The following is a 72089-nucleotide window of genomic DNA, read 5'->3' as shown; positions in this document are numbered from 1 at the left end:
TTGGGGAGAAAAATACAATCCTAAGGGCATCAAAATTGAGCCCAGCGCCCAGGTTGACAATCAACCTGGTATGCTGGTTTCGATCACTCAATTGACAACTCTACTCAAAGCATTCTCTCTAAAATGGTCAAAAACAACGTAGGAGACCTCATCCTCAAGTTCAAGAACCTTGTAAGTGGCAAAATGACATCCCGAAAGCTCCAAAATAAGCACCCAACACATTGATAAAATGGCATGGTGTGCTGGGTTCTGCTTATCTAATTCTGATTTCTGCCTCGACCGTTCATCTAGATTTTCATAATAATTGAAAGCTGTGAAGTCAAAATAGTCAAATTCACAACTTCGTATTTTTACTTTTCCGACAAGGTGATTTACTCAAAAATCAAATAGTTTCAGTCTCCCAATTCTGCAGAACAACAACATCTCTGAGAACTAGTGACTAGCTTCGTCAGAACACTTGATGTCAAAATATCACGTAGGCATAAAAAAATACATCCCCGACACGTTTTTCCACTCACCAACATCCAGGTTTACATCACATGTCAACTTGTGCACTTGGCCCAGAAAAGCCTTTAGTAAAATGGTCATAACTCACTCAATATTGATCTGATTAGCCTGATTCAACTTGCATTTTGAATCTATTTCAATGATCTATCAAGTCATGTCTCACACTTCAATTATAATTCTGAAGTTATCGACTTCAAATTTTACCCCAAGGGAGTTAGAATTTAAGTTGCAACTTACATGGAGCGGGTCCCGCCAAGACAACTCAAACTCCAAAAATTGACAATCAACCTCAAAAATTAATTTTTCATCAAAGAAAAAACCTCAGAAGTCAATTTTTATCATTAGATCATCATGTACGGTAAAACATATCATAAATATATTTTTTTTCATATTTTGATTATTTCATTCCCATTTAATACGACCTACTCCACCTGTAAAAGGAGAGCTCCACTAGCTCATTTTTTATGTTCAGAAAAGTAGCTATAAGGTTAGAGTATCTCTCTTTCGTTTTTCTCTCTAGAAATTAAAGCATCCAATCTTAGTCATTTTTCTGTAATTCATCTCGTGAGAAATAAAACCCAAAGTAGACGTAGTTTCATTACTGTCGTGATACAAGGAGTGAACTACTATAAACTGCTATTTCTCTCTACTTATACTTAACTCATAATTCATTCTAGCCAATCTAACAAGCAGGTGTGACCCAAAGATTTGTGTCTAAATTTTTGAGTCAACAATAACCACATTTATTATAAGAGAAGATATATATATATATATATAAACTAAGTATTAGTAACATACAAGACATGTTTGCTTAAAGTGTATTAGAGTTTCTATTACCTAAGTATTAATTTAAATAATAATAATAAAAAAAGTCACACCTAATACAATTCAATTATATTTTTTAAATATATAAAATTTAATCTAATTTTCAATTTATTTATATAAAAAATATATCTAACTAGTTTTATTAAATTATAAAATCAGTAAATAAATTTATATATTTTAAACAATATAACTAATAAATTTATTAAAAAATATATGATTAATTAATTCAATTAACGTTTAATTAAAATTTATATTTTTATTATAAAAAATAATTATCTACGTTTGTTCATATTTTTAAATAATTATTTAAATCATATTTTAATAAATAATTTTTTTTCTTGAAACTAAATTCTACATTGATAGAAGCATTACAAAGGATTAGGCAAGTCTCGCTGAATAGCAAGCCTTGCACAAGGGACAATAATCCTAATCCACATAACTCTCACTTCGTTAATCAAAGCGTAATTGGCTAATACATGTGCTACCTCATTTGCCTCTCGGTATACAAAAGAAATGACAGCAACTAAATCATGTAACATCAATTCCTTAATACAATTTAGTATCCCATCAACATCCCTACAACCTTCCTCCTTGTTATGGATTAAATGGACGACCTCTTGGCAATTAGATTCGATACTAAACCAACGTAAACGCCTTTTTAAACTAGTTTGCAAGCCAGCTTGAATGACCAGAAGCTCCACATGGAGTGGTGAGTACTCCTTTAGCAGCACAGTAGCATATGCAAAAGTACAATGCCCTCCTCCATCTCGTATTACACAGCTAATACTCTATCTACCCCCTCCCCGCTTCACTCTCGCATCAATATTCAACTTCATTTCAGGTTGTTGAGGTTGCACCCATCGAGCCTTCTGCCGCATATCCCAGCTTTTCCCATCATTAAGTGGCCTCCTAAACTCCGTCAAATACTGGGCACTCCAGTCAATGACTTTGGCAGCCTGTGGCACCCTTGCCCCATGCTTAGTATTATTCCTAATATACCATAATTGTCAACATAGCACCAGAAAAAAATTCATACATATCTTGAGTCATACCTTTTGCAATTCTCATGAGAAAAGTGATAACTTCTTCTTTCCCCAATCTTTGTGTTTCAACTTTAAAACCACTAAGCTTCCAAACTCTCTTATTAGCCTTACACTCCCATAAAGCATGAAAAATAGTTTCACTTACCCCTTTAGAGCAGCGATGACAAGTTCAATCAACAGCCACCTTCCTGTGAGAAAGAGCAAAATTAGTAGGCAGCCACAAATTTTCCATTTTCCACACAAAATGCTTGACCTTTGACGGGAGCTTCAACTTCCAAAGTTTTTTCCACCACTTCTTCATCACCTTCTCATCAGATGTAGCAACATATTTCCTCATATCTGCTGCCATGCTGTAGCCACTTTGCACAGAATACTCTCCATTCTTACTGTAATGCCACATAAGTTTATCCTCCAAGTCATATTTAACAGGCGGTAAATTCAATATCAATTCCACATCCTCATCGTAGAAGTTAGCTCACATAAAAACCTCATCCTATTTCCCATTTTGAAGTGTCAAGTCTACAAAATATAGATGTTTTTGTAGTTCGGGTTTATCATACACCTTAAAACTCTTTGGCCTAGGTAACCAAGGGTCTTCCAATATTCTAACATTCTAACCATTACCAATTCTCCATTGAGATTCACTCATAATAATTTCCTTTCCCCACATTAAGTTCCACCACACAAAGGATGCATGTGCCCCACATTTTGCCTCCAAGATTCCTTTATGAGGAAAATAACTTGCTTTGAGAACCTTACTTCATAAAGACATTGGTTGTCGAAGACATCGCCAAATCTGTTTGGCAAGTAAGGCTTGATTGAACAATTCAAGATCTATAAAGCCCATGCCACCTTCCTCTTTCGGCTTACATAAGTGTTTCCATTTACACCAATGCATTTTCCTCTTCTTTTCCAATGAACCCCGCCAAAATCTCGCTGCCATCTTGGGTATACTATTGAGAGTTCTCTTTGGAAGGCGATAATAGCTCATAGTATAAGTGGGAATGGCCTGAACGATTGCCTTTATAAGCACCTCCTTTCCACCCATTAAAAACATATTGTTCTTCACCCTCTTAACTTGTTCCAAACCCTATTCTTGATGACATCAAACAGTTGCTTTCATTTCTTCTAACAAAAGAGGGCAACCCAAGGTACTTCCCATGATTATCCACCACTTTTACTTCCAAAAACTCTGCCAACTCAAGCTTTGTCTCCGCTGCCACAATTTTCCCAAAACACACTTCAGATTTATTAAAATTAACAACTTAACCCGACACCATAGAATACTCTTCGAGCAATGTTCTGAACCTTTGGCAATCTTCCAACGTTGCATCAAAGAACACCATGCTATCATCCGCAAAAAAAGGTGGGACACCGAGAGTCCTCTTCTACCAAACTGAATACCTTTAAGGTTATCCTCAGCCTCCACTAGTTGTATCATACTAGAGAAAGCTTTTGCACAAAATAGAAACAAAAAGGGTGAGAGCGGATCCCCCTGTCGTATCCCCCTTTATGGTACCACCTTCCCTTGTATCTCACCATTAACTAGGAAGGAAAATGTCATTGAAGTCGCACAACTCATAACTTTGTCAACCCACTCCTCTGGATAGCCAAGCTTTAACTGTTGGGTTTTATGCCCTAAATAAAACTCTTTACAATCTAATTAGTTATCAATATAAGAAATTTGAAGTGATTGATGTTTGCATGAATTTTACATGCTAATGGTTTAATATGTTTATTACAATTACACACACAAAATCAGTTAAATCCAGATCATATGTTTATTCACAATTACAGTATCGTCAACACAGTGGAATGTGATTGTGATCATATGAATCAAAAGACTTGGTCCCTGTTTCATCAGTGTTATTGGGTTCACACTAATGTGATAATCAGCGATGATGTGTACTTACACTTGGAGTAAGTGTTATGTTCTTTCCAGGACATTAGTAAAGTATACTAGTTTCAAATGTATGGAGTATACATTGGACTGGACCGATATTGCAACTAAGTTAAGATATTACAAACTTACCGTTATATATATCTTTCCAAGTAATTATCAGTAGTTGATCTTAAGATTAAAAGAATCTAAATCCTGATATGCTTAGGCTCAACTCAGGAGTGCTATTCATGTTCTTTGATTTATTAGTTAAGCCTACTTTTAGGTCAGGGTGATACGTATATTTTGGGAACATGATAGTATGATTGAGTGGGAGTGTTGAACATAAATATGGAATCTATAGCTTCTACTGGTGTATAGAAGTCAAGTGATGATTCCCTTCGAGCTTAGCAAATAGAAGTAAAAGGATGAGCTCTTGTTTAACTGACTAATTATTAGATCACTAAACACCATTTACAGGTAGCTAAGTGTTTTAAGGGGCAAAATACATTGAGAGGTGAGAACGGTAAAGAAATCCCATCTCGATGTAGATCATCTATATAGAGGATCTTTAAATCATAATAAGATTATAATAATGGTTAAATGAGATAGTATATTGATATCGTGAAACATATAATATGCTCTATATAAGTTTGAGAGTGCAATTCTAAGTTCTAAGAGTGGATTCAACGAAGAATTAATAAGTAGGAATTTACTTGGTAAATTTGGTTCACTTATTAGAAGCTCAGCATATAGATCCACGGTCCCCATTCTAGTTGAGAACATTCTGCTTGTAAGACTCATTAATTGATTCGTGATTGATCAATTTATAATTCTAAAGTTAGACTATGTCTAATTTTATGAATTTTCACTAAGCAAGGGTGAAATTGTAAAGAAAAGAGATTCTAGGTTTATTTATTTATTAATGGACTTTATATGTCTAATTAATATTAAATTAAATGAAAATATTATTTAATAATCTATTTTAGTTATTAAATAATTAGTTTTGGCATTTAAAAGGTTAGAATTGGAAAATTGGCGTTTTTGAGAAAGTAGAAATAAAATTTGATAAAACTGCAAAATCAAGTGGGCCCACTACAACACCATGGCCGGCCACTTAATGAGGAGTTTCAAATTGATTTTTTCATTATTTTAATGCCAAACAATTCCTAACCTAAACCTAGTAGTTGCCTATAAATAGAAAGTGATGGCTCAGTCAAATCATAAGTTTTCAACATATGCTTTCATTAGCTTTCTGACAGAAATTTCTCTCTTCAGAAAAACTGAGCCTTCCCCACTTTCTATACCTGGCCGAAATCCCTATTCTCTTTTCCCCTTCATCAATTTCGAACCCTAGTGAGAGAGTAAGTGCCCACACACAGCAAGCAGTAACTCAATCATAGATTGGAAGACTGTGAAGGATCAAACTTGAAGAAGAAGGACATTCGGGCTCAGATCTTGATTATACTCTGCTACAGAAAGGATACAAGGGTTAGAGATCTGAGTGGAAGGAGACATTAATTCCGCTGCATCAATGTAAGGTTTTCTTAAATTTATATGTGTTTAATTAATCGTTTTAGAAAGTTCATATTTAGGGTGTTTAAACAACATACTTGTGAGTAGATCTAAGATCCTGGTAAAATAAATATCCAACATTAACATCATTTTTCAAATAAAGCTCAATTCAATCCTATCACAAGCTTTTGCCATGTCCAACTTCAAGGCCAATTTCTTCTCATTTTGAAACTGATTCTTCCTCATACAATGTAGGCTCTCATAACCAACTATCACATTATCATGAATTAACCTTCCTTTGACAAAAGCACTTTGTGACTCTAAGATAACTCCTTCTAATGTCCCTCTCAACCTATTAGCTAAACATTTGGACACTATTTTATTAATGACATTACATAAGCTTATAGGTCGGTACTCGGCCACACTTTTTGCTCTCTCAACTTTAGGAATCAAAGCAATTATTGTCTCATTCAAACAACTCAAGTCAGCCCCATTGTCAAGAATATTAAGACAAACTTGCACCGCCTCCCTATTAACAGAGCTCCAAAATTTTTGGTATAAAAGAGCAGGCAAGCCATCTTCACTAGGAGCTTTGTAGGATTCATATTCCAAAATTGCCCGAACCACTTCCTCCTCCCTAAAAGGCACTAGAAGCTTCTCATTCATCTTAGGAGAGACCTTCAGACTTACTGCTTGTAGGACTTCCTCAACAATCACATTATTCACCTCTGTGGCCAAGAAAAGGTTTTGAAAGTAATCCTCAACAATGTATCGAACAATAATCTTATCATTTTGCAACACCCCCATAGTGTCCAATAATCCCTTGATTTCATTCTTCTTCCATCTCGTAGAAGCTTTATGGTGGAAATACTTTGTGTTTTTGTCGACCCATTTCAACCAAAGAGCTCGGCTCCATTGTCGCGAGTACTTCTCATCTTTTTCCATCAATACATTTAGCTGCTTCTCAACTTTTTTTCCAGTCCATACCCTAGGCTGTTGTGCCGAAGTAAGCTCATTGAGAGTTTTTTTAACCTTGACGATCCTACCATTGAACTCCTTTTTTTTATTCTTATTCAATCTTGCAATAGCTTCCCCACCCGAGCTATTTTACCATAAAAAGAACATGCTGACACACTTGCAACCGCTCCCTTCCAATGGTTCTCCACAATGGCCCTACATTTATCCTCCTCACACCACGCCTCCTCGAAATGGAATGTACTATTCCGCTTAGTTTTTCCACATTGCAACCCCTCTTCCTGAATCGGTAAATCAATCACCAGAGCTCGATGGTCGGATTCTCACCACTCCAATAATTGTATGTTCGCCCTTTCAAACTAGCTTAGCCATTCAAAATTACAGAGCCCCTTATCCAACCTCTCCATCACTGGGCTCGATTCATGCTCATTACACCATGTAAATTTTGTCTTAATTGAACTAAAGTCCAACAAACACCATTGGTGTAACACTTTTTTAAATGCTTCCATAACAGATGACCCCCTCATACGACCCCCACTTTTCTCTGCCAAGCTTACAATTTCATTAAAGTCTCCAACACACAACCAAGGTCCGTGAGTCTCCCTGCAAATTTTGCTAAGAAATTCCCACGAGAATTCGCATTGAGCCGCTTCCAGGTGACCATAAAAACATGTTATCGTCCATGGTAGGAAGCCTTTCCCTGCCACTTCTGCCACTATATGCCCCAAAGAATTAGAATCCACTCTTATTTTTACATCCTCCCTCCACATAAGCAGTAGTCTCCCACTCAAACCAATCCTATCAACTGCCCAAAAGTTCTCCCCAAATTGAAAAACATCACACAGACGCACTGCCTGAGCTCTCGTAAGTTTACTCTCAGCCAAAAACACTATACTCGGGTTAAACTCTAGTAAATGGGATTGGAGCGCTCTTAATGTCCAAGGGTATCCAATTCCTTGGACATTCTAACTGAAGAGTTTCATTGTACTCAGCGGCCTTGCTCCGCAAGGCTCGCCGCTAAATCAAAAGAGTTTGGAGATAGTAAATCCACACTACTAGAAATACTTACCCCTTTTGCTGAATTCATAGTAGACGTTCCATTTGATGGTTGTGATCCATTCTCGGCACCAAACATAAAATTCACCCCCACCACAGCCATTGTACCATCACCCACAACCTCCTGTAATAGAGACTGTTTTGCACCATTCGTCGGATTTGATTTGGTCATATTTCTAGCTTTATTCTTGATAGAAACTTTCTTTTGTTGTCCCACATGTGACTTTCTTGCCACCACCCCATTCTCCGTCGGTCCATTAGCAAAAGCTGCAATCTCCCCAAGAACCCCAATATCACCAGCACCCTGTTTCCCTTTGTTAAAGATGCGCCTATCCCGTTCTAGCTCCTCTAAAATTCCCCCTAGTATTTTTCCTTTTTTTCAATTCATTTTCCCCATCTACCTTATCATCACCCATGTCAAGATACAAGGTTATCTTCCAACCTAATACCACTTGACCCCATCAGCCCAACAATATGGCTCAAATTTGAGGAGCCCAACTCATTAGAGTTAATTGGGCCCAATTGTTCTAGTCCATCCCTATGACCCGTAACCCATTTAACCCCACTATCCTTCCCATAACTGCCAATTCCACCATGTCCTTCCTCCAAACTGCTTCCCACGTTCACGAAATTTCCAACACTACGCTTCGTAACCCCAGCTTCTGCCCGTTCTCCGACCACCTCAGCGCCACCACTTCCCCCACCTGCCACCAGCTCAACCGCCCCATAGGGTAAATCATCTCTTCCATAATCATCATTGGCTGGAGCTACTGTCCTTGGTTCAACTTCCCTTATCTCATCATCATTTGTCATCAATTGCGATTGCTTGAATGCCACAAAACAATTTGGTGTAGAATCATCATCCCTCAACCAAGATCCATACTTTGGAACTAGTTGCCCATGCTCGTCTTTTTCCATCACCATTGCTCTGTCACAATCTCTTTGTTCATGCCCCCACACTCCACATCCGCAACAGAGCATAAAAAGCCTCTCAAATTTAAGCTAAACCCAATGTTGTTTTCCATCACTGGGAATAAATCGTCCAACGAAAGTGCTCTTATGTAATGGGAATCCTATTCGGAGTCGAACATAACTGTTTAAGAACATCAGTCTGTCATTGCTCCATTTCAGGCCTTTGACTTTCCTGCCATCTCGCCTAAATGCGTAACATTCCATTGCGTAAACACTTTCAACGGCATTCCCTATTGGAATCTTACCAAGCCTATAATCTTTCCATTGTTCTGTGTTCGGCCATTCTTCTAGCAACAATAGATCCCCATTAAAAAACCATGGTTGCTTGGATAACACCACTTTAGCATCATTCCTGGATTTAAAAGAGAACCCTACAATATAACTATCCCCACTCTTATCATATAACTTAACTTCCCACTGAGTAATTTCATTCCACATCCTTCCAAACATATTCAATAGCAATCATTCATTGATATCTCTTTTTGTATGACTTTCTGTAAAGGAATAGTTAAACCAATTGACATGTCATCTGCTGAGTCATACCCTATTCCTGAATATTCAGAGCTCACCTAATCATTGGCACAATTCATCACGTTTTCATTGCAGTACAAGATTCACCAGCTGTCTCTATCTTCAAGAAATCTTTCCGTTATTCCTTATGCAATTGTTGTTAGAAATATTTTACCAGGATCTAGATTTACTACCATGTATGTTTCATTAACATCCTAATATCAATTCTAAAACAATGAAATAGACACATATAAAGCTTAGGAAACATTACATTGGGCGCAGCGGAATATAATGACTCCTTCCGTTCAGATCTCTAGCCCTTGATTTCTTTCTGTAGCAGAGCATAATCAAGATCTGAACCTGGATGTCTTTCTCTCCTTCCTTGATGTTGATTCTCCTTCTTGTTGGTTGGATTCTACACAATCTTCCACACTATGATTGAGATACCACTTGATGTGGGTGGGTACTACTCTATCACTAGGGTATTTCGAAATTGAAGAGAAGAAAAGAGAAGAGAGAGTGGTGGCTAGAAAGTTTTCTTTGAAAGGAATGAGATGCTTGTGCATAGTTTCCTGAAACCATCACTTTCTATTTATAGAATACCACATAGGGTTAGGTTTGAATTGTATGGCATTAAAATAATAAAAAAATATAAATGGTAAAACACTTTGCATAGTGGCCGACCATGATATGGATAATGGGCCTCACTTTACAATTTTACCATTTTGTCATTTTTCAATCCCATTTTCTTAAAAATACCAATTTTCTAATTTAACCATTTAAATGTCAATTCTAATTATTTAATAACTAAAAAATATTTATTAAATAATATTTTCATTTAATATATTTATTAATTTAGACATATAAAGTCTCTTAATTAATAAATAAACCTAGAATCTCTTTTCTTTAAAATTTCGCCCTTGCTTAGTGAAAATTCAAAAACTAGACATAGTCTAACTTTAGAATTATAATTGATTAATTAAAATCAATTAACTGAGTCTTACAAGGAGTATGGTCTCAACTAGTATGGGGACCATGGGCCTATATGACCGAGCTTCCAATAAGTCGAACCGAATTTACCAAGTAAATTCCCTAACTTATTAATTCCTTAATGAATCCACACTTAGAACTTGGAATTGCACTCTCAGTCATATTATATGTTCCACGATATAGATACGCTATTAATTATCCATTGTTATAATCCTAATTTGATCGATGACCCTCTAATAGATGATCTACATTGAATAGGAACTAAATTACCGTTACACCTTCAATGTATTTTATCCTTAAAACACTTAGCTCCGTATAAATGATATTTCAGCGAAGTGAAATGAGATCTCAACCATTTATCTCTGTTTAGCCAAGCTCGAAGGATATTATCGTTTCACTTCTAAATTCCTATAGAAGTTATAGACTCCATATTTATGTTAGCGCTCCCACTCAATTATACTATCATGTTCCCAAAATGTACGTATCACCCTGACCAGAAGTAGGCTTAACTAACAAATCAAAGAACATGTATATACTCTTGAGATCAAACCTAACCATATCAGGATTAAGATCATTTGATCTAGGATCAACAGGTGATATTGAATTGAATAGATATTACGGTAAATTTTAATATATTTAATCAAAGTTCAATATCGGTCCCTTCCGATGTATACTCCATACATCCGATACTGGTAAACTTTGCCAATGCCCTGGAAAGTACATAACACATATCCAAGGTGTAAGAATACCTATCGCTGATTATCATGCCAGTCTAAATCCAGTGAACTGATAAATCAGGGAATAAACTTTCGAACATATAATCAAGATTATATTCCACTGTGCTCACAACACTATAATCATTAACAAAGTCATATGTTCTGGACTTAAATAGAATTTATACATTATATATATATAATCATAAAATAAATCATGTGAACCATGCAACATAAATTGTTATTTCTGATCTTTATTAATAAGTAAATCTGATTATATTGAAATGAGTTTTATTTCGGGCACAAAACCCAATAAACTCCCACTTGCACTAATATAAAACAAAATGTGCATTTCAAATAATCTCAACACCTTGATATACAAATCAAGTGTAGTAGTAGTAGTATACTCCTCGTAATAGGATCTGACAGGTTGAATTAACCACAACCTTTTCTCTACCATTACTTTTCCTTAATCACAAAAAACTTGATATTGTGATATCCCTCTCTATATGTCTACTCTCTTGGGATACTGGATTCTATACTTTTGACAACTACTTTTTGGTTAATCAGGAAATAACACTAGTAGTTAAGACAAGTTGGAACGGTGCCACAAATGTATAGAACTTTCCTTAGACTGAATAAGTACCTTTCCTGCAACTTTAACATTCAGTCTCTCTCTGGTAGACTAAGAGACTTCAGATAGGTTTTTACACTTCTCTAAAATCACTACTCCACCCCCAGAGTAATCACCATCTTATCAGCAGACTTTCTAACACAAAGGCAAGTCTCGAAATCTGATGTGGTGTAGTTTAAGAGTTTTAAACACACCCTTATCGACTAACATATAGTTCCCCTTCTTAATCTTAAGATTTACTTGATTTTTTTCCAATGTTCCTTTCCTGGATTAATCTGATACCTACTCATTATTCCCACTCAACAGCAGGTGTCTGGTCTAAGGCATACTAAAGCATATTTGAGACCTCTCACTGTTGATTTAAGAAATTCTTTCATGGCTTTATCTCTTCTGGAATAGTTGAGACTTTTCCTTAGATAAATAAAATCTATGCCTAGAAGTTGTGAAGCTTCTATAGATTGCCATTAAAAAGAAAATGCTTCATCATCTTACCGAAGTAAGCTGCTTGCACTAGAGTAAGTAATTAACCAGGTATACCATGAGCCATAGGTTTAGATATACTAGGAACAGGAAGTTCTGTTAAGTCCATTGAATAGACTTATAAACGAAAATTTCCTTTCATGTCCTTGTAATAGAAAACTTTAGGTTATTCCACATGAATGGTTTTAACCATAGTTCTCTTGGCTTTCTTCTTAGTTTCTTATTTTGACAATCCATTACTTGTTTAAACTCACAATGGATTTTAATCACTAGTGTCTTCCAAGTCATAATAAGGTGAGTTCCTAGAAACCTTCCCACTACGACAAGGTACTGTGAATTATGTCTAAGAAAATTAAATGGTATTAACCTCTTCGGTTGTGTCAAGACAACAGAGGCAGTGGGATCATCTTTTATCAAATAAGATGATAGAACACTTATGGAATCAAGAAAAAAATATCTCCTTTATTTGCTACTTTGTTTTTCAGACTTAGTCATTTTCTTAGAAAAGTAGTATTTGTTTAAACAAACACTTTCTTATATATTGACTATGGGATGTTCCACCCCTAATCACTTAGAATAGCTAACAAACACGCAAACCATGGTTAACAGTTCTAGCTTTTCTTAAGATTTCGATTAGGTCATCCATGAATCTAGTAATGATTTACATTAAGTATACAACCATTGCATCATATGGAAATTGTATTACCATAGAAGGATTTAGGCAACGATTAGTAACTAATCATCAATATGAAACTCGAATTTCTGGGGAGGTAAGTTTGGATATAATTCAAAAATCAATTTAATGATCTTTGAACTGCATATCTACTAACTATTTCTCCACCCCTATCAGTTCGCAAGATCTTTAACCACTTACCTTAATGGTTTTTCACCATTGCTAGAAATTTATGAAATTTTTCAAACATTTCAAATTTCTTTTGCATAAGGTAAAATCTAGAGTGATCGTTTTAAGAATACAACGAAAACTCATATCAACCCCTGAATGTACATCCATCTGCGAATGAGATGAAATTACTTTCAGTGGATATAGGCATATTAACTCTTTACAGAGAATGATCTTGTCAAAACCACTATGAACAAGATACAAATACCATAGATTTATAAAATATGTGGTTGTATCTTTTGATGACTTAGGTTTAGTTACATCAAAGAGATCTTAGAATAGTGCAAGTGGATCCTGGTCACAGAATGCTAAACTCATATTCCATTCTGTATAATGAGTAATTCTTTCTTGGACCACCACTACTAATTTAACTCTAAGTCTGATTTGCCCATACAAGTAGGAGATTTCTAAGATTGAGGATTTATATCATTTTGGGATAGAATTTCGGGAATATAATCATATGCGTCATTTAATTTCTTAAGAGAAAATATAGAATGACATGAAATGATTTATAGACCATTCATCCAATGATATGTTATTGAGCTAATTCGAAATGAATAAGCTAAGAGGAAATAGGATAATTTCGTTTTTAAATAAGAATCCAACGATGCTTCGATTAGAGAGAGTCAAAGTAATCTTATTTATACAATCTTCTTGTTTCATATTTTAAATACTAGTCTAAGGTCTCATCAATTGATGAACAGCTAGATGTTGCATTTGCAATATTTATCTTTCGAGATCTAACACTATTATGTTTGTCTATTGTTGAAAATCCATTAGGGATTTATCTCATTAGAACAACAAACCAAGTTAGACCAACAATAAAGATTCGAAATTAAACTACAATTTAATAACAGAAAGTAACATAGTTCAATATAAATTCATACACAATTCAGAAATTATTAAACATATAGCAAGTAGGAATGACAAGTGAAAATACTAAGACATACAATCCTAATTAATTTCCAAGGTCTTCAACAAATTGATATCAGTGTCTCGTTTAGGCGAGAGTCAGTGATACCATACATTGAATAGAGTTGTCAGCTCATCTAAAATGATAAACATTCTAGCAACTTTTTATTCGATCAAGATTGAAATCCAGCGTTGTCCCGTTTAGGCGAGAGTCAAGGCTATTCTATCTTATGAGTGTTAGGTTATTTTTAGTATTAATTTTAGAGTAAGTTTAGTATATTTTTAATTGAGTTTTAATCGTGTTTGGAGCATTTTTACGCTTGTTATATTTTATTTTTGCAGATTTAAAATAAAAGAAGATTAGAAAAATATCAAAGAAAAAGATGGGAAAAAAGATAAAAATATTATGATATTTAAAATAGAGAAAATTGTGCAAGGAAATAAAACTGAAACTTCAAGCCTGAATTCGACTGTCTTCCGATTGGATTTTGGAAAAAGTCAAAACATAAAAGTTCTAGATCTCTCTTTTATCTTTTTGGAACATCTTAAATCGTCCAATTCTGAGCAATATTGAGAGAGTTATGACCAAAATACTATCAGTCGACGCAGCAGAAAAATCACTTCCAACACGGGCCGCGGCATGGCATGCCGCGGCCCGCCTCCCTAAACAGCACAAAAATCGTATTTTTATCTCACGTGGGTGTTGGGGGTTTCCTAGTTCGAATAGGCATTTGCCATGTGCGTTTTTCCATCTTTTTAGGCCCTGAATGCCTATATAAAGAGCAGAAGAGAGTTGATTTCAGCAAGGAATTTCAGAGAGAAAAAAAGTGAGAGTTCAGATACAGAGTAGAGAGATCAACTGCAATACTGGAGACATACTGCTCAGGGTTTTCAGCATTCTTCTTTTCTTCTCTTCTCTATTTTTCATCTCTTTTCTATCAGTTAATATGTGTATTTGTGCTTCATTGAACATGAGTAACTAAACACTTTAATTAGAGTTAGATGTATATTGTTTGATATTGTTTATGGTTTTAATATGATTAATTTTCCCCCTAATTTCTATGTATTCTATTTTATTTGTGCTTAATTACTTTTAATTGTCTGGCCACCAATTAACTGTCTATGATTTTGATGCGAGATCTGAGAAGTAAGTGTCAATTATTCTATAGTAGAATATAACTGAATTTCGATATAGGACGAGAGTACCTATATGGTTTAGATAGCTTATAGGGTTTCTGTGTTTAATGCCTGTTGCATGTTAAATTTATCACGAGAGTAGAAAGTTTGCATGTAGTTGAGGTTTATATATCTGAGAAGACTATAAATTACCTTAGTAAACCTGCTATTGCATAGGAATTAATATTAGGAAAATAATCATATTAGGCCATATTCAATAAAAACAGTTGAAATCGACACCCTAGTTTATTAACTATAAATTTTCTTGAATCGTTGCTTCCAACTATTTTTCTTATACTTCATTGTTTTTTTCCTATATTTTATTTAATCAAATAGAAGTAAAACTTTAATTTAAACGTACTTAACTACACTTCTTGTGGGATCGACCTCACTCCTAGTGAGTCTACTGCTTGAAACGATACGTACACTTGCGTGTGCTAAATATCGCAACAATGAGCTTCCACCATTGTTTCATACTTTTGTAAGTCAAATACAGTCGCCATCATTAGGGTGATCAATACTATATAAAGCACTTACAAATAATATTATCTTTCGAGATTCTACGGCGTTAAATTGCTAATGAACGTTCCTCCCTTAGGGAGGATTACTGACTAAAACAAGAACTATGTAGAACTAACAATGGAGATCGAATGTCCTAATAATAAAGCTCATTATTTAAAGTGTATTTTCTTCTAATATTTATTTTAATCAATTTATTTTAAATATATATTTATTTAATTAAAATTTCCAATTTAGAATAAAAATTCTAAATATAAATTTTAAGTTAATGTTTATAAATTATACTTAGATGGATATGAAAATAACATGAATTATTTCTATCTTAGTAATAATTTCCAATAAATATTTAGAAAAATATTGAATTTAAGTTGTTTCAAAATTAAGTTAAATTAATTTACAACTCAAATTCAATTTTTCTATAAATATATATTGCATTTCGAAAAATTGAAGTATATATAAGAATACAATTTTCGAAAATGCTTGTTAATATAAAATAAAAATAAATTCTGGAAAAATTATCTTAATTTTATGTTGGCCAAAAATTAATTAATAAAATTAATTTTTAACCAAAATATAATTTTCCTATTTAATTAAATATTTTAAAAAAAAATCAAATATTTAAGTATCATGATGAAAATCAACTTAAATATTAATTTTCTATTTAATTAAATATTACTAGAAAAATACTTCAAGCAAAACAGATAATATCTATTTAGACTTTCATTGACTAATTAATTCAATTTCTAATTATAATATATTTTAGTTCATTTATTTTAAATAATCATTAAATGAAAAAAATCATTGATTTAAGTTGGTCAAAAATTAAAATAAATAATTTTCAACTTTAATCTATTTTTCAAATAAAATTCGAAATTTCTGCATTAAAGAAATGCAATTTCAAAATTGTGGGAAAAAGTTTAATAAAATGAAATAAAACATATTTTGAAAATTATTCAAATTTAAGTTGTTATGAAATTTTAGAGAAAATTTCCAACTTAAAATAATTTTCTATTTAATTAAATATCATGAAAATAACAATATTTAAGTATCATGATCAAAATCAACTTAGATATTAAATTTTCAATTTAATTAAATGCATTAAATTCAAGAAATAAATAATTGAGTATAGAGGAAACTTAATTATTAATTCTAGTTTAATACTAGGAAAAATATACTTAACTTAGATTGTACTAAAATTAATTATTAAACAATTAATTTCACAATCTATGATATTTTCCTAATTAAATATTAGAAAATATAATTAGTACTAGAAATAACTATCTAGAATATATCTCAATTTAACTAAGTATCTTTTCAAAATTTAGAAAATATCTAATTTAAGTTGTTATAGAAAGAATCTAAAATAACCAACTTATAAAATTTCCAAATAAAATTTAATTAAATATCAAAATTAAGTTGTAACTACCTAATTTAAGAATATTTCATTTTAAGTTTAAATCAACTTAAAAAATATCTTAAGAATCTTCAATAACCAATTCCTAAAATTCATCAACTTAATATTAAATTCAAAAGATATTTAAATTTAAGTTAATAAGGAAAATTAGTTAGAAATAACTAATTTATAACTTAAATAGAATATTTAATGAAATAATTAAAGTAAGTTTCAGAAAGAATCTAGCTAGTTAAAATTCTTTATTTAATTAAATACAAGAAAAATACAAATAGTTTATCTAGAAATTAATTCATTAAACTAAGTGTGTTTTTCTTAAATTAATTTCAAAAAAAATTTGAAATTATTTATGTTGCTAATCAATTTTATTAGGTTAAACTAATTTAATTAACCTAGCACAGCTATCCAAATCAAGCAAATGGGCCTTCACAGTTGGGGTAATTCATGTGAGGGGGAGCTGGGTTCAGTATGTCGTACCCACTTCTATTGGCCCCCAACTCTCACACAAGGCCCAAAAGAGAGGAATTTAACCTTAAAATGAACAACTGTTATTAATTGAATAGGCCCAAAAACTAAATGGGCCTAAATAAAATCTATCATGGTGTGATATTTTATTTAGCAACAACCTATATGCATCTAAACATAAAGTAAACATATAGGCTCACACAGGCACACAGATTTGGATGGATCCTATCATGTTACTAGGTCATACACAGATGAAAGTAGAATGTAAAATTTACTTGTTACAAATTATTTACTTGACCTATTGACAATTGAACCATGGGTTAAAATCAGATCATTAGATTTGTCAACAAGTTAACCATGGCAATTTAGATCAAGCAATAATAGGTTTTAGAAAACTTACAAACAAGCTAAAAACACATACTCCTGCAACAAGTTGAATTTAGATAGTTGGATGTAGGATTTATTTAATTTTAAATTAATTAATAAAAAAAATTTCGAAACTAATATTTAAAAAAAAAAATATTTTCGGTTAAAAAAAATTTTTAAAAATAAACCTACAATTTTGAAAAATTAGGTTTCAACTAACCTAAATATCATTTCAAAAAAAATTTGCTAACCCCCTTTTAAATTTCATGTTATTTTATAAATTAAATATTCAATAAAATAAAAAGATAAATAAATACCCTTTCTGATTTTATAATTTAATTTAAGTAAAAATAACAAAATTTAAAAGTTAGCAAAAATATCTTATCTCTATTTAAAATACCACGATTATAGTAATCTTATTTTAAATCTAAATAAGGTCAAATTACTTAAAATAGAATATTTTATAAAAGGAATTTAATATCTAACCTTAAATTTAAAAATAAGATAAAATAATCAAAATTTAAAACATAAGAAAAGAAGTAAGAAAAAATAGATTTTTACGTATTTTCAAATTCAAATTACACCAATACCTAATTTTTTTAAAAAATAATTTATTTCTCATAATTAGATTTGAAATATGAAAAGTAAAAATCAAAATACAAAACTACACAAAAAATCGGAAGTTAGTTCCATGAAATAGCATGAAAAATCGAAGAAAAACGAAAAAAATTTTGAGCTGTACGGACGGTATGCAAAGCATACCATCCATGTGCACATCCTTGGGCGCAAGGGTCTGCATGGGCGCACAAAGGGTGCTGGCAGCAGCCAGCCGCGCGCACAAGTATGTGTCACCACCCCCGATTTTTTCAAATCTTCAAAAAATCATAACTAATTCAAATAAAATCGAAATTAAGTTCTGTAAAAAAGAAAATTGCTTAATTTTTTCCAAACTATCCAATAAAAATAATTCCAGAAATGAAAATTCAATTATTTTTCATAAAATTTCACAAGCATCAATCAATCATCATATAACACACATATCAACATGAAACCATCCAAATCAACATATATCATCGTTTTAATTCATATTTGATGAAAGTAAATCATTACCATGGCTCTGATACCAGTTGTTGGAAATATTTTACCAGGATCTAGATTTACTACCATGTACGTTTCATTAACATCCTAATATGAATTCTAAAACAATGAAATAAACACATATAAAGTTTAGGAAACCTTACATTGGGTGCAGCGGAATATAATGACTCCTTCCATTCAGATCTCTAGCCCTTGATTCCTTTCTGTAGCAGAGCATAATCAAGCTCTGAACCTGGATCTCTTTCTCTCCTTCCTTGATGCTGATTCTCCTTCTTGTTAGTTAGATTCTACACAATCTTCCACACTATGATTGAGATACCACTTGATGTGTGTGGGCACTACTCTATCACTAGGGTATTTCGAAATTGAAGAGAAGAAAAGAGAAGAGAGAGTGGTGGCTAGAAAGTTTTCTCTGAAAGGAATGAGATGCTTGTGCATAGTTTCCTAAAACCATCACTTTCTATTTATAGAATACCATATAGGGTTAGGTTTGAATTGTATGACATTAAAATAATGAAAAAATATAAATGGTAAAACACTTTGCATAGTGGCCGGCCATGATATGGATAATGGGCCTCACTTTGCAATTTTGCCATTTTGTCATTTTTCAATCCCATTTTCTCAAAAATGCCAATTTTCCAATTTACCCATTTAAATGTCAATTCTAATTATTTAATAACTAAAAAATAATTATTAAATAATATTGTCATTTAATATATTTATTAATTTAGACATATAAAGTCTCTTAATTAATAAATAAACTTAGAATCTCTTTTCTTTACAATTTCGCTCTTGCTTAGTGAAAATTCATAAACTAGACATAGTCTAACTTTAGAATTATAATTGATTAATTAAAATCAGTTAACTTAGTCTTACAAGCAGTATGGTCTCAACTAGTATGGGGACCATGGGCCTATATGACCGAGCTTCCAATAAGTCGAACCGAATTTACCAAGTAAATTCCCTAACTTATTAATTCCTTATTGAATCCACACTTAGAACTTGGAATTGCACTCTCAGTCATATAGAACGCTCTATATGTTCCACGATATAGATACTCTATTAATTATCCATTGTTATAATCCTAATTTGATCAATGACCCTCTAATAGATGATCTACATTGAATAGGAACTAAATTACCGTTACACCTTCAATGTATTTTATCCTTAAAACACTTAGCTCCGTATAAATGATATTTCAGCGAAGTGAAATGAGATCTCAACCATTTATCTATGTTTAGCCAAGCTCGAAGGATATCATCGTTTCACTTCTAAATTCCTATAGAAGTTATAGACTCCATATTTATGTTAGCGCTCCCACTCAATCATACTATCATGTTCCCAAAATGTACGTATCACCCTGACCAGAAGTAGGCTTAACTAAAAAAATCAAAGAACATGTATAATACTCTTGAGATCGAACCTAACCATATCAGGATTAAGATCATTTGATCTAGGATCAACAGGTGATATTGAATTGAATAGATATTACGGTAAATTTTAATTTATCCAATCAAAGTTCAATATCGGTCCCTTCCGATGTATACTCCATACATCCGATACTGGTAAACTTTGCCAATGCCCTGGAAAGGACATAACACTTATCCAAGGTATAAGAATACCTATCGCTGATTATCATGCAGTCTAAATCTAGTGAACTGAAAAATTAGGGAATAAACTTTCGAACATATAATCAAGATTATATTCCACTCTGCTCACAACACTATAATCATTAACAAATTCATATGTTCTGGACTTAAATAGAATTTATACATTATATATATAATCATGAAATAAATCATGTGAACCATGGAACATAAAATGTTATTTCTGATCTTTATTAATAAGTAAATTTGATTATATTGAAATGGGTTTTATTTAGGGCACAAAACCCAACAATTGTATACTGCCATCTATTGTATTTGTATTGGCTTTTGCCTTTTACCCTGTAATTGACTTTGTCTATAAATGAAATGCTCTGCCTTAGTCTCTATTGAGCTGAGTTCATTATATTAGATATATACCTAAAAATTCTCTTGGTATCAGAGCCAACGACGTCCTCCGCCCATGTCGACACCAAAACAAGGTGACTCTCCAGCAACTCCAGTCATGAGCTCTGCTGGTAATAATTCTACCGCCACAGGAAACTCCACTGTGAGTTTGTCTCAACTCCCAAACACCTACCCTCAACATTTCAGCACCTTAAACCAGGCATTCTCCCTAAAACTCGATCGAAACAATTTCACCTTGTGGAAAACTATGGTCTCCACCATAGTCAGGGGCTATAGGATCGATGGTTTTCTCAGTGGAACCAAACCCTGCCCTCTTGAATTTTTACCTGCAGGAACAAATGCAGAAGGAGTCGAGATTATAAGTGTCAACCCAGAATTCGAACATTGGATCATCAATGATCAGCTTCTCATGGGATGGCTATATAGTTTTATGACAGAGACGATTGCTACTGAAGTCATGGGAACCTCTACAGCTGCTGAGTTGTGGCGTGCACTTGAGAACCTCAATGGCGCTTATTCAAAGGCAAAGATGGACGACACTCGCACACTAATCCAAACTCACAGAAAGGGATCTTCAACTATGGCAGAATATTTATGACAGAAAAAGTGTTGGGTTGATTCCTTCGCACTCGCAGATGACCCTTATCCAGAATCTCATCTTATTTCTAATGTATTGTCGGGTTTAGGCGCAGAATACCTTACCATCATTGTCCAGATCGAAGCTAGATCGAAAACTACTTGGCAGGCGCTACAAGATTTACTCCTCAGCTTTGATAGCAAAGTAGAGAGAATGCAAAGTCTCGAAGGGCCTAAAACTACACCTCCACCAGTTGCTTCCCAAGCAAACATGGTAGCCAAAACACCGCCTCAAGGAAGAGGAAGAGGCTTCTATTCACAGAATCAAACCAATAATAATGGTGGAAGAGGAAGCCGTGGCAGATCCAGAGGAAGAGGGCGTTATAATAACAACTCAAGACCCACCTGCCAAGTTTGTGGGAAGTTTGGTCATTCGGCAGCCGTTTGTTACAATCGTTATGATGAAAACTTCATGGGACACGATCCTAATGCTCAAAACCAGCAAAAACAAGGTCACAATGCCTTTATTGCCACACCGAAGATGCTGGATAGTGATGCTTGGTTTGTCGACAGTGGCGCCAGCAACCACATCACCTCGGCTACTAACTCTATGAGCCAGAAAAGTGAATATGGTGGTAAGGAAACTCTCACCGTTGGTGATGGCAGTAAGCTCGCTATCTCTCACATTGGTACTAGTTTTTTAAAGACTAATTCTGGTCAGCTTCTTATGTTAAAACAAATGCTACATGTGCCTAAAATAGCAAAAAATCTGATTAGTGTGTTAAAACTCACCACTGACAACAATGTTCTGATTGAATTCTATTCTGATGTTTGTTTGGTGAAGGACAAAACAACAAAGAAAGTTCTGCTCCAAGGGGTGCTTAAAGATGGCCTATACCAGATCCAACACCCTCATCCTCAGCCTCAGTCTGCCCTTATTTCCTTTCCTTCAAGGTCAACAAAGACCATGAAATCTTCTAGTGTTTCTGTCAGTCCAACTGTCTTTAATGTTCATGTAAACCGACCTGTGGTCAGTGAGTCTTTACATTCCAAAATCGATGTGTGGCATAGGCGACTAGGCCACCCATCCACAAAAGTTTTACAACAAGTTTTAGAGTCAACAAATGTACAAGTTCCCAGAAATGAAGTGACAAACTTTTGTGATGCTTGTCAATATGGAAAGTCACATTCTCTTCCCTTTAAACCATCTCAAAATCGTGCTGAAGCGGTTCTTGATTTAATCCACACCGATTTATGGGGTCCTGCACCCCTAGCATCAAGCATTAACCATTACTACTATATCCATTTTGTTGACGTTTTCAGTCGATACACATGGTTGTATCCTCTGAAACACAAATCAGAGGCACTTCTTGCCTTTCAACAGTTCAAAACTCTTGTTGAAAACAAGTTTGAACGTAAAATCAAGGCCCTTAGAACTGATGGTGGAGGAGAGTATCAGGCCTTCTCTTTGTTAGATCAAAGTCATGGCATTGAATTCCATCATTCTTGTCCCCACACTTCCACTCAAAATTGACGAGCTGAAAGAAAATATCGACATATTGTCGAGATGGGACTTACCCTCCTTGCCCAAGCCAGTATGCCCTTGAAGTATTGGTGTGATGCCTTTCACACAGCTGTGTACTTAATTAATAGGCTACCCACACCACTCCTCTCTCACCAGTCTCCCTATGAGGTCTTGTACAACCATAAACCTGACTACCACTTCCTAAAAACCTTCGGTTGTGCGTGTTTTCCTTGCCTACGTCCTTATCAAACACATAAATTTCAATTCCACTCCACCAAATGTGTCAATTTAGGCTACTTAACTTCCCACAAAGGATATAAGTGTCTTAGCTCCACCGATCGTATCTACATTTCTCGTGATGTTGTCTTTAACGAATTGGAATTCCCATTTAAAACTGGTTTCCTTAACAATTACCAGTCTGAAACACCTCTCGTGATCCATAGCTCTCAATGGTCTTACTTGCCTATCCCCACTCCTACTGTGTCACAGGTCAATGCACCCCCTGGAGCTCATGGCACTCGTTCTAACTCTGTTGTTTTTCCTCCTTCAGAACATCCCGTTGCTTCAGATATTGAGGGGGAGACAGCAGCAGTAACACCCCGCGTTAATGACCATGATGTTGGGTTTTATGCCCTAAATAAAACTCATTACATATAATCAGATTTACTTATTAATAAAGATCAGAAATAACATTTTATGTTGCATGGTTCACATGATTTATTTCATGATTATATGTATATAATGTATGAATTCTTTTTAAGTCCAGAACATATGAGTTGGTTAAAGATTATAGTGTTGTCAGCACAGTGGAATATAATCTTTATTATATGTTCAAAAGTAGATTCCCTGATTTGTCAGAACACTGGATTTAGACTGACATGGTATAATCAGCGATAGGTATTCTTACACCTTGGAAAAGTGTTATGTCCTTTCCAGGACATTGGCAAAGTTTACCAGTATCGGATGCATGGAGTATGCATTGGAATGGACCGATATTGAACTTTGAATTAGATTTTGAAACTTACCATAAATATCTATTCAATTCAATATCACCTGTTGATCCTAGATCACATGATCGAAATCCTGATATGGTTAGGCTCAATTTCAAGAGTGTTACTCGTGTTCTTTGATTTGTTAGTTAAGCCTAGTTTTGTATCAGGGTGATACGTACATTTTGGGAACACGGTAATGCAATTGAGTGGGGGAGCGCTAACATAAATATGGAATCTATAGCTTCTATTTGGCAAATAGAAGTAAAGGATGATTTCCTTCGAGCTTAACCAAACGAAGATAAATGGTGGAGATCTCATTTCACTTAGGTGAAATATCATTTATACAGGGTTAAGTGTTTTAAGGATAAAATACATTGTAGGGTGTTACGGTAATTTAATCCTTGTACAGTGTAAATCATCTATATAGAGGATCATTGATCACATTAGGGTTATAACAATGGATAACTAATGACGTGTCTATATCGTGGAACATATAGACCGTTTCTATATGACTGAGAGTGCAATTCCAAGTTCTAAGTGTGGATTCAATGAGGAATTAATAAGTTAGGGAATTTACTTGGTAAATTCAGTTCGACTTATTGGAAGCTCGGTTATATAGACCCATGGTCCCCATACTAGTTGAGGCCATACTGCTTGTAAGACTCAGTTAATTGATTTTAATTAATCAATTATAATTCTAAAAGTTAGACTATGTCTACTTTATGAATTCTCACAGTTTAAGGATGAAATCGTAAAGAAAAGGGTTTCTAGGTTTAATTATTAATTAAGAGACTTTGTATGTCTAATTAATAATTATTTTAAATGACAATATTATTTAATAATCTATTTTAGTTATTAAATAATTAGTTTTGGCATTTAAATGATTAGAATTGGAAAAGTGGCATTTTTGGAGAAATAGAAATAAAATTGAGGAAACTGCAAAATCCAAGTGAGGCCCATTTCCCTCTATGGCCGAGCACTCCCTTTGTGTTTCCCAATTATTATTTTCATTTTTAATTGCCATGTAATTGCTAATCAAAGCCTAGCTATAATAGGAAAGTGGTGGATCACACTAAATAAGGCAGTTAATTGATTACACAGTAATTAAGGAAACTGTTTTATTTGGAAAGTTCTGCTCTCCCTTTTCCCTATATAAAGCAACCTTGCTCTCTTCTCTTGTATGTATGATAAGCCACGAAATTCAAGAGAGAAAAAGAGAGAAAATTTCGAAATCCTTGTGAGATGAGTAGTGCCCACACACATCAAGTGGTATCTCAATCATAGTATGGAAGACTATGGAATTTCTGCATCAAAGAAGGAGAAAAGAAGATCCAGGTTCAGATCTTGGTGATGCTCTGCTACAGAAAGGAATCAAGGGCTAGAGATCTGAACGGAAGGAGTCATATTATTCCGCTGCACCCACTGTAAGGTTTTCTAACTTTATATGTGTTTATTTTCATTGTTTTAGAATTCATATTAGGTTGTTAATCCAACATACTTGTTAGTAAATCTAGATCCTGGTAAAATAATTTCCAACAACTGGCACCAGAGCCATGGTAATGATTTACTTTCATGTAATATGAATTAAAACGATGATTGCATGTTTCTGTGTTGATTTGGATGGTTTCATGTTGGTTGTGCTTATGTGATGAATGTTTATGTTGTACGAAATTTTTCCATGAAATATATATTTTTTCAATTTTTGAAAATATTTTATTTGGATTCCTTGTGAAAAATTGAGCAATTTTTGTTTTTACGGAACTCAATTCCGATGAAAAATGAAAAAGTTATGATTTTTAGAAAAATCGAATTTCGGGTATGCATGGGTGCTCAATCGCACGCGTGGGCTGTGCATCCAGCCTGTGTGCACCCTGCACCTCCGCCCGTGCGCACCCTGCAGCTGAGCGAGTTTTCTCGGTCAGGCATGCTGCGGGCGCCGAAGTTCCTCGGCGTCACCCCCTCCTCCGCGCGCGTAAGGGGCTGCTGCCAGCCTCCTGGGCTGCTGCATGCAGCCTCCTGGGTGGCAGTTTCCCAAATTGCGAATTTTTGGGTTTTTCCCCAAAAATCCAATTTTTTCATGGGATTGTTTCCCAAAATTTATTTTTCCAATTTTAAATATTTCTAAATTGAAATGTTTCCAATTTTAAATATTTTCAATTTGGAATTTTTCCAATTTTAAATATTTCTATTTTGGATTGTTTCCAATTTTAAATATTTCCTATTATGGTCAGATTTAAAAATTTGTTAACTTCTTTAATATTTATTTATTATTTAATTATAAGATTAGATATTTTGATATTTAAGATATTTTAAATTAAAAAGATAACTTTGTCTTTTTATTTAAAATATTATATTAAAATTATCTTATATGACAAATTAAATAATTAATAAATTTGAAATTAACATAGATATTTTTATAGATATACTTACCATAATGTTTTCAAATTCAAAAATTTGTTATTTTGTTAAATATTTAATTATTTATAAATTATAAGTTTAAAAATGATATTTTTTCTATATATATCATTTTTTTTCCTTATTAGAAATTTATAAATCATATCTTAAATATTTAAATAACATAGAAATTTTTGTAGAGATTTGAATATTGCTTAATTTGAGATATTTTGACATATAATTATGGTAATTATTATTTAACCAAATCTATTTTAAAATTGCTTTATTTTATTAAATTATAAGATCTGAAAGTGATATTGGAGATTCTTTCCTTTTAAATCATTGATCTTATTAGATATTTAATTTAATTTGATTCAAATAAACCTAGATATTTAAAAATTAGTTTCCTTTATTTGGTTAGTTTAAGAATAATAATTTAATTATATTAATATCTTGATTCACATCTGTTACATGGACAATGTTTGTTTATTTATATTGTTTATTCAAAACTTTTTAACAAACCTATTATTTATCTGATCTAAATTGCTATGATTAACTTGTTGACAGATCATGATCCAATGATCTGATTTTAATCATAGTCCAATTGACGATAGATCTTATAAATAATTTGTAACAGGTAAATTTTGTACTTCTTTCATCTGTGTAAACCTAGTAACATGATAGGGTCCATCCAAATCATTTGACCTGTGTGAGCCTATATGTTAGCTTTTGGGCTTAGATACATATAGGGAGCCCATTTAAGTTTTTACTAAGTAAATGGACTAGGTTGCTAAAATAAATTTTGACATAAGGAAATTTATTTAGGCCCAATTAGATTTGGGCTTATTCAATGAATAACAATTGTTTATTTTAAGGTTAAATTCCTCTCTTTTGGGCCTTGTGTGAGAGTTGGGGGCCATAGAAGTGGGTACGACATACTGAACCCAGCTCCCCCTCACATGAACTACCCCAATTGTGAAGGCCCATTTGCCTTATTTAAAGAATTGTATTAGGTTAATTATATTAGTCTAACCTAATTAAAATTGAATTAGCAACATAATTAACTTTTAAAATATATGAAATTTATTTTTCATGTAATATTTTAAAGTTAATTTTAGAAAAACACTTAGTCAATGATATATTCTAGACAGTTATTTCTAGTGCTAGTTATTATTTCTAATATTAAATAGGAAAATATCATAGATTGTGAAATTAATTGTTTCCTAATTAATTTTGGTACAATCTAAGTTTAGTATATTTTCCTAGTATTAAACTAGAATTAATAATTAAGTTTCCTCTTTACTTAATTATTTATTTCTTGAATTTAATACATTTAATTAAATTGAAAATTTCAATATCTAAGTTGATTTTCATCATGATACTTTAGTATTGTTATTTTCATGTTATTTAATTAAAGTTGAAAATTATTTTAAGTTTGGAATCTTATTTCAGAAGAACTTAAGATTGAATAATTTTCAGAATATATTTTATTTTATTTTATTAATCATTTCCCAAAATTTCGAAATTGCATTTCTTTAATGCAGAAATTTCGAATTTTATTTGAAAAATAGATTAAAGTTGAAAATTATTTATTTAATTTTGGACCAACTTAAATCAGTGACTTTTTCATTTAATGGTTAATTAAAATTAATGAACTAAAATATATTATAATTAGAAATTGGATTAATTAGTCTATGAAAGTCTAGATAGATATTATCTGTTTTGCTTGAAGTATTTTTCTAGTGATATTTAATTAAATAGAAAATTAATATTTAAGTTGATTTTTTAATCATGATACTTAAATATTTGAAATTTTTCTTAGATATTTAATTAAATAGGGAAATTATATTTTTTGTTGAAAATTAATTTTATTAATTTTGGGCCAACATAAAATTAGAGTAATTTTCCAGGATTTATTTTATTTTATTTTAAAGCATTTTCGAAATGCAATATATATTTATAGAAAATTAAATTTGAGTTGTAAATTAATTTAAATTAATTTTAAAACAACTTAAATTGAATGATTTTCTAAATATTTATGGAAATTATTACTAAGATGGAAATAATTCACGTTATTTTCATATCCATCTAAGTATAATTTATAAATATTAAATTAAAATTTATATTTGGAATTTTTCATTCTAAATTGGAAATTTTAATTAAATAAATATATATTTAAAATAAATGGATTAAAATAAATATTAGAAGAAAATACAACCCTTCATTAAATAATGAGCTTTATTATTATAAGGATATTCGATCTCCATTGTTGAATTTACATAGCTATTGTTTTAGTGAGTAATCCTCCCTAATGGAGGAACGTTCATTAGCAAGTTAGCACCGTTTAATCTCGAAAGATAAGTAATCTTGTAAGTTTTTTTTATATAGTGTATGACCACCCTAATGGTGGCGACTGTATAAGACTTGCAAGAATATGAAACAATGGTGGAAGCTCATAAGATAGAATAGCCTTGACTCTCGCCTAAACGGGACAACGCGGATTCACATCTTGATCGAATAAAAGGTTGCTAGAATGTTTAACATTTTAGATGAGCTGACAACTCTATTCAATGAATGATAGCTTTGACTCTCGCCTAAACGGGACACTGATATCAGTTTGTTGAAAACCTTGGAAATTATTTAGGATTGTATGTTTTAGTATTTTCACTTGTCATTCCTACTTGCTATGTGCTTCATAATTTCTGAATTGTGTATGAATTTGTATTGAACCATGTTATTTTCTGTTATTAAATTGTAGTTTAATTTCGAATCTTCATTGTTGGTCTAACTTGATTTGTTTTTCTAATGAGATGAATCCCTAATGGATTTTCACCATTAGACTAACATAATAGTGTTAGATCTCGAAAGATAAATATTGTAAATGCAACATCTAGCTGTTCATCAATTGATGACACCCTAGACTAGTGTTTTACAATATGAAACAAGAAGATTGTATAAATAAGATTACTTTGACTCTCGCTTATCGGAGCATCGTTGGATTCTTATTTAAAACGAAATTATCCTAATTCCTCTTAGCTTATTCATTTCGAATTAGCTTAATGACATATCATTGGATGAATGGTCTACAAATCATATAAAGTCATATTTTCTCTTAAGAAATTAGATGACGCATATGATTATATTCCCGGAATTCTATCCCAAAATGATATAAATCCTCAATCTTAGATATCTCCTACTTGTATAGGCAAATCATAGAGTTAGATTAGTAGTGGTGGTCCAAGAAAGAGTTACTAATTATACAGTTACACTTTCACAAGTGTTTCATAACCATTTTCTATCAATGGATTTAAACTGTATGAGTTTAGTATTCTGTGACCAGAATCCACTTGCACTATTCTAAGAACTCTTTGATGTAACTAAAGTAAGTCATCAAAAGATACAATCACATATTTTATAAATCTAAGGCATTTGTATCTTGTTCATAGTGGTTTTGACAAGATCATTCTCTGCAAAGAGTTAATATGCCTATATCCACTGAAAGTAATTTCATCTCATTCGCAGATGGATGTACATTCAGGGGTGGATATGAGTTTTCGTTGTATTCTTAAAACGATCACTCTAGATTTTACCTTATGCAAAAGAAATTTGAAATGTTTGAAAAATTTCATGAATTTCTAGCAATGGAAAGTGGTTAAAGATCTTGCGAACTGATAGGGGTGGAGAAAAAGTTAGTAGATATGCAGTTCAAAGATCATTAATTTGATTTTGAATTATATCCAAACTTACCTCCCCAGAAATTTGAGTTGCATATTGATGATTAGTTACTAGTCGTTGCCTAAATCCTTCTATGGAAATAAAATTTCAGAATGATGCAATGGTTGTATACTTAATGTAAATCATTACTAGATTCATGGATGACCTAATCGAAATCTTAAGAAAAGCTAGAACTGCTAACCTTGGTTTGCATGTTTGTCAGCTATTTTAAGTGATTAGGGGTGGAGCATCCCACAGTCATTAGATAAGAAAGTGTTTGTTTAAACAAATACTACTTTTCTAAGAAAATGACTAAGTCTGAAAATAAAGTAGCAAATAAAGGAGATATTTTTTTTTTCTTGATTCCAAAAGTGTTCTATCATCTTATTTTACAAGATGATCCCACTGCCTCTGTTGTCTTAACACAACTGAAGAGGTCTATACCATTTAGTTTTCTTTGACATAGTTCACGGTACCTTGTTGTAGTGGGAGAGTTTCTAGGAACTCACCTTCTTATGACTTGGAAGACACTAGTGATAAAATCCATTCTGAGTTTAAACAAGTAATGGATTGTCAAGATAAGAAACTAAGAAGAAAGCCAAGAGAATTATGGCTTGATCCATTCACATGGAGTAACCTAAAGTTTTTTATTACAAGGACATGATAGGAAATTTTCGTTTATAAGTCTATTCAATGGACTTAACAAAACTTCTTGTTCCTAGTATTATAGGTTTGAGTTTATCTAAACCTATGGCTTGTGGTATACCTGGTAATTACTTACTCTAATGCAAGCAACTTACTTTAGTAAGATGCTGGAGCATTTTCTTTCCAATGGAAATCTATAGAAGCTTCACAACTTCTTAGATATAGATTTTATTTATCTAAGGAAAAGTCTCAACTATTCCAGAGAAGATAAAGCCATGAAAGAATTTCTTAAATCAACAGTGAGAGGTCTTAGATATGCTTTTGTATGCCTTAGACCAGACACCTGTTGTTGAGTGGGAGTAATGAGTAAGTATCAGATTAATCCAGGAGAAGAACAATGGAAGACAATCAAGTAAATTTTAAGATTAAGAAGAGGAACTATATGTTAGTCAATAAGTTTTTTTTGAAACTCTTAGACTACACCACATCAGATTTCGACACTTGCCTTTGTGCTAGAAAGTCTGCTGATGAGATGGTGATTACTTTGGGGGTGGAGTAGCGATTTTAGAGAAGTGTAAAAACCTATCTGAAATCTCTTGGTCTACCAGAGAGAGACTGAATGTTAAAAGTTGCAGGAAAGATACTTTTTCAGTCTAAGGAAAGTTCTATACATTTGTGGCAGTGTTCCAACTTGCCTTAACTACTAGGGTTAATTCCTGAATAACGAAAGAGTAGTTGCCCAAAAGTATAGAATCTAGTATCCCAAAAGAGTAGACATATAGAGAGGAATTTCACATTATCAAGGATTTTGTGATTAAGGAAGAGTGATGGTGGAGAAGAGGTTGTGTTTAATTCAACCTGTCAGATCCCATTACGAGGAGTTTACTACTATTACACTTGATTGGAATATCAAGGTGTTAATGATTATTTGAAATGCACTTTTTGTTTTATATTAGTGGAAGTGGGAGTTTGTTGGGTTTTATGCCCTAAATAAAACTCATTTCATATAATCAGATTTACTTATTAATAAAGATCAGAAATAACATTTTATGTTGCATGGTTCACATGATTTATTTCATGATTATATGTATCTAATGTATGAATTCTTTTTAAGTCCAGAACATATGAGTTGGTTAAAGATTATAGTGTTGTCAGCACAGTGGAATATAATCTTTATTATATGTTCAAAAGTAGATTCCCTGATTTGTCAGAACACTGGATTTAGACTGACATGGTATAATCAGCGATAGGTATTCTTACACCTTGGAAAAGTGTTATGTCCTTTCCAGGACATTGGCAAAGTTTACCAGTATCGGATGCATGGAGTATGCATTGGAATGGACCGATATTGAACTTTGAATTAGATTTTGAAACTTACCGTAAATATCTATTCAATTCAATATCACCTGTTGATCCTAGATCACATGATCGAAATCCTGATATGGTTAGGCTCAATTTCAAGAGTGTTACTCGTGTTCTTTGATTTGTTAGTTAAGCCTAGTTTTGTATCAGGGTGATACGTACATTTTGGGAACACGGTAATGCAATTGAGTGGGGGAGCGCTAACATAAATATGGAATCTATAGCTTCTATTTGGCAAATAGAAGTAAAGGATGATTTCCTTCGAGCTTAACCAAACGAAGATAAATGGTGGAGATCTCATTTCACTTAGGTGAAATATCATTTATACAGGGTTAAGTGTTTTAAGGATAAAATACATTGTAGGGTGTTACGGTAATTTAATCCCTGTACAGTGTAAATCATCTATATAGAGGATCATTGATCACATTAGGGTTATAACAATGGATAACTAATGACGTGTCTATATCGTGGAACATATAGACCGTTTCTATATGACTGAGAGTGCAATTCCAAGTTCTAAGTGTGGATTCAATGAGGAATTAATAAGTTAGGGAATTTACTTGGTAAATTCGGTTCGACTTATTGGAAGCTCGGTTATATAGACCCATGGTCCCCATACTAGTTGAGGTCATACTGCTTGTAAGACTCAGTTAATTGATTTTAATTAATCAATTATAATTCTAAAAGTTAGACTATGTCTACTTTATGAATTCTCACAGTTTAAGGATGAAATCGTAAAGAAAAGGGTTTCTATGTTTAATTATTAATTAAGAGACTTTGTATGTCTAATTAATAATTATTTTAAATGACAATATTATTTAATAATCTATTTTAGTTATTAAATAATTAGTTTTGGCATTTAAATGATTAGAATTGGAAAAGTGGCATTTTTGGAGAAATAGAAATAAAATTGAGGAAACTGCAAAATCCAAGTGAGGCCCATTTCCCTCTATGGCCGAGCACTCCCTTTGTGTTTCCCAATTATTATTTTTATTTTTAATTGCCATGTAATTGCTAATCAAAGCCTAGCTATAATAGGAAAGTGGTGGATCACACTAAATAAGGCAGTTAATTGATTACACAGTAATTAAGGAAACTGTTTTATTTGGAAAGTTGTGCTCTCCCTTTTCCCTATATAAAGCAACCTTGCTCTCTTCTCTTGTATGTATGATAAGCCACGAAATTCAAGAGAGAAAAAGAGAGAAAATTTCGAAATCCTTGTGAGATGAGTAGTGCCCACACACATCAAGTGGTATCTCAATCATAGTATGGAAGACTATGGAATTTCTGCATCAAAGAAGGAGAAAAGAAGATCCGAGTTCGTATCTTGGTGATGCTCTGCTACAGAAAGGAATCAAGGGCTAGAGATCTGAACGGAAGGAGTCATATTATTCCGCTGCACCCACTGTAAGGTTTTCTAACTTTATATGTGTTTATTTTCATTGTTTTAGAATTCATATTAGGTTGTTAATCCAACATACTTGTTAGTAAATCTAGATCCTGGTAAAATAATTTCCAACAACTGGCACCAGAGCCATGGTAATGATTTACTTTCATGTAATATGAATTAAAACGATGATTGCATGTTTCTGTGTTGATTTGGATGGTTTCATGTTGGTTGTGCTTATGTGATGAATGTTTATGTTGTACGAAATTTTTCCATGAAATATATATTTTTTCAATTTTTGAAAATATTTTATTTGGATTCCTTGTGAAAAATTGAGCAATTTTTGTTTTTACGGAACTCAATTCCGATGAAAAACGAAAAAGTTATGATTTTTAGAAAAATCGAATTTCGGGTATGCATGGGTGCTCAATCGCACGCGTGGGCTGTGCATCCAGCCTGTGTGCACCCTGCACCTCCGCCCGTGCGCACCCTGCAGCTGAGCGAGTTTTCTCGGTCAGGCATGCTGCGGGCGCCGAAGTTCCTCGGCGTCACCCCCTCCTCCGCGCGCGTAAGGGGCTGCTGCCAGCCTCCTGGGCTGCTGCATGCAGCCTCCTGGGTGGCAGTTTCCCAAATTGCGAATTTTTGGGTTTTTCCCCAAAAATCCAATTTTTTCATGGGATTGTTTCCCAAAATTTATTTTTCCAATTTTAAATATTTCTAAATTGAAATGTTTCCAATTTTAAATATTTTCAATTTGGAATTTTTCCAATTTTAAATATTTCTATTTTGGATTGTTTCCAATTTTAAATATTTCCTATTATGGTCAGATTTAAAAATTTGTTAACTTCTTTAATATTTATTTATTATTTAATTATAAGGTTAGATATTTTGATATTTAAGATATTTTAAATTAAAAAGATAACTTTGTCTTTTTATTTAAAATATTATATTAAAATTATCTTATATGACAAATTAAATAATTAATAAATTTGAAATTAACATAGATATTTTTATAGATATACTTACCATAATGTTTTCAAATTCAAAAATTTGTTATTTTGTTAAATATTTAATTATTTATAAATTATAAGTTTAAAAATGATATTTTTTCTATATATATCATTTTTTTTCCTTATTAGAAATTTATAAATCATATCTTAAATATTTAAATAACATAGAAATTTTTGTAGAGATTTGAATATTGCTTAATTTGAGATATTTTGACATATAATTATGGTAATTATTATTTAACCAAATCTATTTTAAAATTGCTTTATTTTATTAAATTATAAGATCTGAAAGTGATATTGGAGATTCTTTCCTTTTAAATCATTGATCTTATTAGATATTTAATTTAATTTGATTCAAATAAACCTAGATATTTAAAAATTAGTTTCCTTTATTTGGTTAGTTTAAGAATAATAATTTAATTATATTAATATCTTGATTCACATCTGTTACATGGACAATGTTTGTTTATTTATATTGTTTATTCAAAACTTTTTAACAAACCTATTATTTATCTGATCTAAATTGCTATGATTAACTTGTTGACAGATCATGGAGAAATTGAGGAAGATGTTTTCATGGTTCAACCATTGGGTTTTGAAGAACCTGGAAAGGAAGATTATGTGTGCAAATTGAATAAATCGTTATATGGTCTTCGTCAGGCTCCTAGAGCATGGTTCGACAAACTCAAAGCCACCCTTGTAACATGGAATTTCAGACAATGAAAGGCGGACAACTCACTGTTTTTCTTGAAAACATCCAGGGCCATCATCCTTGTGCTTATTTACGTCGATGATATAATTGTCACAGGAAACAACATCAGTGAAGTCTATAGCTTTATCACTCAACTGAACAAGTTGTTTTCTCTCAAAGATCTTGGTGCTCTACACTTCTTTCTTGGAATTGAAGTACACAGGGATGACTCGGGTTTGTACCTCACCCAAACTAAATATATTGAGGACCTACTGTAGAAATACAACATGACCAACATAAAGTCGTGTCCCACACCTACAGTTGTAGGAAAACCGATGTCTCTATCTGATGGGGAGCCAATGCACAATCCTACTATCTATCGAAGCATGATTGGTGCATTACAGTACTTGTGCCACACTCGTCCAGATATAGCGTATGCGGTTAACAAGCTAAGCCAATTCCTCCAAACACCGTCAACAACACATTGGAGTGGAGCCAAGAGAGTACTGAGATATTTAAAAGGAACAAGAACACGCGGCCTGCATATCAGCTGCAACAATAGACTGCAAATCATAGGCTATTCTGATGCCGATTGGGCCTACTGCCCAGATGATAGGCGTTCGATTGCTGGATACTGTGTTTACCTGGGAGATTCACTAGTATCTTGGTCTTCAAAGAAGCAACCGGTGGTGTCGAGATCAAGTACAAAATCCGAATACCGTGCTCTAGCACATGTAGTAGCAGAAATATCGTGGATTGAGTCTCTACTCAGTGAATTAAGTGTACCCTTCTCTGCTCCTTCGATCACTTGGTGCGATAACATCAGTACAGGAGCTCTTGCCTCAAATCCCGTCTATCACGCACGCACCAAGCACATCGAAATTGATGCTCACTACGTTCGTGACAAGGTCCTACAAAAGCAATTAGAAGTAAGATATGTTCCATCTCATGACCAAATTGCTGATTGCCTCACCAAGGGTCTGTCACCATCACGTTTTACTTTCCTTGTTGACAAACTGGGTATGCGTATCTCACCCTTCAGTTTGAGGGGGAGTGTAAAGGAATAGTAAAACCAATTGACATGTCATCTGCTGAGTCATACCCTATTCCTAAATATTCGGAGCTCACCTAATCATTGGCACAATTCATCACGTTTTCATTGCAGTACAAGATTCACTAGCTGTCCCTATCTTCAGGAAATCTTTCCGTTATTCCTTATGCAATTGTATACTGCCATCTGTTGTATTTGTATTGGCGTTTGCCTTTTGCCCTGTAATCGACTCTATCTATAAATGAAATGCTCTGCCTCAGTCTCTATTGAGCTGAGTTCATTATATCAGATATATACCTAAAAATTCACTCTTTCCCCACCAGAGAGCTTCCCCAAAACGTAGTCACAACCTTAGTGTTTTCCTCTCATTCCTCTTCTTGCTCCACTCCCAACTTGCTTGTTATTGTCACAATATCCTCGACATCGGCCATTGGTGCCCCTACCATCATCAGACTAAACAATATCCACAAATCATTTATAATTCACAAGTCACTCACCAGTAACAACAAGCGTAGGCCCTCAGATCATATTAATCCAATTAAACACTTAAAAATTAATTTTTTCTATGGGATATTAAAAAATCTGTTAGATAGCTCATAAAAAAGTAACCACGTTTAATATAAAAGATATATTTAACAATTAATCGTCCAATTATACACGGTATCTTTTCAGCCTGTTGTACATTGAATTAATTAAATTTATAGGGAAATTTGATTTTTTATGCTTACATTTGGTTAAAAAAAAATTTTTAAACAAATAATAACTAATATTTGTAAAATATGACAATTTTTATGATATCCCTAAAATACCCCCATTTACATCATCCCATTTACACCATCGGACCACCCATCGGGCTACCCCATCGGACCATCCATCGGGCCACCCCATCGGGCCACCATCGGACCACCCATCGGGCCACCCATCGGACCACCCATCGGACTACCATCGGACCAAATCTGCTACCAATTTTTTTTTTTTTTATGTTTTTGTACATACAAAAGTAGCATCAGGTGACCATCGGACCACTATCGGACTACCATCGGACCCCATCGGACTACCAATTTTTTTTTTTTTTTTTTTTATGTTTTTGCACTAAAAAAAAGTATGGAAAATTTGAGAGGGGTATTTTTGGGTTTTAGATAAAGTGGTCATACATTTTCAATGATGATATGTATCAGTTTAAAAATAAAATATTAGGTATATGTAAGTATAGAAAGTCATATTATTCAGCTGAGTTTAATTTAAATTAATTAGTACGGAAACCCAGTTCCGATTGTAGACAGTTTGTTTGTGTGTGTGTGTGTGAATAATAGATTAGAGATGACGCGTTTGTGAAAAGGACGCAGTCAGTAGTATGGTACTAACATATGCATATATACAACAATAAAAATAGAAGATGACAGTTGAATGGTATGGCATTCCCTCTCTGCCACTGCCTGCATGTATTTTTATATAAAAATTACCATTACAACAAACAATCTACCATCTTTCTAGTTTCTTGTTTTCTCTGCAATGCAACTATATGCGTTTCCAAAATGGGTCCCCTACCAACTCTATAACTCTGACCCCTTCTCTCTCTCTCTCTCTCTCTCTCTCTCTCTCTCTCTCTCTCTCTCTCTCTCTCTCTCTCTCTCTCTCTTATTTTTGGCATTTTGGGTGGGCTGGCTGGCTGCAGCCTCTTTAAACTGTCTTTAATTAAATCAATGAATAAAGTTAAATAATAGCCAACAGAGTCGTGATGATTGCCATGATCTAACCCTAATCCTCTTCTAGCTTTTGAACTTTTCTTTAGCTTTTCTTAATACCAATCGACTAAATGGCATTGCCCAACTGGCAATTGAGCCATCAATACAGTTTTATTTTTAACATTTGCCTACAATCATAGCTAACTCTAATAATAATGAAAATAATTGACACTAGTTAGTTGTATTTAGTACTACACGTAGGTAATAGGTCTTATTATTAATAAATAAATAATAATAATTTCACATGTTAGACGTACAATTTTTTTTTTTTTTGTGAGAAGTGTACCTCACACATTGAGTCAATTAAATTCATCTTTCATTGTTGGACAAGTTTAGAAAGAGATACGCACAAAATTCATGTCATTTAAGAAAGAAAAGAAAAAGAAAACTGGTTTATTATGTTTAGTTATTACTTTGGTTACTTTTAAGCCTCGAGAAGTGTTCTGATCGGTACTTGGCTGCATGCATACATAGGCTTCTTTAGATCTTCTGCCGTTCTGGTATTTACTTCTGAGTCTTTTTAGATTTACTTTTTGTAGAGTAATTAACAACATAGGGAGGGAATAGGGAACAATTTCCAATTGAGCCTTTTTTTTTTCCTTTCTAATTTTCTATTTTTTTGTTTCTCTGAGTACTACTTAGTTTGTTTTCCTTATATAGTCATGATTTATATGCCAGGTACAGCAGTATTATATTATTCTAAGACTTACTCAAACTAACCTCTCTTCCTTCTTGTGTATTATACTACTACTACAGATTGTGTTCACATGAAGAAGCTTTTAGTAACAATTCAAAGCGTTCTTCTTCTTCTATTTCTTCTCTACTTTAGCAGTAGCATAGTGTTTGTTGTGTGTGAAGATGAAATAGGAAAAGACTCAACTTCTTCATCCCTGGCACCAATGGAGAAAACAGAGCAGGAAGCTCTTTATTCTGCTATTCAAAGCTTTGTGGGCAAATGGTGGAACGGTTCAGATCTCTATCCAGACCCTTGTGGATGGACTCCAATACAGGTATTATTGTTTGTAACTTCCTATATCTAAAAAAAATATTATTTAAATGAACACAAAAGAAGAAAAAAGACAAATATTGCTCTATTTATGTATTGTTTCTTTTTGGCTTTAACTTAATTGACCATTACCTTATGCAATATGTTGATGCTGTTCTTTTTTTGGTCAATTGATATATATTTTGTTAGATTTGAAAACTTTTGTTCTGAAGCTATATTTGTTGTATGACATACAGGGAGTTTACTGTGATCTTTATGATGGGTTGTGGTACATTTCTGATTTAAACATTGGGCCAATTTATGACAACTCTCTAAAATGTTCAGTCAATGCAAAAATTTCAAACCACTTATTCAACCTCAAGCACCTAAAGGCCCTCTCAATCTTTAGTTGCTTCGTCTCACAAAATCTAAACCCAGTCACAATCTCAACTTTAAGATGGGAGAAGTTCACTCACAGCTTAGAGTCCTTAGAATTCAGATTAAATCCAGGTCTCATTGGAACGGTCCCAACCACCATAGGAAAACTCACCAAACTCCAATCTCTAGTGCTGCTTGAAAATGGGTTAACTGGTGAGTTACCAATGGAAATTGGAAACTTGGCTAACTTGAGGAAACTTGTCCTTTCAGGTAACCATTTTTTGGGACAGATTCCTTCAAGTTTTGGACAGTTGTCTGAGCTCTTAATACTTGATGCAAGTAGGAATGACCTTTCTGGTTCATTGCCTTTGAGTCTTGGATTTCTGAGATCACTTTTAAAGCTTGATTTGAGCAATAATATGTTAAATGGTATCTTGCCTAGAGAGATTGGTAAGCTCAAGAATCTCACACTGTTGGACCTTGGAAGTAACAAGTTTTCAGGTGGGTTACCTGAGTCACTTGGAGAAATGGTGTCCTTGAATGAGATGGTGATATCCAATAACCCAGTTGGGGGTGACCTTAAGAGAAATATTGAATGGAGAAAGTTACTGAACTTGGAAATTTTGGATCTTTCCAACACAAGTTTGACAGGGGACATTCCAGAATCATTGGCCAAAATGAAGAAGCTTAGATTTTTGGGGCTTAACTACAACAATCTCTCAGGAAATGTCCCACCAAGGTTGGCATCTCTGCCTTGTATTAGTACACTTTACCTTGGAGGAAACAATTTGACAGGTGAGCTTGGATTTTCAGAAGGGTTTTATAGAAAAATGGGAAGGCGTTTTGGAGCTTGGAACAACCCAAATCTTTGTTACAGGTTGACTTCCATTACATCTAGCTATGCTCCTTATGGAGTTAGACCATGTAACCAAGAATCAAACACTTACAAAAGAGTTTCAAATGAAAAGGTAAGCAGAAGTGTTGACAGGGACAGGAACACTAATGATTTCTTTTCAGTGAGATCTTCCGGAATTTTAAGATGTAGTGTTGGTGGGTTTTGGCATTTATTTTGTGTTCAAGGAATGCTTGTTATGTTTCTATGGAGTGCAATGGTATATTGATTCTGAAAGCTTAAGGTAAATAAAAGTTTTCATTTGTCTTGATAGAGAAGTACAATATCATTTCCCGCTCAAGTTAAAGGGTCCTCAAATCAATGTAGTAGATCTATGTGTTGTATAGTGTACGATGCAATAATGTACAAGCATTATGAAATTTTGGTTCCTAAATGTGCATACATTGGTTGCTATGTTATCTAAAATGTGTACTTTTTTTTAACAAAGTGCTTCCGTATATTTGAAAATTTAAATATTTTTTACTTTTAAATTGGTTTCTATGTTATCTTAAATGTTTGAATTTCGTTCATTGCAGCTAAAAAAATAATAATTAAATAGATTTTTTTACATTTATATGAAGAGAGCAGAGCGATCATCTAACCTTCAATTGGCATTTTTTTTTATTTATTTCATTACATATATTTTTTTAATTATTTACCAAGTCAAAGATAAGCTTTCGAACGGTTACCCTCAACAACAAAGCCCACTACCTCCAATTTTTACTCTTAATATCCTCTCCCAAGATTTTAGCAACAAAGATTCAAAAAAATTCCCTCCTTTCATTAAGTTAAAAACTTCCAAGTTTCTTCAAATTCTTCATTTTCGCAATTGAGCATTGAGTGTGTAAATTAAAGGAGCTCCCTATAACAAAGTCCAAAAACAAAATCTTCCTTAAAAAATATGGCTTCCTCCAAACTACTCCTATTCTTTGTAGTCCTCTCCACATTCAAGTTCATCTCCATAACCTGTACTGATTTTGCTGTTGGCGATGAATATGGTTGGAAAACTCCAAAATCCAAAAATGACTCTCAAATCTTCAACAATTGGGCATCAAAGAATAGGTTCATTGTTGGTGACACTCTACGTAAGTAATCTCAATTAATACAGTACAAAGTATGTGTCACTTTAGTGTTACAAGTTCCAAGTCTTACGTTATTCATTTTATTTTTATTTTTATTAAATATTAATGTGTTTATAGATTTTGAGTACGATAAAGACTCGGTGTTGGCTGTGACTGAAGAGGAGTATGAAAAGTGTTATTCTTCTCATCCAGTTTACTTCTCCAACAATGGAGACAGTGTCTTCCATTTCGACAGGCCGGGATTGTTCTACTTCATTAGTGGGGTTTCTGGGCACTGTGAGAGAGGCCAGAAGATGATCATCAAAGTTTTAGAAACTGCACATCCACCTCAGTCAGGTGCAGAACAGAATACAACAATTGGGACATCACAAGGGAATGCTGCTCCTGGATTCTATGCCTTATCTAGCCCAACTTTTGTGCTCTTCCTTGTGTCCTTTGTTGGACCAGTTCTTGTCGTTTAGATTGAAATTCTACTATGATCGCTTCCTAGATTTGTTTTTCTAGCTAGGTTTATGTTGGAGAGTGTATGGAAATGAATATGTTATTATGTTTTCGAAGATGACTTCAGTGGTATGAGTATTGTTTTATGTTTTCATAAGAATATATATTTATATTTTGTGTACCTGTTTGCTTTGGCAAAAGGTATTCTTTTTTCTTTTTCCATCGACAAGTTTTTGTCTAGCAGCATGATTATTGATATAAAAGTGAAGTGAGCTTAAATTCTAAAGTTTCAATTTAACCAGAAATAGGAATATACGGCTTTAAAAGAAGATGGAGCAGCAGATATAAATTTTAAAAGAAGCGTAAAAATATATTTATTAATATAATTATAAATATGTATTTAAACTATTTTTACTTAAAAAAAGTTTCCGAAAAGTATATAATTAGGAAAAATAATTTATTTAAATAATTAATAAATTATTATGTCTTTTTTATATAATTATGTCTTTTTTTTTCTTGTAAAAATAGACTACAGAAAAAATAAAAAGCAAAAAAACGGTGATATTCATAATTTTTTTCTAATTAAACATAAATATTATAGTAAAAGATAATTATTTTAAAATATATATATAGTATCCACAAATTTTTTTTTTTTTTTTAGTTTTTAATAAATCAAAACAAGTATATAAGTATCATCAAAACAGATAAATTAAATAACTAAATAAAAAAAAAAAATTATGAGGTGTCTTACACAATTGTTCGAGTACATGTAAATTTTAGAAAATTTCAAGTAGTTTATATTGTCAAAAATAAAATTTAAATATTTTATTGCATGCACAACTGTTCGTTCTTACACACATATTAAGTAACTTTTTGAACCTTATTTTCGGCATTGTAAAATATTCATAATTTTTTTAAATTTATAGGTAATTCTATATAACTATAACATACACTATCATAAAAAAAAAAAAAAAAAATTGAACTAAAAATCTTTTTTGGATGCCAAAACAGATATAGGATCTACTAGAACACCCTTTTAGGGGTGTACTACATAAGATTTCAGTAAAATTCATCATAAAAAATTAATGTAGAAAAAGAAAAATATTTTGGAAATAATTGTACCCCCTTAAAGGGCTATTTCGATAGACCTCCTTCTCTGTTTTAAATTATTATTTTTTTTGATCCTGTACATTGTACTTACTTAGAAACACCGGTAAATTTTCATAAAATTTTAAATAGTTTACAGTGCCGTAAATAAAATTCAAACAGTTGATTACTACGTCTATAAGAAAAAACAGTCATTCGTGCAATAAAATATTTTAACCTTATTTTTAACATTGTAAATTATTTAGATTTTTTTGAAAATTTACAAATAGTTCACTGTAAAAATTAGAAATATTTTTGGATAACGAAACAAAGGGTCTACTGAGAGGGGGTGTACTAATTTTTATTAGATCAACTTATCTTTTTTTTAAAACTATCATGAAATTATTTTTATAAAAGTCTCAACTAACTATTTGAAATAAAAATAAATTTACTTATTATTTTTTAATTAAAAAAGAAAAAGTAAAAAAAATAAATTATGAGAAAAATTGACTAAAGTAAAACAAAATTAAAGAAAAGAATGAGTATTAAAGTATTATTAAGATTTGAAGAGATATGTAACCATGTAGTAAAGTCTATATTCACTATCATACTCCTTACATTCTTCTCACCATTGGATCATTAATCAATGTGTAATAAAGTGTCCCTATCATAGAGACAAAAAAATGCATCCCTAAGTGTCCTATAATTATATACATTATTATAAATTATTAGTAATCTTTTAAAATTATAAACATTGATATAATAACATAATAAGCACACATTTATATTTTATTTATTTTGTGTTTTTTTAATTTTAAATAAACACACTTTTAAAATTTATATACATTTATGTTTATAATTTTGATATTGTATTTTATTAAAAAAAAAATTATTAAATTATGATAATTCATACTAAAATAAATAATAAACATCTACTCTTTAATAAAAAAAAATATTTAATTTATTTATTTTTATAAAACTGTTTGTTATTTATGTAATTAATTGTACGAAATTATTTATTTTGTGTTTAATAAACATATTATATTATTAATAATTTTTAAAATACTGATATAATAAACAAAATATATTACAAAATAGCATTATAAACATAAATTATATTAATATATAATAAACAATAATAAGAATATTGTTTAGCTTAAAAATCAATAATTATATAAGAACTCAATTTAAATATCATTTATATAATAATAATTATATTTACAAATTTAATATTATTTTAAACATAATGTTTACAATTATAAGTCTATTACAAAGTATAATATTATATATACAAAAATATATTTATAGTTTGGTCATTAATGCATTATATTTTAATTATTAAAATGTATAGTTTCGTGTAATATGGTTTCAAAATGTATAAGTTTTTAAAATAATTTTATTTTACACATTTTTTGTAATTATTTTATTTTTATTGTACATTTATGAAAAAATTCCTAATAAAAAAATTACATTAACTTCGTGAAGAGCGACTATATAACTTAATTTATTTAGGGTAACTTTCAATTATATACATAATACTAAAATTATTTATACACATACCGATAAAATTTTAAATATAAATATTATGTATATTTTTATACTTAATATAAAATAATACATGTGTATATTCTAATTTTTTCTTTCGCATGACAGTCTTTTTCTTTGATATTTTATTTCTCAATTATGTGAAGATCAACCACTTTTTTAATTTTTTTTCTTTTATTTATTTATTTTTTTCTGTACAATTCTTTTTTTTAAAAAAAATCTTCCTACATAACTATTTAGTTTTTGTTTAGTTATTATTCTTACCAAAAAAAAAAGTTACTATTTTATTTTAGATATTAACATCAGTATTATTTTCAAGATGGTCATCCGATAATATATTTAAAATTAAAAGCAATATTTAAGTTACTTTTGTAATTTATTATCAAATAAGAGTAATTAAATATTAAAATTAAATATATATATATACAAACTAATTAGTAACTTATTATTTCATATTCAAAAACAACTTGATAGTATCTAAATGAATATTTTATAGAACGATTTTAATTGATTTTTTATAAAATTTATAAGGAAACTAAATAATATCTTAAACACCACAAAATTAATTTCATTATAAAACATTCTTTTAACTACTATTATGTTATATTGTTGTTTAAAATACTTATACATTTATTTTTTTTAGCAACATTTATATTACTTCAAAACTAGTTTAAGAATTTAATAAGGTACAATAAAGTATAAGCACTTATTAGTAAAATTAGTATACTAATTTTTCATAATGTAAATAACTTTGTTATTTAAAACACCTTTCGGCACCCATAATATAAAGTATACTTAATATGAAAATTAGTAGAGTTAATTTTTTAATATAAACGATTCTAATACTGATTAAAATACTATTTAGTTTTTTTATAAATTTTTTTAGTAATTTATCAAAATTATTTCAATAAGATAAACTTAATTAGAATACTATGAGGTAACTTTTAAAATGAAATAAGAAAATAATTTATAATCTATTAAACTTTGATTAATTTTATAGTTTGATTTTTTGTTAACAAAAAATAAAAGAAATTAAATGGTTGTTGTTGATTTCGATCATTTTTTCTTGATTGAGCGAAGAAATACATGATTCCCATATATTAAAATAATCATTTTAAAAAGTAAGTCATGATGACTTGAGCTCAACCGACTAACGTTGTGTTGTAAAAAAGAAAAGAGAAGAGAGACGATTGGGTATACTTTTTTAGAAATTTATCAAAATTGCTCTACGAAAGAAGCTTATGTTGAATACGATTTAGTTACTTTTTTTTTTAGATATTTACCGAGATTGTTCTTTAAAATGAATTTATGTAGAATATTATCTAGTATATAATAAAATACTTTTTAGCAGCCCATGAAATTAGTTGGTACATTAAAGTTTGTTTTAAGTGTAAAATTTAATATGTTGAATTCACTATTTTAGAATTTTTAAGGTAATATTTTATTTTTTCATAAGTTATATTATAAACTTTTGAAAAGTGTTTTATAATATTAAAATATAATTTAGTAATATTTAAATATGAAATAATTATATATAAAAAAAATATTAACTTATTAAATTAGTTGGTATTTTAAATTTTTTTTTTAGAAGAAAAAAAGAATAGAGGAAGTTTTTTTTTAATATTAAAAAAAACTATTAATAATTTTATGTTCGTATTTAAAAAATAAAAAAGGAAGCAAAAAAACAAAAAAGAGAATAAACGAAAACCAAACTATCAATATCAACCCATTTGCATTGATGCGCTGCTTACTATCTTTGGCCTGTATACACATTCTTCAAAAAAAAATTAAAATACCACGGTATTATGGTTTAAATAAAAGAGGCAGTGGTATTTATGGGATTAATTTCAAATTTTAGTCTCCCAGCGTAAATTTAATTATCATGAAATTATTTTTTAATTATTTAATAACTTATCTATATTTATTTATAATTGTCGTGAAATTAATTTTTCGTTATTTTTTAATTATTTTTTTACCTTTTGCTAAACAAAATAATTTTAAAACTTTATAAATGTAATTTTATAATTAAAAATTTTAAACCATAAAATTATAAATAAAATAAAAAAGTATTTTTAAAAATTCCCATAAAATTATCCCATTAGATGATAATCTTAAATATTTCTCTTCAATCTTAGAATAAATTTCATATTTAAATAATTTTGTACAACTTTTTACAGCAATATATCAGATTTCGTATAGTGCAATTGAATAATCTAGCTAAATATTGTTAGGTATAACTCAGTAATACCATATTCTCTGTTTTAATATTCTAATTAATCATATTTTTTTGAACTCTTCATACCAAATAATATATTAGACTTATAAGCATATTCTGGAGAGGAAATAATATCAGGACACAAGACTAAAAGCTTTAGATTGTCTACTATATCAATATGGAATTATAATCTCACGCGACTTTATACTAGAAAATGAATCAAAAATTCATGTCTTTGAGTTGAAATTCTACAAGTTGTTGGGAGAAGAAAGAAAAAAAAAGCAAATATTTCTAACTCTGTAACTGGAGATAACTCAAGAACATAATACAGCATGGCAAAAATTTTGCAGAGCCTCATAGCACTACAGACACCTAAATTAAATCCTTCTTGACCTCTAACTTACTTCCTATTACCATAAGGATTGATTCTGCTGAATCCATTTCGGCTTCCTTCAACCCTGCGTGTAGTCTTTCTGAATTTCGAAGCATTGCTGTCTATGTTCAGGTTCACCTTAGGTGGGTTAGAAAAGCAGAACGAAGCAGCAACCGCCTGTATAAAATCAAAAAAAAATAAATGCATTAACTAATGCAGAGCACGACCATAAAATACATGCACAGCAGATGGTTTTTAAGTGGAATAAAAATTCAGGGATCTCATAAGATGACAGGCTTAATCAACTAAGCAATATTAAGGCTGAGAGTGAAGGCCAGAGACAACTGTAGTAAAATAGTTCTGTTTGCTTTTCCACAACAGATTATGTTTGAAGAGTTTTAGAGAATTATAGCCTTGACCTGACAAATGCCATAGGAGGGAGAAAAATTGGTTGATTGGGTATGATGTATCACAAGAAATAGTGATGGACAATTTTTATGCACTCGATGTAGTGTGCAAGCAAAAATTCTACACCCTAACATTATTTATCAATTCTTGTTAATATTTTAGGACTAGCCATCCAAGCATTACAAAAGCAGTGTCTGTAATAGTGAAACCTTAATGAAACTACCACAGATAAATAGATTAAATAAAACTAATATCTGGTACCTGCATGTCAAGGCGGTGAACATTGAAAATGTCCTTCATGGAGTGGGAATTATAGGCCAATATATATGATCTATATGCTTCTTTTGCAGACTTGTTCAAATAGTAGTTATTACCCACCAACTTCTCCTGCATCAGTCCAAGTAATATTATTCAGTTTCACTTGATTTTTAGTCTCAAAATAATACAACAATCCAACATTGAGGAATGAGTAAGTTACCAGGTGAGACTGCACATTAGAAAGCTTCTTTTCACTAAATTCATACTCTTTAACAGGGACTTTTGCTTCCTGAAAATTAATATTACTTGTAAATATCACATATGGCAAATAAGAATGAATAGAATACACAATAATATACAAGTGTAACTATAAATATATATACAGGGAGCTTATTAGGGCATCACTTTTTCCCTACCGTAGGGACGTGGTATATTTTCACTACTTAAGAGAAATTATCTCATTTTTTTCGTATAGCATTGTATATTGAAATTATAACACTCACCTGTTATCAGAAAATTATGAATAATTTATAATAAAACTCAAAATAGTCACTTGCCCGCACATATATTTATATTTTCTTAAAAAAAAAAAGTACAACTAATTGTTTGAATCTTATTTTCGGTATAATAGATTATGTAAAATTTTCTGAGCCTACCATAACCATAATAGATGGAGTTAGTGACATGGAGTCAGGGAGGCTGTAGCCCTAGCAAAAAAAATTATATACTATCTTATATATGTTAAATATGTTAAAAAATAATTATATCATTACTGATTATTTGCCCCCGCACAAATTATTTTTTTCACAATTTTACCCTACCATCTTCCAAATTCTCCCTCCGTCAGTGGAGGGTCATATAAAAAAAATTGAGTTATAATTCCTCAATATATCGATATAGAAAGAGTGATGACCTTACCAAATGAGCACTTCATGTTTTTAGTATATATAAATTAATTCATTTTTTGTATGATGATATACATTAATTTATCAAAATAGTGAGTTGCACATGCAATTAAATATCTTGGACTTTATTTTTAATACCGCAAATTATTCAGAATTTACCAATAACGGGTAAGATGTCTATTATAATTATATAATATACACTCATATAAAAAAGTTGAAATATAATTTTTCCAAGTACCAAAACGAGAAATGTCCCCTACGGCAAGAGCAAAGGTAATGCCCTTAACCTAAGCAGCTCCTTATATAAATATCTCTCTCTATATATAAATATCTCTCTCTATATATATAATTTAAGGTAATGCCCTTAACCTAAGCAGCTCCTTAAATAAAAAATCAATTTTGCCTTTAGTTTTCTGACAAGAAACAAAAACTGCCTCAAGTTTGTTTCATACTCCTTTTTTTTTTTCCATTCAAGTCCAAATTTTCAAAGTAGCAAGTTCCATATACCTTAAGATAGCGTAGAAACGGCATTTCTTCCGGAATGAGAAACAGCAGAGCATTTCCCTTAGCACCTTCTCCACGGGCTGTTCGACCAACCCTGTGGATATATTCCTGCAAAAAGTAATTCAAAGTTCAGCATCAGAAATACAGTACATAAAGGAAAGTTGCAGAGTAGTAAATGTAATAAGATAAGCTAAAGATATAATGATAAGCACCTTTGGTTCATCAGGAGGATCAAACTGAACAATCCAGTCCTACAGGAAATGAGAGATTGTGTCAGATATAGAGTTGTTATGAGCACTCAAAAGATAAAATAACGATGTGTGATTTATCTATCTATTTAATTTAGACTGCAAATGACGTCGCATCTTTCAAAGTGAATGATGCCATGGAAATATAACTTGATTGTCAAACATAAAGATCCTGCAAAAGGATCCTACTTAACATCATTTTAATTTCTACCAGTTAGACAAAATCTTTAAATCTTCTTCAAGAGAAATGTTATAAATCCTTGATTTGCAATAATTCTTTTTCAAGAGCACAGCAACTAATAGCCACGCAAAATGTTGCTATACATAGAAGAAGATATGGAACAATTTGACAAATGAATAACCAAGAAACTAAGGAAAGAAATAAACATACCACGTCAGGTATGTCAAGCCCTCGAGCAGCAACATCAGTACACAGCAAGATGCCCTTCTCTGCTTTGCAGAAGTCAAAAAATGTCGTTGTTCTCTTCTGTTGCTTTTGTTTCCCGTGTATATCAAAGCAAGGCACCTGAATGTATCTTAGAAGCTCACTATGGTATTTGACAGAATTGCAAGAAGAGAAGAAGACCATCACTTTTTTAGACAGATTTCTCTTCAAGAAAGAATAGAGAAGTATAAATCTTTTGGCACAAGGTACAACACAATAACCTTGTTCCAGCCCTTCATTTGTAACCTACAATACCATAATTTAATAAAATTAGAGAACTGGAACAATATATTATAAGATTAACACAAAGAATAAAAAAGATGGCAATCTATATTAAGGTCATCATATTTAAAATGTTTAAAATACAAAGTTAAAACTTTGACCTTAGTTCTATTATCATCTACATCGACATAATGAGGCTCTGTCTGAAAAGACAATCGGGCAAGATCCTCAACCTGCAGATTATTGGAAAAAGTATAAAACATGAGAGCATTCTTCAAAAATTATCATACTAAGTAACCATATGTACAATAAATAGATGGTCGATCAAATACACAAATATACAACTACACACTACAGATATGATGCACAAACCTTCTGAGTTTGTGTTGCCGAAAATAAAGCTGTTCTCCTAGTCTGCAAATTGATCAAGAACTCAGTCAGCTAAACACCTTCAAACTAGTATGTAACCATATGTTATTGGCGCGGCACAAATATAAACAATGAAATAGTTGTCTGCTGAGTTCAAAATATCCCAAGAAAACATTTTGACCAAAAAAATATAAACTATTGCCAAAGTTATCAACCAACTATGTAGCTGACCACTATATATTCAACAAGACATATTGAGGAATCTTTATGAAACATCCAGCATTTTCACCACATCCAAGTTAAGGTGGCACTTGATTCTTTTGATCCTTCAACAAACTACTTTAGCAGTTCCACAAGCAAAATATTTGTGAAAGAAAAAGTACACTTTAATCCACTGATTCAAATGGTGCATAAGAAATAGCTCATTCCCGTTTGTACAAGTTTAAAATACTAGCTAAACCATTTACCTTTGGTAAAATCTTGAGAATTTGCATCATTTCATCCATAAAATTAGCTTCCAATATCCTGTCAGCTTCATCAATCGTCAGGCACTGCACTCCAAGAAAAGTAGAGGGTCAGTAATTAGAATGCAAGATACAAATTCACTCCAACAAAACAACACATTGTCTGAGGTGAGATTTTCTACGGAGAAAACACTACATGTATGATCAAAACTAATATAACAGAAGAAAAAGTTCACAGTTCTGGCTAGCCCCATAAAAGTTTCAATGATGAAGTAATTGAATAAATTTAAAATAGTTTGCAATATTGAAAGAAAAAAAAAAGACACCAGAACATATAAAACGCCTATGGAAGAATTCAAAGGAAAATTTATTCTCGCAGGACCTCAGCTGAATATTATATGACAGAAATTTTCTCAAAATCTAATGATGACAAGAATCTTAACCAAAAACAAGTAATATTGTCAAAAGAACTTGTTAAAGACACACATCCACCCTAATATTATTAAAAAAAAAATCCAGAGTTTCCACTAGTGGCTTGCACAAGTGGTTGTTAAGGTAGGTTAGTGTCAAGCCATTCACCGTTTTAGCAACTCAATCATTGCACTTTTTTTTTTGGAGAAATGGTGAGATCTTAAACTTGAGCAATCCTGAACTTGCAGATTTTTCCAGCAAAAAAATAGTAGGTTAAAACTTGATGTAAAGGACAGCCCTAATTTATGAAAATATTACATTTTAACAAACTGACCACAACATAGCATAGCAGAATCTCAAAGAAAAACACAATATAAAAGCATTTTCTAAATTTGATAACAAGCTTTAGAAATAAAATTCTGTATAAATAGCATATGTTATTGTTACCTTCAAGTTTTTAAATACAAAACCCTTTGTATTTTGAAGATGATCAAGCAGACGACCAGGTGTTGCCACCAATAAATTAACCCCTTTTACTAAACGTTCTGCTTCTGGTCTTCTAGTGGTACCACCAATAACCAATCCGTGTGTCTGTGAGTGATATTTGAGAAGATCCTTTGCCACAGCATCAATCTGAATATTTAAAAGGTGAATCAGTCAGCAATGTCTAAAACAGATAAACACACACTCCAAGTATTGTTAAATAGATTAGTGTGGCAATACAGTACATTCTAAGTACTGATGGCTGAACCTACAATCTTTTTGTTTCAGACTAAGAGAAAAGGGAACTTAACAAAAGTACAGGAAAAAGGCAATTTGGCGCCATAGAATAAAATATATTACAAGCTTATAATTCATATGGATTATCAGAATGTTCCCCATGTTAGCACAAAGTAAATAATATGTTCTGGAAGCCCACCATTGACCATCCATTTGATTTTTTAAGTTCGTAGTTAATAAGGATTGACCATTGCAGTAAAGCAAATTAAACAAAGTACACAACCCAAGCCACTAATGCTATTGTAATAGGAAAGTGCATTGAACACATCATGAATCTATGATCCAACACAGAACAGAAGTTGCATATTAAATAGAGCCAATCTTCCATAGCATGGATCCGAAAAGGAAGGAGTAAAGCATCACTAACAAACAGGTATATTTACCTGCATTGCAAGTTCTCTCGTAGGGCAAATAACCACGACACCGGTACCATTTCGTGGGGTAAAGCGAGCATGATATAACAGCTCCACAGCCGGTATTAGGAAAGCAAGAGTTTTGCCAGAACCCGTCCTTGCAGCTCCAAGGACGTCTTTTCCCATCAAAAGGGGAGGGATTGCTTTGGCTTGAATCTACATTTAAATTGAAAACATCAATCCTAGAAAAACTAAAATTATTGAAGATGAAATTTTCTAGTATTCACGATACACAAAAAGCAAGAATGACACATTCACTATAAGCATCAGTGTTTGAAATAGATATTGCAGTGCAAAGGATAAAAATAAATTTATTATTGAATTTTATTTCAATATCAAAAGCTTTGAATTTCAATTGCTACAATACGAGATAGAAAAGAATTACCTACAAAAAAAAAATAATGATCCACTACATGCTCACAAACATATAACACTTTGCTTCTTAGTTCTTACTCATCCTATTCGTCAAAAGGATCAAATAAATTTTCTGAGTATCCACTATCCAAAAATTTTCATTTACGAAAAGTTAGTACAAGGGTGCTCTACATTAACCAAAAATTCACTCCTGAAAAACCTACGCAAACAAGCCATGAAAAATAATGTAATGTTATAATAGAAACGAGCTAACCTGAGTCATAAACTGGAACCCCATCTCCTGAATGGCCTTTAAAGTGGGCTCAGACAAGCCCAGAGAAGCAAATGAGTCTGTACTCATAATCCCATACCCTTCAGGCTTCACCTTCTTCTTCTTCGGCTTCTCCTCGCCCTCCTCATCCTCTTCTTCTCCTCCTTCCTCTTCTTCTTCTCCTCCTTCCTCTTCTTCACGGGGTGGATTTGCTATCTCCATATTTAGGTGCTTCTTCTTCTTCTTCTTCTTCCTCTCATTCTTTCTATTCTCCACGACTTCTTCAACTGCTTCTTCTTCTTCTTCTTCTATGTGGGTCTCGTTCAGTTCCTGGGACTCGGACGGTTTTTTGGCTCTCTTGCGCTTTGTCTTCTTGGCATCGTGATCGGTAGAAGCGTTCTTCACTAGGTCGGCGGCCATGGCATAACAGAGCGGCTAAGGGTATCACTAGTCCTAACCTTACGTTATATAAATTATATATATAGCTTTAAAAAAAAAACGCACACACACACACAATTTTCTCAATGACATAATAAAATAAGGGATATTTTATAATTCCCAAATTAGGGCTCGCACTAGTTTACTAAATTTCAGGTTCAGTCTTTAGGGAAAAAAAATAATTACACCCGAAACCCGCCCTTATGATGACCGTGTTGGCAGGTTTGTTTTGTTAAAAAAATAAACACAAACAAAATTATTTCACAATACACAAAAATAATTAAAAAAAAAATACAAAAATAAGATATTATAAAATTTTAATATTTTTACGATTTTTTTAATTTTATTTAAAAAAAATACGGTCTTTCTATATTATATTCTTATTAACTAGGCAATATATCCGCTCTTCGCACGGCTAATTTAATTTCTTTAGTATTATAATAAAAAATAATTATTTATTAATTTAACAAATAGTTACTTAAAAATATAATTCTTATATATAATAAAATTAAAAATATATTATTTAATTCCATATTATTATTAATTACACTACAAAAAAAATGCTATTTTTAGTGACAATTTTTTAGTCATAACATAAATTTTTTGTAACTAAATGTGACTTTTAGTCACAACAAAAAATTACTTGTGACTAAAACATAATATTTAGTTACAAGTTGTCACTAATTTAGTTTTAGTCACAACAATTTATTTGTTGTGACTAAAAACACATTTAGTTACAACAAATTGTAATTTTTGTGACTAATACTTTTAGCCACGGACTTTTTAGTCACAACACAATAATGATAATTTATAATTAGCCACAACTTTTTTATTTTTAGTTACAAATTTTGTTGTGACTAAAAGTAAAAAATTTGTAGTGATAATTTTATTTATTAAAAAATAAATTTAATTTTATTAATTATTATTTGGAGTTATTTATTAAGATGTTTAAAATTTATTATATGTAGTATTTTAAATTACTTTGTTAAAAAAACTTGTTATAAAAATAAATAAATAAATAAGGTGGTGTAGGAAAAAATTAGGGTGTTCCCATAATGTATTATTTTTATAGAGCTATTTTCAAAAATATGGAAAAAATTATTAAGCTTATGATAAATATGGCATAAAAAGTAAATGCCACTAAATATGGCATTATATAACCAATCAAACTAAAAAGAAATCTGAATTTAAAATTCATAAAAAAAAAAATGAAAACTTAATTAAATTACCATAAAAAATATTAAAATTCCCTTCATATTTATTTTTTTAAAATAAAATAAATAAAACTATTGTGATTGCCGAAGTTGTCACTCGTGCCAGAAAAGTCACTGGAGTTTACTGCCGGCACCGGAAAAGTCGTCAGAGTAGCCGCTGGTGCCGGAGAAGTCACCGGAGTTGCTGCCGGCGCTGAAAAAGTCATCAGAATTAGCATTGTCGCTAGAAAAGTCACCAAGAAACTAGTTTCTTGATGAAGAAACCGGTTTCTTGGAAACCGGTTTCTTGGTGATTTTTTCGGTAATTTTACCAGTGACAATGCCAAGTCCGACGACTATTCCGGAGTTTGATGTCGGAGCTGAAAAAGTCGCCGGAGTAGTTGCCGTTGTCGGAAAAATCGTCGTAGTTATTGCCAGCGTCAAAAAAATTGTCAGAATTGACATTGTCGCCAGCAAAATCACTAGAAAAATCACCAAGAAAGTGGTTTTTACATCAAGAAACAAAAATGATATACACTGAAAATAATTGAAACCAGTTTCATCAATCAACCAAATAGAGAAAAAAAATACAAAAAAAAATTACCAAGAAACTGGTTTCTTTATCAAGAAATTGGTTTCTTGATGAAGAAAAAAACCAGTTTCTTGGTGATTTTTCCAGCGACAATGCCAATTCCGAAGAATTTCCCTGAGTTTACTGTCGGTACTAAAAAAGTCACCGGAGTAGCTGCCGGTGTATTAGTCGTCAGAGTTGCTACCAACGCTAGAAAAGTCGTCAGAATTGTCATTGTCGTCAGAAAAATCACCGGAAAAATCACCAAAAAAGTGGTTTCTTCATCAAGAAACCAGAAACCAATTTCTTGGTAATTTTTTCAGCGATTATGTTCTGATGACTTTTCCGAAGATTGCTGTCGGTGCCGGAAAAGTCACCGGAGTAGCTGCTAGCGTCAAAATATGTTGGAAATTATTTTACTAGGATCTTAGATCTACTCACAAGTATGTTGATTAACACCCTAAATATGAACTTCTAAAACGATTATAAATTAAACACATATAAAGTATGAGAAACCTTACATTGGGTGCAGCGAATAATATGTCTCCTTCTGTTCAGATCTCTAACCCTTGTATCCTTTATGTCGCAGAGTATTATCAAGATCTGAACCTGGATCTCTTTCTCTCCTTTCTTTAGTGTTGAATCTCCTTCTTGTTGAATGTCTTTCTTCACGATCTTCCTCACTATATTTGAGGTATCACTTGTTGTGTGTGGGCACTACTCTATCACTAAGAGGTTCGAAATTTAGAATGAATAAGAGAGAGAAGAAGGTGGCGGCTAGGTATAGAGAGAGAAGGCTCAGGTTTTTCTCTGAAGGAAACCAGATGTGAAAGTGTATATTTCCTGAAGCCTTCACTATCTATTTATAGCATGTCACATAGGGTTAGGCTTGAATTATTTGGCATTAAAATAATAAAAATATTAGATGATAATCCCTATAAAAGTGGCCGCACATGGCATTATGGATTTGGGCCTCACTTTCGTAATTTGCAGTTTTATCATTTCTGCATCTCATTTTCTCAAAAACGCCAATTTTCAAATTCAACCATTTAAATGTCAATTCTAACTATTTAATAACTATAAATAATTATTAAATAATATTGTCATTTATCATATTTATTAATTGAACCATACAAAGTATCTTAATTAACAAATATGCCCTAAAAACTCTTTCTTTACAATTTCGCCCTTACTTAGTGAAAAATTCACAAATAGACATAGTCTAATTTGAGAATTATAATTGATTAATCAAAACCAATTAAATGAGTCTTACAAGTAATATTATCTCAACTAGTGGGGGGACCATGGGTCTATATAACCGAGCTTCCAATAAGCAGATCAAGAATTTATAACCTAAATTCACTGACTTATTAATTCTTCATTGAATCCATGCATAGAACTTAGAATTGCACTTTCAGTATATAGAACGCTCTATATGTTCCACCATATAGACACGTCATTAGTTATCCATTGTTATAATCCTAATTTGATCAATGATCCTCTATATGAATGATCTACACTGTAAAGGGATTAGATTACCGTAACACCCTACAATGTATTTTATCCTTAAAACACTTAACCCCGTATAAATGATATTTCAGCTATGTGAAATGAGTACTCCACCATTTATTTTTGTTTGGTCAAGCTCGAAGGAAATCATCCTTTACTTTCTATTCGCCAGATAGAAGCTATAGATTCTATATTTATGTTACCGCTCCCACTCAATTGCACTACCGTGTTCCCAAAATGTACGTATCACCCTGACCCAAAAGTAGGCTTAACTGTCAAATTAAAGAACACGAATAACACTCTTGAGATTGAGCCTAATCATATCAGGATTAAAATCATTTGATCTAGGATCAACTAGGCGATATTGACTTGAATAGATATTACGGTAAGTTTAATTAAATCTATGTCAAAGCTCAATATCGGTCCCTTCCGATGCATACTCCATGCACCCAACCTGAGCTTTACTTTAACCAATGCTCTGGAAAGAACATAGCATTTCTCCAAATGCAAGTAAACTCTGTTGTAGATTGTCATATCAGTAAAACCCTGTGTCTGATAAATCTAGGAATCTTTATTCACATAGTCATGTTTACTTTCCAATGTGTTGACAACACAATAAACAGGATCAAGTATGTGAAAAGGGTTTCAGATGAATTTATAAATCAAATAGACAAGCAATTGATAAGATGAACCAAAACATACACAAATGAATGAAAAATACTTTTATTTCTTTATTGATGTTGAATAAAATGGATTACATTGAATTGGAGTTTTATTTAGGGCATAAAACCCAACATAATAGTCGTCAGAATTGGCATTGTCAACGGAAAAATCACTAAGAAACCGGTTTCTTGGTGATTTTGCAGTGATTTTTCCGGTGACAATGCCAATTTCGACGAATTTTCCAGTGCCGGCAGCAACTCCGACGACTTTTCCGGCACCGATCGCGCCTCCGGCGACTTTTTTGGCACCGACAGCAAACTCCGGTGATTTTTCCGGCATCAATGACAAATAAAACTTCCTAAACAAATAAAAACATTAAATATGAGATTTTAAAACCTAATTACATATATATGGCATATCAAATACCATAAAAAGACCTAAAAATAAAAAAATACCATATTAATTGGTCAAACTTAAATGTGCCATATTTATCATAAGAACTTTTAAAATCTCATAGTAAGTGTAATTTCCTCATTTTATATCCTAATCATTTAAAGGCGTTGTCATTATTGTATCTCACTTATTGTCTCATTATATATCATCTATTTTCATCACCGTATCTCACCCGTAGTCATCACCGTATCTCATCCCTTGTCATCAACGTAGCTCACTTATTGCAGTCGTTACCACTGTCTTTCCCAAATCTATATCTTAATCTTAAATTTTATCTCGAATTTTAAACATTTTTTTTAACATTTTTAAGACATTAGAGAAAATGTATTAGCCTGTTATGATTATTAATTAATATGTTTAAATTTATATGATAATCTAATATAAAACTTTAAATTGTTAATATAAAAATATGGTATGGTTTATGGAAGGTTAGTTACGACATGTTAAATATCTAATTAAAATTTAATCTATTTAAATAAATTTGATATGAAACGCTCTTCTCATAAGGATCATTTTTATCCTCATCATTTAAAGTTGTTATAATTATTGTACACTTATAATATTATAGCTAAATCAAAAATAGATTTGTATAGAAAATAATATCTAGAAAATACTTCATTCACCGTAACTTATTATATCTATCTTTTAGAAAATAAAATAATAATTTATCTCTAGAATTTTATCATGTCGGTAAATATTGTGGAATGTTGGGTAAAATATTAGATTAAAATAATAATTGTTTAATATTATATTATTAAAAATAGTTGAGAAATGAAAAAATATATTATTATTTTATTATGGTTATTTTTGAATTATGTTATATGAATATTGTTAATGATATTTTTCAATTAAAGTATTTCATATATATATTTGAAAACAATAGTTTGATATTAAAATGTAAATATAAGAAACAAAAGAATTATTATTTATATATTATGATTATTTTTAATTATGTTATAAATGATAGCTATCCCAAAAAAATGTCGTTAATAATTTTTAAATTATGATTATTTAGTATTTTATATTAATATCGTTAATGAGCAATATGTTGTCCACTCAATTGAAAGCTTTTTGAACTTCATTTTTCTATTATTAAATTTTATTAAATAATTTCAAAACTTAAAAAAAAATCTAAATAATAATTATTTAATTATAAAAAACTAAATATATAAATAAAAAATATATTTCTATTATTAGCATAGTTATTTAGTTTTGAATTTTCAAATAAATAATATTTTATTCTATAAAATATCTATAGTTTAAAAACATGTGTATCATTTATCTTAAACTAAATTTAAATTTATAATGTTAAACTTTATATTTTTTTATTATATTAAATTTTTATAAATATTAATTAATTAACAAAAATCTTCACGTACAATTTTGAAAATAATATCTATACCATGTATATAACTAACTAATATTTATATTTTGAAAGTATTCATTTTTTATGTTTCAATTAGATAGAGATTGTCGAAATTACATTTTTTATATACATGTATCTTAAAGTAAATTTAAATTTATAATATTAAACTTTTCTATTTTTTATTATATTAAATTTTGATAAATATTAATTAATTAAAAAAATCTTCATGTACAATTTTGAAAATAATATATATCATGTATAAAACTAACTAATATTTATATTTTGAAAATATACATAATTATGTTTTAATTTGATAGTGATTGTTGAAATGATATTTCAAATTTTGCCACCTTTAAATATTAAGTTTAATTTTTAAAAATTTATAACTTATTAATTTATATATCTAGCTAATTAATTAATTGATTTTTTATAATTAGTCTATAAAATTAATTAATTACGTTGAAAATTTATATAATTAATTTTTTAAGCATTTATATTTGTTATTCAACGGACATACATCATTAACTTTTATTTGAAATATATTTATAAAATATATTATTATTCTTTTGTAAAAGAAAATAGCTACGTATTTAAAAAAAAATTAAAAGCATAACTAATTGAAAATATATTTATACATATATAATGTGAAAATATATATCTTAAAGTTGTTAGAATAGATTGAGAAAAAAAAATATAAAATATTATATATATTTGAAAAAATCTTATAAATTTAAATGTAAATTTAATTTAATTTTTTATTTATCATAATTATTTAATTAAATTATTATTTTAATTTAAAAAATAATACTGATATTGTTTTCAAAAATATCTTAACAACATAAATTTTGAATTTTCACAAATACTCAAATTTTTTTGTTTCTCTTCATTTTTGAATTTTATTGCTAAACTTGAAAAGTAAGATTGTACATAAATTGTATTGAGCTTTGTGCTCAAAATCTTTATCTATTATTTGATTAAAATCAAGATACATTTGAATTTCTACATAGTCTTACAACTAAAACATATATTTCACTATAATTTTTGAAAGAGCGTTAAAGGTCAACCATAATTCATGATAAATTTTAAAGATTAAGATGAACTTATTTTATCTTAGTGATGTAACTTAAACTATCATAGTTAGTTTAATAAGACAAAAATATACAAAAAATAAAACTTAGTAGTACTATCATAGGCTTGATATCAGAGATTTTTACCTTCATAGCTTTACTTTAATTCCCAGAGCTCACCTTCCCTTGTTCCTTGGTATCATCTAGCAAATTTGGAACATCAGAAATGCTCATCTTTTTCAAAAGGCCAGTGTAATTGATAATGTTCAAGATATTGTCTCAAGTTTTCTGCAGGATTACCAGGATGCTCAAATTCATTCCTCTGTTTCCAGCATGACTAATAATCATTCTCGTGCTGTTGTGGATCATATTTTGCTTCCATCAACCACTGCTCTTTTTGTTGATGCTGCCCTGAGTACTAATGCTCCAGCCACAGGTATCGGGATGGCTTTTATGCAGGGTCTGTCTCACATTCAACAGTCTGCAAGGATTTTCAAACCAGGGGCCTCCTCTCCAATGTTTGCTGAAGCCCAAGCTCTTTGTGAAGGGCTGCAATGGTATTTGTCTTCCAATTTGACACCAAGATTTATCTTTTCTGATTGTATTAACCTTGTATCTAAGGTGAATGGTAATTGGCATGACTACTCTCCACTATCTTCTCTTGTTCATCAGATCAGAACCTTCCTCTCAAGGTTCCCTGAAGCTACTTTGCTGCATGTCTCCCGCCAGCACAATGGCAAAGCACACTCCCTTGCGAAGTTAGCCCTCAGGTTGAGAGATGAAGACTAGGAGGCTTCTTCCTAGCCCCTTCTAGGCTGCTTGTGTTCTTTGTTTTCTCTTGTTTTCAGCCTCTTGTTGCTCAAAAAAAAAAAAAACAATTGGTGAATATAAAATCTGTCTTGCATATGCGGCTGAGAGAGAATATGAAAACATATGGACTTATATATATTTATATGTATTTCCATTTCATCATTAGTACAAAAAATATACATTCTAGAAAAATGTAAAACAGAATTGGCATAATATTATAGAAACCAAATAATAATATAGGCAGCCGATTTTGTGCCCATAAGTGGAAAACACAGATTGCAATCCGTTGTACGGCAGGTGGGTCCCATGGTACCTAAAAATGTTTTTTAATTTTTTTTAATTTAGTTGGTAACCGGTTGTTGTAAGTATGTTAACCAGTTGAAAATTTGTTTTTTTAATTAAAAAATAGAAAGGTACAAAAAATGTACAATCAATTTACTGTAGGTGTTAGTTATAGTACGAAAAGGTACAACATGTTTCACTGTTCCTGGCAGTTAATAGTACAAAAATATTGTAGGTAGTGGGTCCATGTTGTCGGATTGAGGCTATTTTGGTATTTTCATTCCTTCATATCATCTATGTATTTGTGGTATGGTAGTTGAGTACATTATATCAAGTACCGTCTACATTACTTATTTCTGCGTGATGTTTAGTAAAATTAGTATACAAAATATCACGTACCGAGTACGTTCATTTACGCTTCGTAGTATATTGTTTAGAAAAATTTGTTTTAAGTCATGAAATTATTTGTTGTTATACATTGAGTTTTAAGTTGGTATAATTTTTTTATTTTAATTATTTCGTATATTAAAAATTACCACAAAAATATATTTTTTCACCTTATAAGATTGAATTTTTTTGCCTAAAATAATTTAGTTGTTCGTCAATAATAATTTTGAGATTTGTTCAAGATGAGAAAATTACCTTAAACACGCCAAACATGACAAGAAGTATAAATTTAGAATTTTTGAAGCAATAATTAGAGTCATAAACGTTAAAACAACAATTGCTAAAAGTAGCTAGTTATAAGAATGACCATAGTATGACTCTTGTGTGGAGGAAGGCAGTTCCGGGAAATACGCGTTGGAGTGGTCATTGAATGAGTCAGATTTTGGTTGATTGTTTAGAGGTTGTTGCCCTTGAGATCCAGTATTTTGTTGACGATTTGGGCACCGTCGATAATCATGGTCTGATGAGCGACAAATGCGACAATGTTTTGAGTTTCTTGGGATCTGCTCCCCGTTTGGTCCTTCCCTTGGATTTCCCGTACCCTTTGTTCTCATAACTTCGGGGTCTTTAATAATGTTGGGGTTGTTACGATATCTTCTAGGTTGTGGCGTCTCTCCTTCCGGATTGGAATTCAACTCAAATTCTTCCTTGAACATTAGAGTTAGTCGTTCAATCTCTTCCTTTGCACGGTTGTACGAATCCTCTGATTTTGCTGCATAGAAAGTGAAGTTATAAGTTAGTGAACTGAGAGATCCAAACCTAGCCATCTCATAAATGTGCTGTTGTGGTTGTGCTGACGGGTTAAAATGTAGGTGGAGATTTGTCTTCGCGGATTTGCTCTATCGCTTCATGAGAAGAGAATTAGGTATTCTTCTCATGTTTAATCTTTTCATAGTAGCCCATAAATGTCTACAAGGGTACCCCTGACTTTCATAGAGCATGCAACTACAGTGTAGTGCTCGTCGGCCTTCACAGTAATGAACTCGGTATTGGACTTCCGAATGCTGAAACTTTCCAATGGTGAATATCTGCCACTCTCCTTCCTGCTCCTGACTCATGACAAAATAATTATTCTCTAAATCAAGCTGCTCAGCAACCTTGTGGTACATAGTTCTTGTGTAGAATTCAGCACATTGGTTGTAGTACGTGGTCAAGCATGTAGGATTAGGTGGGTGAGGTCGAGTGCATCTGCTGTTGAAGTCATTTGCAGTCTCGTTGTGTCTGAGCTTTGAGACTGTCATATCTATGGTTAGGGGTGTGCATAAATCGATCCAATCCAATGAGAACCGACCGCCATACATTGGATATCCAATTGTGATCGGATCGGATTGGATGTTATTTTTAAATATCCGATTGGATCGGATCGGATGGTGGATGGGGTGTCTAAAAATCCAATACATCTAACATCCAATTGAACTTATTAGTATTTTCATTTAGTTTGGATGAGTAATTAGATTTTATATTGTTATACGTCAAATCTATATGTATATATGAAAATTAACATTAAAGTTTTACTATTTTTTTTGGATTGGATGGATCCAGTCCGATCCAATACATACTAGATCTAAAATATTTGATGGATCCGATTCGATCCAAAAAATACTAGGTCTAAAATATTGGATAAACCCAAAATAAATAAATAAATATATATGAAATACATCCAATGGATAGAACTGATCCAATCCAACATCCAATGGATGTTGGATCGATTGGATGACGAAATTAATTGGATTGGATCGGATGGTAAAATCTAACATCCAATATATGATTGGATCGGATCTGGATAGGCCTAAAAACATTGGATGTGATCCAACACCCCTATCTATGGTTACAAATTCACGCAAGCAATAATTCTTCTCTAAAGAATTTTTTTAGAGCAGAGTTGATCGATTCACAACGTTGTGTTGTTCTCATTCCTGCAACGAATGAACCCCTTAAATAAATTTCTACCCATTGTTGTCTTGACTCGAATGTTGTTTGACACCATTCATTATCTGTTAGTTGTTGGCTTTGGATGACGTCTAACCATCTTGCTTCAAATTCTTCCTCCTCGTAGTAGTTGTACATCAGATCCTTAAATGTTTTTAAGAAGATCGGATCTTTAACCTTTTTGGAAGCATTTGTATTGAGATGCCAAGCACATAGACGGTGTGTAACATCTGGCATGTGTCATGGCCACATCTTGGTCAGTAGCTACAACATTTGGCTTCTTATCTCCATGGCATTCTAGAAATTTTTGAAGTAGCCAACAATATGATGGAAGCTTCTCGTGGAGGAGGAGAGCAAACCCAAAGATGCATGTGTTGAAATGGTGGTTGACGCCAATGAGAACAGTGAGGGGCTTATTGTACTCATTTGTCATGTAGGTTGTGTCAAATCCTAGTACATCCCCAAAAGCCACATAGTCCAGACGTGGGTTTCCATCTGCCCAGAATAAGTTAGCCAATCGATTCTCCTCGTCAACCTGATAGACAACGAAGAAATTTGGATCCTTCTCTGCAAGACAATCAAGAAATCCCAGCTCCCCTTCTGAGTCCGTCTCTATCTTTTCTTCTTGCTCGCACCAACAACCCTGTTGTACACATCTCGAAGTTGACATGGCATTCTCTCGTAACCTCCGCTTTGCAAAGCAACATGAGACATTATGTTGGCAGTTTTAATTCCTACGGAGTTCATCGACCTAACTTGGGCAAGCAACCCATCGGACACAACTCGATATGATCTCAAAAATTATACCTCACTCGATGTAGCCAGCTCGTGATTGTGTATTGTGCTGAACTCTTTGCATTTCCAAGTGTTACACGGTTGTGTGAGTAAGATACGCAATGCTGCCTGACATCTAGTTCTAGTGACATCATGAGGTCTTTTTTTTCTTGGTATGTCCGGTGATGCGATTTTTTTCGAACCCTCAGAACAACAAACCCACCTCCGCATTACAATGACCCCATGAGAACGTCGTACATCATCTTTTCTTGTGCCGAAACCCATCCGTTTCGCGTACATTTCGCAGAATGCTTCCCAGTTTTCTAGTTTCTCGAGACTCTTGCCTAGCACGTCATGTATTTCAATCTCATTCACTGGTTTTGTGATGTTTAGCTCTGCTGTTATGGTTTCCCATTCATAAGTTTGTTCGTCATTCATATTGGCTTGTTATTGATTTTTAAGAATTGTAGATGAAGAATAAGGGAAAGAGAGTGCTGAGGGAAGTGAAATTAGATTTTATGAGTTTAAAGGCCTGACATAATAGAGTTGTATGGGTTGGTGATCACATTTAAAGCTGTTGGGCTGATATTAATGGGCCTCTAAAATATTAGAATCTGAATTCAACTCCTCTTGTACGTCAGAACAGTACAATAGTACAAATTGTTTATTTTTAATTCCAAATGTAATTGTAAAATAAGGTTATTTCATGAGTGTAAAGGCCTGATATTATTGAGTTCAAAGGGTTAGTGGTGGCATTTAAATAGATTGGCCTTATGTTAATGGGCCTTCACCCAAGTTTTTGAATGAATTGAACCATTTTTGTACGTCCGAAATGAAACATTGTACTTTTTTGTTTTTGAAAAAAAATAAGTTAAGAAAATAAGGAAATTTAATTATTGAGTTTAAAGTACTTAGATTTTTGAGTAATATGGGTAGTTGGTCCCATTTAAATCCATTGGGATTATATTAATGGGCCTATACCAACATCTTTTAATGAATTCAACCATTCTTGTACTTTACAAAAATACCGCAAGTACTATTAAGAAAACCCCCTACGTGTAAATGTGTATTAAATTTGGAATTCATAGATTTTATCACCCATTTTTTGACACATCAGATGTGGCCAATGGAGTACAGCTAGGTTTAAAACGTACTATAACTTATCTTTGGGACATTATATAACACACTTGAGAGGTGTTGCAATCTATCATCAATTTTATATAGCAAATTACCTTGTAATTTAGTTATTCATATCATTACAATATATCAAATATGAGTTCTGGTCCTCACTGCTGGGTTGTTCTCAATGGCCCGAACGAAGGTATTTATAGTAGCTACGAAGATGCTACGAAGAAAAACCCTAATTCAGATTCCACAATCAAAATATGTCGATATGATTATTTCATAGAAGCCTTTTCTACTGCATGTCTACATGGACAAACGGGACAATGCTTCATTGGGAAACAAGTTAGAGAACTTTGTTGTGTTAATGATTTCCCATGCATGTGGGATTCAGATGATGATAAGGATGACGAAGCAATACTTAATTGTGTTTGCTCATTGTTTGATGAGGGTGAGAGCTCTGGTGTTAAAAAATCACCCGAAGAAGACAACGTCAAAGATTTTAGTGAGAAAGGCAAGGAGCCAAATGGAGATGACATTGAAGGGGGAGACAAAGGAGGAATGGATCCTTCTCCCAAAAACAGTAACTAATGTACTTTGCTAGTTTCCATTTTATGTATTTGTTCATGCTTTTATGTATTGTACGTGTTTGTGGTAAAATCTTGAATTTGGTTTATTTTGAAGTACTAAACTCACTTTCCTTTTTAATTAATTTTGGAATCAAAACTTAAGTAAATAATTTCGACATAACTGCTAAGTTCAAAATGAAAATAGACTTGTTATATTATACTACTATACTAACATTTACATTGACGTAATAGTAAATTCAAAATAGAGCAAAGTTGTTAAATCTCAATAAATGGCATAACAAAAAGTTGTCCAACAGCAATATGATATGAGTTCTAAAATAAGTACAATATATATATATATACATAAAATACCACTAAATGAAACTCAACAGATGTTCAATCAAGTTGTATAACTTGAGGGAACTTCCGTTGAGTTGGAGGGCTAACGTCTCGGTACGGGGACTTGGGTTGCGAAGGACTTCCCCTTGGATTGTTTGATGGTTCTTCCTTTGGATAGACTAGGTAATGGGGTATGGAGACCTCGGTGTAGTCGAGAATGTCGTCCATGATATTTTCCATTTTTCTCTTGAAGTGTTGGCATCTTGCAATGCTTGGGCGGAGTGGTATAGCTGCTCCGCCAGTTTTAATGACTCCTGCTTAGCCTCTGTGGCTCTAACATGTGCCTTACTTATGAGTTTTTCGTGCTTGTGCAGAACACCCTCCAACCTAGCACAGTTCACACATCCAGAAATTGATGCTGAACGGAGTCTAGGACTCCTTGAAGGTGTACCTACGGATCGTTTTGAAGAAAATGGATGAGGTGGGGACTTTTCAGGTCTTGAGTCGAAAGGGTTGAATTTTGGGTAAGGGTCCATGTTTAGTAGGTAATACTAATACGGGGTTTCAATAAATGGGTTGTTGTAAAGTTCAAACCTTTACTTATATAGTGGTTAGGTGGGTTGATGTACACGTAATGAAAATTATGTACACGTAATAATAATTTTTTTTTTAATTTGACCATTTTATAGTAATAGTTAAATAATGTGTATAATGGAAATAAATTCCATTATTAATATCTCATTTATAAAAGAAATATGATGTGACATATATAATTAAAACATCTTGAAGTACGTTATTTTAATAACATAATATTTTGCATATTAAAAATAAAAATAAAAGCATTTAAAATTATGATGCGAAGGAGGAGATACAATGGGAAAAGTAGAAATTATGATAGGACAACATGTCACTTAATAATTCACCCAATTAATTAAAAATTGTGAAAATATTCGATGTGGTTAGAAGATGAACCTTTTTGTGGTACATACCAAATGTATTTTTTAGTATTTACAACTTCTTAACCAAACGTTCACATAGGCTGTTAAATAAATGTGTCCCCATAGTTTGGTTAATCCTTTTTCATAATGTGTAAATTTAAAATAAAATCCCACAATATCTGGAGGTCATCATTTAGTGAAATTGATTTGACCTAAGACTGTAAAAACGCTGACGTACTTTACTGAAAATTTACTTAATTAATAAATTGTATTTAATAATTTCATTTTTTACAAGAACCATGTTAATTAATAATGGTTACGTGTAAAAAATTAGTACAAGTTGTCAGAAAATAATTGTTTTTAGTTTGTTGGAATACTAATTTCCAATCAATTCACATCAGTTGGATGTACTATCTTGTTTCAATACATAAAAAATACAAATTTAGAGATAATATTATAACACAAACCCGTGAAGTAAATGTGAAAGAAAATAATGTTTTAATTTAAAATCAAATCTCATAATATCCAAGTATACAGTGAAGAGGTGACGCCTTACTGAAAGTTTGATGGGACGTACACTGTATAAACATTGAAGTACGTTATTGTAAGTCTTTAACGTGTTGACATAGGGAAGGTCCACTTTATGACTTACCCTACAATAGGTTCTTTGGAAAAATAAATATACATTTTGACTGGGTTAATATCAATGAAACTTTGATTACCATTGTTTATTTTTAATTTTTTTTTTTAATAAAAGGCCCTACACTACATATGATGTGACATATATATATTTAAAACTCATCGAAGTACGTGTTTATAATAAAATAATAATTTCTACACTTAAAGTAAAAAAAATCTTTTAAAGTATAATGAATAAAATCCATTGATTTGACACGACTGGACAAAAATCTTTCATTACCGTATTAAAATAATAATTACCGGTGTATAATGGTAAAATTTAAATTATGATATGACATCTACTTATTATATTAGCGAATTATTTCATAAAATTTGACATTCCAATTGGTTGTTGGTAACTTATTTGAAATAGTGAAACTCAATCCCACATATTCGAATAACACAGTTCGTTTAATTGTTTTGGTTAATATACTTTCATAACCAAATTAATTTTTATAATTAAAATGGAGTGATATCTAAACATTCAATTAAGAGGTGATACCATACTATAGTTATGATGTGACGTACTCTGTACAGCTATTGATGTACTTTATTTTCAAACTTTAACTTATTGAAATATGTAAGATCCAGCTTGTGATATCCAAATATTCGCTCATAAATTTTTTTTTGGAAATTGATTCTTTCATTAATGATCTGTCGGTAGGAGATTGAACATTGAAAATTTTATTCCAAATCAAATTTAAGTTTAGAGTGACATACCTAATAGAACACAATCTTGACATAACCTTTTGTGAACTTTTGCTATCTATACCATTAGAAATGAAAAACACCTCAAAAGACCTAGTGTTTCCAATAAAGGTTGTAAATAATGCAGCTGATAGTGTTTGTGGTTTTAACAAAAACCCTAAAGTACGATTTTAAATAAATGACCAGTACCTTTTTTGTTTTTTTTTTTAAAAAATAACATTTTAATAATATTTTCCTATCAATCCACATAAGGTCAAATCACTAGGTTGTACTATCTACTTCCATAACCTAAAAATGGAGTCTCATAATATCCTAATATTGAGTTAATACTATACTTATGATGTGATGTACTCTGTAGAACTATTGATGTACGTTATTTTCAAATATTCATTTAATACTGTATTTGGAAATTGATTCTTTCATTAATGATCTACATGTAGGAGATTGAACCTTGAAAGTTGTATTCTAAATAAAATTTAAATTTAGAGTTAGAAAGACATACCCAATAGAACACAATGTGTACATAACCTTTAGTCAGCTTTTGCTATCTATACCCTTGGAAATGAAAAACACCTCAAAATACTTTGTGTTTCCAATAAACTTTTTAAACAATGCAGCTGATAGTGTTTGAGGTTTTTAAAGAAAACCCTGAAGTACGATTTTAAATAAATGACCAGTACCTTTCTAGTTTGTTATAAAAATAAACATTTTAATAATATTTTCCCATCAATCCATATACGGTCAAATCAGTAGGTTGTACTGTTGGAAATTATTTTACCAGGATCTTAGATCTACTCACAAGTATGTTGTTTAACACCCTAAATATGAACTTTCTAAAACGATAAAATAAACACATATAAAGTTAAGAAAACCTTACATTGATGCAGCGGAATTAATGTCTCCTTCCACTCAGATCTCTAACCCTTGTATCCTTTCTGTCGCAGAGTATTATTAAGATCTGAGCCTGAATGTCCTTCTCTTTGAGTGTGATCCTTCACAGTCTTCTAATCTATGATTGAGTTACCACTTGATGTGTGTGGGCACTTACTCTATCACTAAGGTTCAAAATTTATGAAGAATAAAAGAGAGAGAGAGGTTTCGGCCAAGGTATAGAAAAGGGCAGGCTCAGTTTTTCTGAAGAGAGAATTTTTTGTCAGAAGAATAATGAAAAACTTGTATTTTGACTGAGCCATTACTTTCTATTTATAGGCAACTACTAGGTTTAGGTTAGGAATTATTTGGCATTAAAATAATGAAAATATCAAGTTAAAATTCCACATAAAGTGGCCGGCCAAGGTGTAAGTAATGGGCCCTAATTAGTTTTGCAGTTTTCACAAATTTTATTTCTATTTTCTCAAAAACGCCAATTTTTCAATTCTAACCATTTAAATGCCAAAACTAATTATTTAATAACTAAAATAGATTATTAAATAATATTGTCATTTAATTTAATTATTAACTAGACATATAAAGTCTATTAATAAATAAATAAACCTAGAATCTCTTTTCTTTACAATTTCGACCCTACTTAGTGAAAATTCACAAATTAGACATAGTCTAACTTTAGAATTATAATTGACTAATCACGAATCAATTATTGAGTCTTACAAGCAGTATGTTCTCAACTAGAATGGGGACCATGGATCTATATGCTGAGCTTCCAATAATTGAACCGAATTTACTAAGTAAATTCCTACTTATTAATTCTTCGTTGAATCCACTCTTAGAACTTAGAATTGCACTCTCAGACTTATATAGAGCATATTATATGTTCCACGATATAGATATGCTATCTCATTTAACCATTGTTATAATCTTATTGTGATCAAAGATCCTCTATATAGATGATTTACATCGAGATGGGATAATTTTACCGTTCTCACCCCTCAATGTATTTTGCCCCTTAAAACACTTAGCTACCTGTAAATGGTGTTTAGTGATCTAAGGATTAGTCACTTAAACAAGAGCTCATCCATTTACTTCTATTTGCTAAGCTCGAAGGGAGTCATCACTTGACTTCTATACACCAGTAAAAGCTATAGATTCCATATTCATGTTCAGCACTCCCACTCAATCATACTATCATGTTCCCAAAATATACGTATCACCCTGACCCAAAAGTAGGCTTAACTAATAAATCAAAGAACATGAATAGTACTCCTGAGTTGAGCCTAAGCATATCAGGATTTAGATTCTTTTAATCTTAAGATCAACTACTGATATTGACTTGGAAAGATATAACGGTAAGTTTATAATATCTTAACTAAGTTGCAATATCGGTCCAGTCCAATGTATACTCCATACATTCGAAACTAGTATACTTTACTAACGTCCTGGAAAGAACATAACACTTACTCCAAGTGTAAGTACACATCATCGCTGATTATCACATTAGTGTAAATCCAAATCACTGATGAAACAGGGACTTAGTCTTTTGATTCATATGATCAGAATCACATTCCACTGTGTTGACGATACTGTAATTGTGAATAAACATATGATCTGGATTTAACTGATTTTGTGTGTAAATGTAATAAACATATTAAACCATTAGCATGTAAAATTCATGCAAACATTAATCACTTCAAATTTCTTATATTGATAACTAATCAGATTGTAAAGAGTTTTATTTAGGGCATAAAACCCAACAAACTCCCACTTGCACTAACATAAAACAAAGTGTGCAATTAAGTCAATCTGATGTCTTGATCTTCAGATCAAGTGTAGTATATTTGAATCCACCCAAACTTCTGGAAACTAGTTCATAAATACATTTATGAAACATCCTTTACTATATGCTTTACTCATCAAGGGATACTGAAATCCTTACTGCTTTAAAGTACATATGAATAAACATAAGACATATCTCTCATATTTTAAAATATGGAATTGAGATAATACAGTGTAGACTTTTCTTCAGTAATATAACTTTCTGGTAATTTCGAATTTACAAAGTTATAATTCTTCTCTGATAGAGCTTGAATTATTATAGAATAACTCCTCCACCCCCAAAGTAAGCACCATCTCAAGAATTTCGAATGAGTTGGTGAGATACAAGGATAACTGATACACAGTTCCTTAATATCTAACATATAGATCACTTTCATAAATCTTTCTTGAATATCTTCTAATG

General features: G+C 31.7%; 4 protein-coding genes across 5 annotated transcripts; 2 read left to right on the top strand and 2 right to left on the bottom strand.

The window, feature by feature from the left end:
• The first annotated feature begins 38309 nt into the window (after positions 1-38309).
• Positions 38310-40797, top strand: LOC115711400 (piriformospora indica-insensitive protein 2). 2 transcript variants are annotated; one of them, XM_030639734.2, is made up of 3 exons: positions 38310-38551; positions 38808-39061; positions 39294-40797. In XM_030639734.2, the coding sequence occupies exons 2-3, from the start codon at positions 38819-38821 to the stop codon at positions 40533-40535; spliced, it is 1485 nt and encodes a 494-aa protein (XP_030495594.2). In that variant the 5' UTR covers positions 38310-38551; positions 38808-38818; the 3' UTR covers positions 40536-40797. The 2 variants fall into 2 exon arrangements, with proteins under 2 accessions (XP_030495594.2, XP_030495593.2); XM_030639733.2 differs by lacking the exon at positions 38310-38551 and having other exon boundaries at positions 38588-39061.
• Positions 40798-40966: 169 nt separating this feature from the next.
• Positions 40967-42051, top strand: LOC115711401 (early nodulin-like protein 6). Its single transcript, XM_030639735.2, has 2 exons — positions 40967-41391; positions 41506-42051. Exons 1-2 carry the CDS (start codon positions 41208-41210, stop codon positions 41847-41849), a joined length of 528 nt encoding a protein of 175 aa, XP_030495595.1. The 5' UTR covers positions 40967-41207; the 3' UTR covers positions 41850-42051.
• Positions 42052-46823: 4772 nt separating this feature from the next.
• On the bottom strand, positions 46824-53682 carry LOC115709366 (DEAD-box ATP-dependent RNA helicase 51). Its single transcript, XM_030637453.2, has 12 exons — positions 53104-53682; positions 52446-52631; positions 51730-51915; positions 50875-50958; positions 50411-50452; positions 50200-50271; positions 49763-50062; positions 49336-49374; positions 49127-49231; positions 47935-48003; positions 47718-47843; positions 46824-47225 (listed from the first exon to the last, which is right to left on the bottom strand). Exons 1-12 carry the CDS (start codon positions 53518-53520, stop codon positions 47076-47078), a joined length of 1776 nt encoding a protein of 591 aa, XP_030493313.2. The 5' UTR covers positions 53521-53682; the 3' UTR covers positions 46824-47075.
• A 10318-nt stretch (positions 53683-64000) lies between these two features.
• On the bottom strand, positions 64001-65040 carry LOC115717509 (protein FAR1-RELATED SEQUENCE 5-like). The gene is made up of 2 exons (XM_061112833.1): positions 64636-65040; positions 64001-64519 (listed from the first exon to the last, which is right to left on the bottom strand). Exons 1-2 carry the CDS (start codon positions 65038-65040, stop codon positions 64001-64003), a joined length of 924 nt encoding a protein of 307 aa, XP_060968816.1.
• Positions 65041-72089: the final 7049 nt, after the last annotated feature.

The sequence above is a fragment of the Cannabis sativa genome, chromosome 3, assembly GCF_029168945.1.
Source record: "Cannabis sativa cultivar Pink pepper isolate KNU-18-1 chromosome 3, ASM2916894v1, whole genome shotgun sequence".
In the NCBI taxonomy this organism is placed as follows: domain Eukaryota; kingdom Viridiplantae; phylum Streptophyta; class Magnoliopsida; order Rosales; family Cannabaceae; genus Cannabis; species Cannabis sativa.
The sequence above is the reverse complement of the archived record's forward strand: the minus strand, read 5'-3'. Positions and strand labels throughout refer to the sequence as shown.

Excerpts from the sequence above, each read along its gene's own strand:
- LOC115711400 (XM_030639734.2), top strand. The coding sequence starts at position 38,819 with ATGAAGAAGCTTTTAGTAACAATTCAAAGCGTTCTTCTTCTTCTATTT. Across the intron at positions 39,062-39,293 it reads GTGGATGGACTCCAATACAG|GGAGTTTACTGTGATCTTTA; the intron begins GTATTATTGTTT and ends TATGACATACAG.
- LOC115717509 (XM_061112833.1), bottom strand. The coding sequence starts at position 65,040 with ATGAATGACGAACAAACTTATGAATGGGAAACCATAACAGCAGAGCTA. Across the intron at positions 64,520-64,635 it reads AGCTGGCTACATCGAGTGAG|CGGAGGTTACGAGAGAATGC; the intron begins GTATAATTTTTG and ends TGCTTTGCAAAG.
- LOC115711401 (XM_030639735.2), top strand. The coding sequence starts at position 41,208 with ATGGCTTCCTCCAAACTACTCCTATTCTTTGTAGTCCTCTCCACATTC. Across the intron at positions 41,392-41,505 it reads CATTGTTGGTGACACTCTAC|ATTTTGAGTACGATAAAGAC; the intron begins GTAAGTAATCTC and ends ATGTGTTTATAG.
- LOC115709366 (XM_030637453.2), bottom strand. The coding sequence starts at position 53,520 with ATGGCCGCCGACCTAGTGAAGAACGCTTCTACCGATCACGATGCCAAG. Across the intron at positions 51,916-52,445 it reads CGAGAGAACTTGCAATGCAG|ATTGATGCTGTGGCAAAGGA; the intron begins GTAAATATACCT and ends TTAAATATTCAG. Across the intron at positions 49,232-49,335 it reads ATCCTCCTGATGAACCAAAG|GAATATATCCACAGGGTTGG; the intron begins GTGCTTATCATT and ends TACTTTTTGCAG.